Consider the following 72,089-nt stretch of genomic DNA (forward strand, 5'->3'; position numbering starts at 1 on the left):
ATTTAGCAATTAGATTTGCCAAAATACCATTAATATTTTAAAAATACCAATTTTCAGGATTTTTAAAAATAATTTCTAGAAAATTCCTAATTTTTCCTGAGAATCCCATCGTTCACAAAATTTCTAATTCTACCCGACAATTCTCAAATCCAATGAAAATTTAGAATTTTAATGGATTTTTTAATTTTTTGGGTCAAAAATAATATTTTTAAAGGAATTTGAATGGTCGCGGGCCGCCCGAATGGCCACACCACATGCCAAACACCAACCTCACATTTTTCAAAAATTTAAAATAACCTGTCTAATTTTTGGAAATTTTTTAAAATTTTAATTTACCCCGAACGTATAAGAATACAAACGGTCAAAAAATTTCGGAATCCCAATGGTCTTCCCGGAATACGGAAAGCCAATAGTTTCGGGAAAATGAAAAGACCAAAAAAATCAGAATGTGAAAGGTCAAAAATTTTTAGAATCCGAAAGGTCAAAAGATTTTCCAGAATTCGGAAAGCCAAAAGGTTTCCAGGAAATGCGGAAAGCCAAGAGTTTTCAAGAGAATAATATTCAGAAATATCCAGAGATTTTTTTTCCCAAATTTCGTATTTTTTCATCTTTTTTTTCCAACTTTTTTCAAGCTTTGAAAAGCTTTTTTTTAAATTAAAAAAAACTCTTTATATATATATATATATATATATTTTTTAAAGCATTAAAAAAGGCTTTTTTAACTAAGGTTTTTTAAAACCTTATTAAAAAAATGTTTTAGGGGGGTGGCGTTTTTCGATGGCCGCTTGCAGCAACCCCCCCCCTCGCGTCCTGCGCCAAATAGAGAGGGAGAGATTAGAGCTCTCTCCTCTCTCCAGTCTCCTCCCCTTCTTCTCCACGCTAGCATTTCACTCTCCACTCCCTCCTTCTCTGTAATTAGAGAGGGAGAGATTAGAGCTCTCTCCTCTCTCCAATCGCCTCCCCTTCTTCTCCACTCTAGCATTTGACTCTCCACTCCCCCCTTCTCTGTAATTAGAGAGGAAAATTAACCATTAATTAAATTTACCATAATCATAATTAAAGTTTAATTATGATTAAAATTTAATCAATTTGTGCCTAATAAGAGGCATTCACACGCAGGAGAGAAAAATAGAAGAGAAAATTTCGATTTGAGAGACGAAGAGGGTCCCATGCACACAGGAGAGCATTCCATGCACCAACATGCTGCCCCCTACTACATTTCAGCAGAAAAGCAGTAGAAATTTGATAGCATACCCGCGAAAAAACGTGCAAAAATGTATAAAAAATACATTCTTTTCATAAAAATGCTCAAAAAATTTCTAAAAAATTAGAAATAATTTCTTAAAAATTGTAGAAATTCAGGGAATTCATTCTACCAAAAATACCCATAATAAAATATATGGTATTGTGGTAAAACTTTCCATTAATGCTTATTTTAAACCATAAAAAATAAAAAATAGCATTAAACTCACAGAATTTTCCCTCAACGTCGATTCGTCCATTGAATAGAAGAAACACGCATTCCAACCACCATATCGAGGATCCACGTGCAAATCATCAACACAAATCAATAAAATAACATTTTTGTTTAATAAATATTAAAATTTACTTCAAAAAATGCTAAAAATTACAATAAGAAAGAAAAAATAACAACAATTAACTAGAGATTGCTCTGATACCACTGTTAAAACCCTAAGATCTCTCTAGATAATTGTTATGCATAAACATGCATAAATCAAGCATATACTCATCCACCCGACCACCTTTGAGCCTAAGGGATGCACACATGAATTATAATGAAGTACATCATACCTTTACCTTGAAGTCCCATACCATCAAGAGGTATAATGCCAATCCAGCAGCATGTAGCTATAGTGTGAAATGGTAGGTGAGTAGTTATGATCCTCTACACAAGAAAACATAACATAACCTAGCCTCAAGATAACATCAAGAGACCATAGCCTCAGCCTTCCTTGAGTGTGCCCCATGCCCCTATTATATAGGAGGGCCCTCAAGTGACTCTTGACTCTCCATTTCCCATGTGTGACGCTTGGATGCCTAACTGTAACCTTAACCCTTAAGGTTAGTCCTAACCCATGCTCCACTAGAGCTTGTTCCCATGCTCCCATGCTCACAAGCCTAATGTGGGTTAGCCTCCTAGTATATGCACACATAATGTGCATATAACACTATAGATGTCTCATTGGTTCCTCCATGGAAACACATGTTGGACATTGCCAATCCGTAAAATGGTCAAGGTTTTTTTCCATACTCTTTAATTACAATTGGAAGAAGGAGAAAGAGTTGGTAGGCTTCACAAAAGACAAGTTGTACTCATTGGTTGCTGCTGCAAGTGCCACCTGAGAGGTATGTTCTAGTACCTTTGTCAATGTATGGTCGGGTAGGAAGCTTCATTATGAGGTCCCATGAATGTGCAGGAAGAAAGAAACTTTGCAAGCAATGGCTACAACAAATCTCAAGGACCCTCTGGCCGAGAGATATTCTAGTGCCCTCAAATTTCAGGCTCACATAATAAAATAGGTTTATTGGTGTGCCCTACACGTGCAACCTAGGCAAAAGAAGGAGTTGCGAGAAGGCATGCCTGAGGGATTTGACAAGTGGTTTGGCAGGGTGAGGAATGAACATATTGACAATGCGTTTTGTGAGTTGTGGAGCAAGACAAAGAACAAAGAGGAGGAGGGTGGTCAACACGTGACAGAAAGCTCCAAGACAATCCAAGACAATCCTCTATTGGTGAGTGAACACACTATGTGTGCATAGCCAACATTCAATCTCCTAACTTTCACTTATTGTTCTCTTTGTCTTCTGTGAAGATGGCTCGTCATATGTACGATCTGCATGCTATGGATACCATGCTAGAGGGAGTTAATGAGTGGACAGATACGGATCAGGATTGTGGTATGTTTCCCTCCTACCAGCATGATCGAGGACTTAATGCATGGGAGAAAAGGTATTGCTTGTGGTGGTTGGATTACCCATTGGGGGAATATCTAAAGTCAGAGCTAGCACTCTACCAAGGTGGGTTAGTTTTGGTAACGTTTACAATTAGCAGTGGTGACCAATAATTTTAGGTGCTCTTTCATCTCTATGTCCTACTTCGAGTGTAAAGCATGCAAGTAGACCGGCACAAGAGGTGGTTGACGAGGTGCAAGGTTTGGTAGTCAAGAAGGGTAAGGGTGGTAAAGAGAACAAAAGTGAGGATCTCCCAGATGACTCCTTCAAGAAGAGGCTGGATGACTCCTTCAAGAAGAGGCTAGATTTCTTGGCAAGAAAGGTGGCAAGTTTGAGTAAGGGAGCTTCCTCAAAGAATAAGACAAAGAAGAGCGAAAATAAAGTCACCACATAGGTGAAAGGTAAGTGTGCTCTAGTAATCGCATGGAAAGCATGTAGGTACTTTTGGGTGGTTGAGATGTTTCCTAATGCAGCTATCAGTGAGCATGCAGGTACTTCGGAGACTCGTTAATTCCACCTGTATTGAGTCCCTCAAGCTTGACATTTTGGAGTTGTCCTATGAGGGTGAGGCTGGGTAGGTACTAACCAACTATCTATATGGTTGTCGAAGTACTTCTCTCAAAGGGTCTCATGTTAGTGCAATGATTTGCAAGATACCTATATTCTTTAGAAACATACCGACATATGGCCTCAAGGTTGATAGAGAGGAGTCGGATGAGGCGGCACACTTACTGTATGTAGACTTCCTGTGATGAGCCATCTCATTGAGAGCTTGGACCTGGATTTGGTGATTCTTTGCATGTGCTTATGTTCTTGATGTGCTACAACCTATATGTTGAAGTCATGGACTTGTGAATTCTTGGGTTTTGGCTAAAGATTGAGCAGGTGTATGCATGGAATGAATTCTCACCAAAGTTGTCCAATATGGTGGCTAAGCTTGCTAAGAGCTATGTTGTGGATGGAGGTTGGTGCGTAGTCACATGCGTGGATTCAGTTGAAAGGTGTCAGATGAAATAAAAGAGTAGACCAGTTCACTGTGAGAAGAAAGTCTAGAGAGTGAAATTCCTGCAGGTGCAGGTTATCAATTAGTGAGAGTGTGGAGGTCAGAGGATTCAATCATGTTTTCTTTTACTAGATTAGTCTGACCCAATCCCCTTATAGAGCTAGCTATGTGAAGCTTTGCATTTTCTCGTAAGTGTATAGGTTAGAAGCTATCAGATTTGACACTATACAAATCAAGAGCTGGTCGAAATCAGAGCCGATTGGAGTTATGCAGTTTGGATCAGAAGTTGTCGGATTAAGAGCTAGCTGAAGCTGTTAAATTAGAAGCTATTTAGATCAAGATCTGATTGAATGAGAGCTGACTGGAGGAGGAAGTGATTGGAACATTACTGACTGGAACATTGCCAATTGGAACAGTACTGACTGGAACAGTGCCAACTGGAAGAGGTGATCATAACTAGTGCTAACTAAAGTAGAAAATGTCAGGATCAATACTAACAGAATCAGCACCGCTGACTGAAGAAAGTAGTGAGACTGAATGAAAGCTTCTTGAAGTGAGCTAAATGAATCAGTGCTGATTGAAGCAGAGTTGACTATTCTCAGGAGCTGACTCTCGAGAGAGCTAGGTGAATCAAAGCTATCAGCAGAAGTACGAAAAGTCAGTTTAGAGCTCTCATATCAAGAGCTTTCGGAATAGAGAGCTGATAGGATAGAGCTGTCTGAATAAGAACTATTAGAATCAGTGCTGATTAAATGAGGTAGTCAGGAAGAGAGCTGACAAAATAGGGAGCTGACTGAGTCAAAGCTAAATGAATAAGCTGACTAAGTTAGAGCTAAATGGAAGAGTCAGGAGTAGACACTGGGATTGAAGAGTGCTGGATTGAAGGAGGAAGTGGTAGAATCACAGTCGACTAAAGCAAGTAGAGTGAGTTCATAATTGTCCAGAACAAGAGCTACGCAAGAGCTTTCTGAATAAGTATTATCAGAATGAGTGCTGACCAAAGGAGGAATCTGGATCAGTGCTGTCCTAATCACTGTTGTGCTGACTGAAGTAAGAAGACTCAAGAACAAAGCTGTCTGAATCGAGGAATGTCAAGAGAGGAGCTCCCTGAAGCTATTCGATTAAAAACTGTTCAAATATCAAAAGCCATCAGATTAGGATCTATGTGAAGTAAGATTGAACAGATCAGATACTGTCGGATTTGAAGCTATTTGGATCAGATGCTATCGGAATTGAAGCTGTTTGAGTCAGATACAATCAGATTAAGAGCTAGTCAAAACAAGAGCATTCAGAATAGGAGCTGTCTGAATCAAGAAAATAGTTTTAAGGGGTTAAGAAGCTATTTAAATCAAATAAATGTCTAAAATAGGTTCTATCAAGAGGTGTTTGGAGTTGCATTTATGCAAAAACCATTGACCTAAAGAGAGGGAAGCCAAGACCTCCAATGTGGGTGTTATTTGTTTGGGAGTGGTGTCTTATATACCTGATCTTATCTAGCCTTCTTTTGCAGAGCTAGATGGTTGTCGCTACTGTGTGGTTGGGAGTTGAAAAAGCTCTCAACGTGTCATAGCATTATTCTTTGCTTCCAACTAGCCTGTCACATGGAAGCTTAGTTATTCGTTTGTAGCATGTCAAGTGGATTCTGCTAGAGGTATTCCTCTTCTTCATCGAGATCCTAGACTCCCTCGACTACTTTCGGTCGAGACTAGTCTTCCATGTTCTTGTGGGCTGGTCACGGATAGGCGGACTTTCTTCTTACCTCTCCGTATGGATTTTATCTGTATCCCAATCCTGCTTGATATGTGCCTACCAGAGCCATGGTCTACCAAGTAACATTGGTTAGGCACCTTTGGTGTCCTCCATCTGGAGCACCACCACTAGAATTTGGAAGGTGAACCCAGAGACTTCCATTATCAGCCCGCGGATCAATCCGAAAGACTTCAATTATCAGCCCGCGGATCAATCCAAAAGACTACTCTCTACTTTGATTTGCCATTTTCACAACAAATGGGTCAGCAAATGGGACCGGATCCTAGCTAATCAATCCCTATTTTTGGCATGGCATACCCGACACAATATTGACTCCCGATTGTGCATCTAACGATACCTCTGCTATGTCCATGCCAGACAGCTTGACCTGAATCACTGGGATGGCCTCATCATAGATTGGAGCTTCCTTCAGTGGAGTCGGATTTTCAGACTCAGTTTTGTCAATGTGCATGGTTTCAAGAACCTGGGATGGACCCCCCCTCGGACATCAGTTGTGGCAGACCAACACCTCTCTGACATTCAACACTAGGGTTAGCTTTGCTCCACTGACATGTGGATCTGTTGGTTCTTTAGATCTTCCCATAGATCATACTGCAGAGTTTCTCCCTCTGCTACCGTGATCAGACTTTCTTCCTTCCTTGGTGCCTCTGCACTTTCCTAAGGATTTACTTTGTCCTGTGTATTTGACACGTCTCCTCCCTAATCCGTGACTTGGTGGATCGAATCACCATATTGTATTGTGACCTCAGCTTCTTGCTAAATTATTGATCATAGCCTTTTCTCCTTCTTCCAAAGCACTTTTGGAGCTTGCTGCGTTCGAACCTTGTGCTGATCCTGCCATTTGACCAGCTTGTGCTTCCCTTTCTTATCTGAGGTCTTTCTTTCTCTGCCTCCAGAATCTCAGGTTGCATTGACCTCGTCACCGCCATCGCTAGCAATTATGCCTCCTTTATGGTCGTCAGTCTACTTCTTGCTCCTCCAGAGCTGTAATTTCCCACGGCATTCATCGTCTCGACGGGCCAAAGGTCGATGCTTGAGCACCTTCCTCCTTGGCTCTATGTTTCTTCCAAATTTCACAGTCAAACTTCCGATGACCCAGTGCATGGCAATAGAAACACGTGAAATTCAGAGTAGGGCGTGCCTAGGACATCCCTAGGAGCAAATTTTACTCTTGGGCAGAATGGATGCCTTTTGTATGGTTCCTACAGAGCCATCTGTGGGGCAAGTTGAACTGTCGCACTATAGTTGGCTGAGGTGATCTCCTTCCATTGTATCTGCAAGCATCGTTGTTGTGTGTGGCAATCTTGCAAATGGCACTCTAGAGCACATTTAAGACGTATTCCTTGTTGGCCACATGGCCATTATTCTGACATCTCGTGCACCAAGTGCCCGATTTGACTTTTTGGGGGGACTTTGCTCCTTCATCGGACAAGTGAGCCATGGCCATAGCTAGTTCCTTGGACGCTTTCCCTGCCTTCTTGTTCTTTAACCATGTCTTACAATTTTCCTCCAATTCCTCCGATTCCTCACATGAATCTGAGACATCAGAATTTTTGTCGTCCTCCTCATCCTAAGAGTTGGAAGTGTACTTTTTCTATGTGCTTTGGAAGTGTACTTTTTCTATGTGCTTTTGCCTTGAGAGATGTCACAAACACTCTCTCCGCCCTGAGTGCTGAGTCAACTAGTTGCTCCAGAGTCAGAGTTGCGAGATCCACACCAGCACAACTACCCTTTTTAGTTTCTTACTCAATCCCTTTATGAAGTAGGAATTGAGGATCTCTCCTACTGGGCCAATTGATCGCATCCAATCTTTGGAGGAGCTTCCAAAACTTTGCCACATAGTCTTCCACCATCAACTTTTTCTAGTTCATCCAGCATAGCTTATCCAGCACATGCACGGAGGTCTTATCCTCTAGCAATCTCTAGAGAAAGGCATCCCTGATTGCATCATAGGTCAAAAAGTGAGCATAGTCATATTGAGCAACCGAGAGAGTCTGCACTCTTTTATAATGTTGGTACAAAATTTGCCTTCTTCAGATTTTGATCAATCAACCCCCAAGGACATTCACATGCCAATCACTGTCAAAGAGAAGAATGTGTGTATCCATATCCTTCGAGGATTTCTCGAAGAATTTTAGATACTTCACCCTGCTAGTCGTAGAAGCATGTTGCAGTGATGAAATCGAGGAGGGGGTGGCAGGGGCAGGGGGTGGTGGTGGTGGTGGTGGTGGGGAGTGGGTGTTGTTGTGAGGGGGGCAGGGGCAAGGGGTGGTGGGTGTTGTGGGGGGGGGGGGGCAGGGGGTGGTGGGTGGTGGGTGCCGTTGGTTCCCAACGTCCGGAGAGGATGGATGAGTTACAGACTCTTTGTCATCCTTAGAATCTTCCTCTAAGTGTAGTTCTGCTTACTGGACGAACTGGGAGGGCCCCTGACAATTCCAACCCCACCTCTTGGGCTATTGGTGCATCCTCGTAATCATCATTATGTGATGATTCCCAGCTGGATTCAACAAACGGATGTGCCCAAGCGTGTAGGCGCACTACATAGTGTTGCTCATGTACTGACATGGACTCTTCTGGCCATGCGAAAAATGACGGACTCAAAATCAAAGAAAATCACACATAAACCAAACAAGTAGAAAAAGCAAGACGCATCATGGTTGCCCAAAGTGTTATCAGGTGACCGCGCTGCCCAATAACCTACTGAGTTTCTCTGGTTATGCACACAACATACACGAGTGTAACATAGAAGAAATACACAGAAAATAGCAAAAGACAAACAATTATAAGAGATGAATTGGCATTGATGTATTACCAAAAAGACTGATATACAAAGTAGACCAACAACTCTCTTGTTCAAATTTCCATTACATGTTTTATGTTGCTCAAGGCACAATTACAACCAAGAAGTTCCCATGCATGATGGCTAAGGCTAATCCATTATGAGTGCCGGACTGGCCAGGACTATGGTGTTCCGACTTGTCCGGCTATCCGACCCCAACACTCTTGGGCTCCGATTTCATGCAAATCGCCAAAAAAAAGGGTAAGGATCCTAATCATAGTTAATGGTTGTAATGTGATTGTTTTTAGATGGTTTTGCATCATGTGTTTTCTCTACTAATTCAACAATGCATGAATAAATTATGAAAGAACATGAAATGCACTTATATACACTAGGCAAGATTCAAAATCATACAAAGAAGCAAGAAGAGAAGAGGGAGAGCTCAAAAATAAAGTATTGCCAAAGGGAATGACTGTCCATTGCTTATTGTCAAAAATGACATATACACTAGGCTGGCCAAACTAGGCACTTATAAACAAGTGACTAGCTTTCACACTATGCTAACCAAACTTAAAAATGGTCCGGCCTCTATTACTAATCTTAAGTAAGTATTTACACGACTTCTGTAGACTTTTTCTATTTAACATTAAGCTCGTGGTCTATTACCTCAACATCTTTCACTCTACAGATGAGAGAAACAAGTAGGGGAGTATGCGGCAAGGCAACAAGGAAGAGAAGGAAACAAGGGGTTTACTCAAAGTAGAAGAAACACAAGTACATTGGAGAGTATGAATACACATACACAAAGAAAAACTACATAAAGAGAGTATCTTTTTAAAATATTCACACAGTTGAGAGAGGCAGCACTCAACATTTAGGGGAGGTAGTGCATTGACTATTGATTAATTCTATATTTTCCAATTAATTTTTTATATAACTATCTTTAGGCTAAAAATTTGTTTTGTCTTTGAAATACATCCGACCAGAGGGTTTTTTTGAGCAAGTCTCACTCCGCCATGTACACTGGAAGGTTCACGGGGATGGGCAAGCATCGCTTTCATTTAGCTCGAGATGGGTTCTTCATCAGGAGCTGTCCTCAATGGTGGACATTATTTTCTTCTTGAATTTTTCTTTCAAGAGGACCAGATTATGCCCACAAGAGGCTGGCAGTACAGCTCCCTCAGGTGCTTGGGAGAAGACAGCCCAGAGGAGAGACGAGGCATGATTGGCATTATTGGGGGCACCACTCTCTCAAACCATGCCGCCCTTGTTCTCCTTCACCTGCAAGACCCCTCGAGACCAAAGAGACATCAGAGTATTTGTGTCCTAGTAAGCTTGATTCCGAGATTGGTAAGGTAGCGGATCGAGGAGATATGTCAGCAAGCAGGACTCAGCTGCAAGAGGATCTAGAATTTGGTCTTCCTACAAAGGACAATCTAGGACATACTCATCTCGTTTCAAGAGCAGGAGAGATCTCTTTAGTGCCTTCAGGATTAGACCCCACATAGGACCTAGTTGGAGTCCCAGATGGAGAGACAGCTCCTCGGAGCCTTTCTTCTCTGCAGTGCCTTCAAGAGCAGAACCTAGATATCCCTTCATTGGAGTCCCAAATGGAGCCAAGTTGCATAGAGTTCGATATCATGCCCAAGCATCTTTCTGGACTCAGGTACAAGATAGGGTCACAGAGCACTTTAATGCATCTCTTAGATACACTTACACCATAAAAAGCACATGGGACTCTAAGAATGCAAGGACAGATCCTTCTCAAGTACATTTGTTAACAATCCTGCAATAGTGAAGAAGTTCTCCAATAGCCTCGCAAGTCGATTAAATTCTTTCATTGGCCTCTTTAATGGTTCTTCTACTCAATCATGAGGATTCGATCAACACCAAGGAGGAAGGGTGTTGACACATTTTGGGATTAATAGATGTTCCCATAACAAAGTTTTCTACTCGATCATGAGGATTTTATCAACATCAAGGAGAGAAGGATGTTAACTCATTTTGGGATTAACAGATGTTGCTACTAATATTCCACATCAAAGAGCAACGACGGGGATGTTAACCCATTTTGGAATTAAAAGATGCTACCACTAATATTCTATATCAAAGAGCAAGAATGAACACACTAAAAGGATGTATGATGATCAAGCTAGAAAGGCTACGAAGCAATGCTATCCAAATCTACAACTTATGGACACTTGTAATGGTTCGATGGAATACTTATGGTGATTCCCACTCCAAGAGCATGTAGTAGCAAGCCAAGGTGAATCCCCTATGAATGTACTTCATACATGTATTACGAAATTAAGAATTGTATAAGCAATAGGCCACTTATGAGCCTTGGATGCTCAATAGACCATAATTTAAGTGTGTGAATACTTATGGCAAAATATATATATATATATATATATATATATATATATATATATAAGTCAATTTCTCTCATAATACAACACAAGCTCCCATTGTGCGATTGAGTCATCTTGCTCTTACTCCTCTAATCATTCCTTATGCTTGTGTAGATACCATAGGTGTGAGAGAGAGGGGTGTGTTGCTACACTAGCTATGCAACAATGGATAATAGCACAGAGCCGGCGTGACAACGAATCGAGATGAGTATGCTCTCTAAAAGAAGAGAGGGTTGCATCCATTACAACCCATTAATAAAGTTGCACATGACATCTTGAGTCTCGTTCTTGTTTTCTCTATTAACGAGAGAGAGTTGTGAAGATTGGTTGAGAATTACACACTGGCAGAGTACGACCAAACAAAAGCATCACCTTGGAGCTCGACTCAATGTGGTTAATTGATAAGTTCTATGACAGTTGTGATCTCACAGTATTGCCCCAACAGGTTCACTAGAATTTGTATAAATGTGGGGGTGTTACTTTCTTCCCTGAGGTACTAGGGAGTTTTGATTGTGTTCTTATCTTGGTTTCTCCCATGGTTCTGAAGTTCCTTCACCCCAATCTTTTACATCTCTCCACAATGGTAGGATTACTACGAAGCAAGGGTCCAACAAGCATTTTCACCGGTGATGACGAGAATGCCATCAAGGTGGCTACATCCAATGGTCAGTATGCAAGCTTTAAGTGTTCAACCTAGTTGTTAAAGATAGATCATCTACTATGCACAATATAATCATGTAAATAGATAAAAGTGACAAGCTAAATGGAGTCCATGGATTTGTTATTCTTATAACATGGATACTTATGGGGCAACACATAATGCACATACTTGTATTTTTATACCATGCTAACTACAATATATCAAGATTACGATCCATTCTGTGGAAGATAATCAGCAAATAAGCGTAAGTATTCTATGGAGATGCCAAATTGGGCAGCATATCTCTGATGATTGTTTTTTAGTATATTAAGACTTTCATCTTTGGCTTTAAAGAGCGCCAACGTCAATTTTCTCTTTTGGACATACATTTTTACCACCTTGCAAGTAGCACAATAGAGTTCATGATATAAAATACTAAGGCAATTAAGGTTATTAAAACAAAAAGAGTTATTAGCCACTTTGACTCGTATGCATGATTGTGTATTATAGTTTTTCTTAGTCACATGAGCAAGGCACATAATAAATATAAGGCAGGTAAAAGGCCTCATGTTGACCAAGACATGATGTTAAATGATAGATTAGCCATTCACATTACCTATCACTTTGAAAGGCTGATGTTTCAAACTTCCATAATCTCAAGCAAGCATGATTTCGTCCATTAGTACTATGTAGTGCGCTGGTAACCTAACACAACATAAAAATGCCTTTGTCAAGGGGTTACAAAATATTTTTTTGCAATGTGATTATTTCACCAATGCAAACTTTTCAAGGTGTGTAACATACCTTACTAAATATTGGAAGGAAATAGAAGGCTCAACAAGGCATCCTCTTTACTTGAAGAGGAAAAAGGATACAAGGCATTTGAAATATAAGTATCGAGTGGCAGGGCCTGATGTTAAGTAGTAAATGTCAATTTAAAATTTAATATCTCGAGTTAGTCCATTATTACAATGGAGTGACATATATACATATGAATATGCATGTATATATATCTACATAACCATACATACCTGTGTACGGATGTATACATAAATACGTACACAGGTATGTCAATATATAGAGGAAATCCGCACACCGTTTTAAATGACGCACCTTTTCTGCAGAGCTTTATCACCTCTCAAAAAACAAGAACTACATGCACATTTAAAATGATTTGTAACAGCTTGCCACTGACAATAACATACCGATTTTGTCTTACATACATAAAATAGCCATTGGCATACACAGTAGATTTTGGGAGTATCTCCATGAATCTGTTGAAGTATTCACAGTGGAAGCTAAACCAAAGCGCATTGAAATGGTGGCATGCTGCAATCATATGCTAAAAGAGGACCTACCTGGCCCACTTCTCCCAAATGGACACATTTCCAACACATTCAAAGTTGAGACAACCCCACCATTAGAAAAAGAGAACTGCCAAGTACACAGGGAATCTTAAAATTTTGATCTAAATACCTGTCACTCACAAGCCAGCTTAGTATCGAAGCTGCTCAGGCATATGGCGAAGGCTTGAAATGCCGACAAGGGATACCGGTAATCCATGGTGAACATATCTTTGCCAACTTTGCCAAACTGTAGCAGCACTTTATCTTGGTCATTCTGGGATGCAGGCTGTACAGTTTCAGTGGTGGCAGCTACAAGTTGGAAATTCTTCACAGAAGCAACAGTTACACGTCCTCGAAAGTTCAGACACCAGCACTGAAGCTGTTCATGCCACCTGGGAGCCTTGTTCTTAAGGACAAGCGGCCCCTCCTTCGAAAAACCATTTCTTAGAGCTTCTGCATCAATAGTACTAAAATTGGAGAAAGAAGACTTTGAGCCAAAGGAGGGAAGGGAGGACAGAGAATACTCTAGGGCCGCACTAGAGAATTCCATAGGAGTTGGAGCCACACCACCGGGCTCCATTGCTGAAGCAGGAATCGAATGCATGGTGCAGTGCATCCGCCGTGGACCTCTAGTGCCTAGCACATTTAATTCATAGGCAATGTGAGCCACATTGTAGCTTCCAGCAGGCAGCCGTGGGGAGACCTGTTTAGAGCCCACGCGCCGCCCTGCTTTATTCGTGGAAGCGATCGCCCCACAATGAGGCGGCTGGCTGTCGTATATTGTGAACTTGGTGCCTAAAAAATTTGATCTGCATGAAATAAGAAACATGCCATTTATCACTGGTGGAAACTATTGGAAAAACAATGCTTATTCTTGAAAACACCAAAATCTATTTGAAGTTCACCTGAGTTTGCCTACGTATGTGTTGCTCCCCCTCGACATATCATCTGCATTCAGAGAAATTATGTAGTCTGCACTAGTGGCGCGCCTGACCTTTCGTGCAGCCAGCAGAAACTTTCCGCTCTCTACCAATGCTGTAGAGCCATCAAAAAATTGGTCCAATCAATGCACTCAAAAAAACGCTGTGGCATTTTCTATTGTAACTAGTAATACAAACACTTATGCTACTCATATGTGCAGAACCAGGTAAATAAACTTACTAGCAGTGAGTCCAAGGTACAAATGGTATGTCGAATTGTTCCTGTCCCGTTTAATAAAGCATTGAACAGTTGTGTCCCGGGGGCCAGGCTGCAGAACCAGTATTTGCCAAAAATTACAACTACAATTCCACTATACAAGTAACAAGATGCAAGGAAACCATCCCCCCACCCCCCCTCTGCGGGGCTTTTCTCTCTCTCTCTCTCTCTTTCTCTCTCTCTCCGCTCACGCACCCGCTGCTGCGAGCTAGGGCTCCCTCCGGCTCTTCCTACCCACCCTTCGCTCAGGCCCCCAAGGCAGCAACCTACGCTTAGATACGCACTCTCTCTGTCTCTCTCTGTGCTTGCGCACCCCCCGGCCCTGCCTCCCCCTCTCTCTCTCTCTCTCCCTGCTCGCGCATCCACTGCTGCGAGCTAGGGTTCCCTCCGGCTCTTCCTACCCACCCTTCGCTCAGGCCCCCAAGGCAGCAACCCAGGCTTAGATACGCACTCTCTCTGTGTGCTTGTACACCCGCCCCCTGCACGATTCGTTACCCCACCCGCTCTTTGCTCAGGCCCCCAAGGCAGCAACTCAGGCCTAGATACGCGCTGCCCAGGAGCTTCAGGGCTGCGCCCATCTTCCCGCTGCAGGTCATTCTCAGGAATGAGATTGACCTGAGCTTCCCGCCCCTCAAAGGAGAACCCTTCAGCCCAAGGTGACAAGATCACAGAAATGGGACAGACTGCAAGGAAAGCTGCAGGGCGTCCTGGATGCACTAGCAACATAGGTGAAAGGAAGGACTGGAGGCATTATCAAGGAGGCACTGGAGCACCCGAGGAAAATTATTTCCCTGCAAGAAGAACAATATAACAAACAGATACAAAAAATAGAGGCTATGCATGAAAAGCAAATGAAGACAATCAGAGATGAGAAGACTTCCCACCAGCTATAACTCGAACAGCCAAGGGAGGAGGTCAAGAACCTCCGTTCTAAGATAATAGCCATTCGGGAAGCCACAAGGATGGAGCAAGGTGAGCTCTCCAGGCTGGAGAGTCTAGAAACCAATGTGCAAGAAAACATACAAGCAGCCAAGAAGGAACCGGAGGAAACTAAGAAGGAGATGGAGAAGGCTGGGCTGATATGGTCAAGGAGGAGGTCCAGAAAGAATGGACACAGCACATGTCACTCGTAGACAGGTGGTACCCACCACCCTCACCATCATTTGTGATACCCTGGAAGAAGAGAAGACGAAAATCAGAGCCGTACACGTCAGGGTAGTGGGATGGAAAAAAGGTACATCAGCTAAGGAAGGTGCTGTGGCCCTTTGTGGCAAACTTGGAGCCCCCTGATACCATCTTTGTGGAGTCTTGGAGGGTAGATAAAGACACAACAAGGGAAAGAGCCCTCATCATTAAATTTGGAGATATGAAAACTAGACAGGCATTCCTCGCAACAAGGAGGAGAGCCCTCAAAGGAGAGAAGATCTTGAGGATGACCCGACTCCAGTGCAAGTGGCACACGGGAAGGAATGCATGCCAAACATCTTGGAGGCAAGGAATGTAGCCATATTTGGTAGTGATGTGTGTGAACACATTAGGACCAACCAGGACACTTTTTTCCTCTTTAGGATGTTCTTTCCCCCCGTGCTCGTATAGACCCCTTGGGATATGTTTATCATCTTTGTACAGTGCACACACACACAATGGAGAAGCTCAAGGGAGCACACAAGGAGATGATAGATATATATACCTAGATGAATCCAGGAACATGCCCAAATTCACCTTTTAGGAACATACATGTTATATACTCATGGTAGTCAACCCACAAGACTACATAACTATCAACTCCATTATGCATAGTATGGACTAGATACTACGACATCCCCACTAACGTCATCAGTGCCTAATAGTGGGTGTAGAACTCGGTATCAAGATATGCTCTCATACACGCACTCTACACACATAAGAGCATATATTCACACAAAGCCCTTCGTACTGAGTTTCTGTCAAACCTCCGGAGATGCAGAGCAGACTCTGCCATAATGAAGCCTAGCACTAAGGGAAGTAGCAAATAGAAGGAATTAGTACAGCAAATAAGTAGTTGATAGGACAAATGCACCACTAAAGACAGAAAGAATAAGCACAATATCAACTGGCTGCAACTTGAATGAAAACTTCACAATGTGAAATATGCATGTCCGCTAATACAGCTAAACTATATACCTAGATGAATCTAGAATCCAGGAACATGCCCAAATTCACCTTTTAGGAACATGCATGTTATATACTCATGGTAGTCAACCCACAAGACTACATAACTATCAACTCCATTATGCATAGTATTATAGACTAGATTATAAAGTGTGTTGTACAAAGATGATAAGTATACCCCAAGATAGGTGTTTGCTAGCACGGAGAAAAAAACCTCTAAAGAGAGAAAAAGTGCCCCAAAATTTATAGTTTCTTTTTACCGGTATCACTCTAATAATCAAAACATCTCTCCCTAACATAATGATACTGCACCTCAATGTGCTTTGTGCGAGCATGAAAAATTGGATTCCTCACAACTACCTATAACATGCGAAAGCTCGGTGGATAAGATCAGTAACTTCGATGCTCATAAATTCAGTAATCGTTCACGGCGACGATAATGCACAACATAGAGAGAGATGTGCAAATATATGTATATATATATATATATATATATATATATATAGAGAGAGAGAGAGAGAGAGAGAGAGAGAGACAAGACCATATATTCACAGTGCACACAAAGTCCTTCGTACTGAGTTTCTGTCAAACCTCCGGAGATGCAAGGCAAACTCAGCCATAATGAAGCCTAGCACTAAGGGAAGTAGCAAATAGAAAGAATTAGTACAGCAAATAAGTAGTTGATAGGGCAAATGCACCGCTAAAGATAGAAAGAATAAGCACAATACCAACAGGCCGCAACTCGGACGAAAACTTCACAATGTGAAATCTGCATGTCCGCTAATACGGCTGAATTATATACCTAGATGAATCCAGGAACATGCCCAAATTCACCTTTTAGGAACATGCATGTTATATACTCATGGTAGTCATCCCACAAGACTAAATAACTATCAACTCCATTATGCATAGTATGGACTAGATTATGAAGTGTGATGTACAAAGATGATAAGTATACTGAGTGAAAATATACCCAAAAGGGTATTTTACCCAACCCAAAAAGGACTATTTAGTCATTTAAACTTCACTTTTATCTGCTGGCCGATTGCCTCTGCTGTCCGACCAACACCCTCCCTTTCCATATAAATATGAGGTGCATCCTTATGAACACATCCATCTCGAGTACCTTCTCTGCTAGTCGCCTACTTCAGGACTGAACCTCAGCGTTTTTACTCCCTGCTGCTGCTGGATTGGTTGCCTACATCAGGGCAGATCATCTGCGTTTTTCTTCTCCGTCAGCTCCTGTTGGTACAGGCCGCCTACGACAGGTGGAACCTACTCTCTGCTGCTGCTGAATTGGTCGCCTACATCAGGGGTGATCATCAGCGTTTTTCCTCTCCGGTTGCTGCTGCTGGTACAAGCCACATACATTTGCGTTTCTCTTCAGCATACTTCTACGTTTTACTTCAACAGTCGTCAGGACATCAACGCTTGCATCTATGCTTACATCAGCGCTTACATCTCAACTCACATCAGCCTTCCATCGGGCATATATTGGTGCTTACATCAGGCTTACTTCAGCACTGTTATCTGCGTTTTTTGGGATAGCAGCCTTCTCTACTTGTTCAGAGTCTCACATGGAGCTCCTGTACTAGACTTTATCATTTATATATATATCACCATTGCATGCTGTGTGATTTGCTCTGATCTCTCATATATTTGGTCCTTTGGTCTCTTTTGCCCTCACATGGTATCAGAGCTATCGTGAGCAAAAGGATTCAAGACCTTGAGAGCACCCAGCATGGATCGTCTACCCACGATTCCAGAGGATCAGCCTTTCATACCACATATTGATTCTCCTTATTCAAATATAGATCACACGGAGGATGGGACTCCTCATTCACTTGAGAGCCCTATTCGAGTCTTTCATTGGGAGACGACCAACCTATTTTTACCTACTCACCCTCTACACCCTTGGCATATGGTTTTTCTTCTCCAAGCTCATCGACCATTACTTCCAAACGAGGATACATGCCCACAGCCTGTGTGCCAGTATTGGACCCAGGTATTCAGCCTCACCTGGAGAGCCCTACTTCTCATTCTAGCTGACAAATTGGACTTCGGTATGGGACTTTTTCGTAGGAAGGACACGTACCTCCTCGGTCGTTCAGAGATCCATCATCATCAACCCTGTCGGTGACCGTGTCAGGTTCGTATGTGTCTTTTAGTATGTATGTTCCTAACTCTACTTGGGTATCTTCTTCTGTAGCACAGGTTCAACAAATGGTACCATCAACTACCCTCGATCCCTGGCATTTTGTGAACCCAAATAGAGGGGGGTCTAGGAGTACAATTCCCTCTCAGACTTCTGGTGTTCAACACTGTTACCTCCTCTGGTTCACTTTCTGTCCCTACTCCTAATGTGTTATGGAATACTGCTCAACTTCAAGCACAAAACCCTCCCACCTAACCCATATCTTTTCTTACTAGTGTTGGCGTGCAGTCATCACCACCTGCACCTCCTTTGGGTCCTACATATGGGTTCTACCCATCCCAGGTATCTTTCAGCACTATGCCCTCTGGCACTGCGGTGCCACCTAGCATTCCGGGGTATCAGGTGGTTTACCAACCCATCTCTGGCACTAGTGTTTTTCCTAACTATGTGCCCTCTCAAGGATTTGTACCTCAACTAGGTATTCCACCTGTGCTGAGTGCCCAAACCTATATTCCATCTTATGGAGCACCCTCGACAGGTCCTGCCACTGCTATAGTGGAGCTCATGCAAGGCCTTCTGCCGGAGTTTCATTCTCAACTCCAGCAGTTCCCCTATGTCTCTGATAGATAGGCACACCTTGCAGAGAGATATGCCGCACGTGATCGCACGTGTTGCATTGATCTCGAGCATCAAATTCAAATTTTCTCTATCAAAGAAGGGAATGACCTGACCGTCAAAGTTGCTGAATATCGGCACCTTAACGCCGAGTATGCCACCACTGGTTCTGCCAAGTCACAGGAAGACCAGGTTATCACTTTAATAAACAAGTTGCCGCCTAGTTTCTTTACTTTTGTCACACAGACCATTAGTTTAGAACCTATGCCTAACCTATATGAGTGTGGGTGCCAACTCTTGCGCTTCACTTGGTTGCATGACCAATTTCATCCCAAGAGGTCATCCTCTTCCTCCACTCAAGAGGGAGCCCTTGTGTCCAATACCACCTCTACTCAAAAAGGACAACAAGGGAAGGGGAACAGCAACTCAAGAAATCAAGGCAACCCTCCCGGCAACAATATTGATTCCAAAAACCTTGCCTCAACACCAATTTCCCATTGGCAAAATATTCCAAAAACGAATAGATTTTGCACACTTATTACCAAATGCCTCAACATTTTGATGATGAGTGTGTTTTTAAAGCCAAGGAAAATAGAGGTAACACCTCCAACCCCACTACCTCCACCCGCCAAAACAACCAAGGTGGTAGCAATGCCCCAAATTGGAGATCAAGAGGGGGTAGTAATCCAGCACCTACTCTGCCGGGCTCCCCGCCAAGGACCCAACAACAAGGCAATGGTTCGACTTGGCCGCGTTCCTCTCAATGGCGATCCACTGGTCAGGTTGCTCAAGCCCCACCCTCCTAGTCAGTTTCTTTCACCACCCCTGAAGAGATGTCTGAATGGTCTTCGCTTACACCTCATCCCGGCCCCTCGGCCAATAGCGCTCAGGTCACATTTAAGGTAGACTCAAGCCACTCCTCCAGAAAGAAGAAGAAACAAGGGCCTAAACAAGGCCATCCGCGGGGAAAATCTCTGCCTTCATTCAAATCTGTCAGTTACCTGACAATCCTTCTGTGCCCATCATTGAGGCCCATCCAACTCTTCCTTGTGGTCATCCAATCACTTGGGTAGTTGACAGTGGAGCTACTCACCATATGGCACGCAATGCTGACATTTTCATCTCTCAGCGTCCTGTTAAGGGAGAAGTTCTAAAATCCATTGGCACCGTCTTATTTGACACCAACACTGACCCCAACCAGGCTACCTTGGACAATGTCTATCTTTTCCCTAGTTTAGGTCTCAACTTACTTTCTGTATCCCAACTGACCCAACTTGATCGTGGAGTTTACTTCAACAAACGAGTTGTTGAGGTAATTGATGAGACTACCGGTCTTGTTGCCAAAGGTCAAGCTCAGAAGGATGGTTTGTACCAGATGTCTACTTTTTTAACTGAGCCATCTCCTGCTGGTTCTGAGTTTCATAAGGTTCGTGCCTATGTGACCCAAGCTCCATTCGACATTGAACGACTATGGCACTTTCGCTATGGTCATCTACCCTATGCCACACTCTACGAGCTATCTCGAGACCAGTTAGTTGAAGGTATACCTAGCCTCAAACTGACAAAGGATGTCTGTCAGCCCTGTTAAATGGGTAAGCAGCATCGCTCCCCATTCCCACAACATGCCACTCATCGTGCTTCAAGAATCCTCAAGTTGATTCATTTCGACTTGAGTGGCCAATCCCCAACCCCTTCCTTGAATGCATCTCTCTACTACATGCTGATTGTTGATGATTATTCAAGGTACATGTGGGTATATTTCCTAAAGCATAAATCCAACACTGTCCAATACCTTTCCACATGGGTTCGGTTAGTCACTAATCAAATGGGCGTCTCAATTGGGATTGCTCGTAGTGACAATGGTGGTGAATTTATCTCCCATCAATTTACTAAGTTCTTACAAGACAAAGGCATTCAACGCCAACTCACCTCCACCAACTCTCCCTCACAAAATGGAGTGGTCGAGCGCAAGAACTAAACTATGATGGATATGGCACGCTCCATGCTTTTTGTAGCTGAGCCGCCTGAACGCCTTTGGTCAGAATCGGTCAACACTACGTACGGTGTACCTTCGTTGCCCCTCGATCGCTGTTTCCCACAAGACTCCGTTTGAGGCATTTTTTGGCGAAAAGCCAACCGTTTTCCATTTCGGTGTCTTTAGGTGTCGTGCATACACTCACACTCCGAATGACACAAGGGGCAAGCTTGAGCCAAGGAGTGAGTTGCTCATTTTTGTGGGCTACTCTTCTGAATCAAAGGCTTACAAAGTTTTTAATCCAAGTTGATAGATCAAACAAAGTTTTCGTTCGTCGAGACATTGTCTTTAATAAGCGAGATTTACTTCGCCTTCCATTGCCCATACCAACTGAACAAGAATCTCAGACTGTCACATGAGCCCCATTAGTCACCTACAACTTCACCTCTTGAGGAGGCTTCCTTCTCCCGACAACCACCCAAGGACCCTTTACCTCGCTGGTATCAACAAACCATGCGTGATTCTAGCATGCTTCCCCTTGATACCACTTTGGATGGTCCTCGTCGGTCCACCAAACTCGCTCCTTATGCCTCATTGGCCTCTGTTTTTTCCACAGACTATGTGGCGCATGATGAGCCAACATCGTGGAAAGATGCTATCAAACTTCCATCCTTGAAACAGGCTATGGAACTAGAACTCAAAAGCATTGACCGTAATGGAACGTGGTCCCTTGTGGATCACCCTCATCATAAGGTCATTGGAACCAAATGGATCTTCCGCACCAAATTTCAAGCCAATGGTACCTTAGACAAATACAAAGCCCGGCTTGTTGTGCAAGGCTTTCGCCAAAAAGAAGGCATTGATTTCGACGAGACCTTAGCAACTATTGCTCAAATGACGACAATCTGTCTTTTACTCAATCTGGTTGCCCACCACAAATGGCCAGTCTATCAGATGGATGTTAAGAGTGCCTTTTTAAATAGCATTCTCGAAGAGGAGGTCTACATTGACCAACCTCCGGGTTTCCCGCTCCCCGGGTTTGAGGACAAAGTCTTTCGCTTGCATAAAGCTCTTTATGGCCTTAGGACAAAGTCTTTCGCTTGCATAAAGCTCTTTATGGCCTTAAGCAAGCCCCCCGGGCGTGGTATCATCGCATCGACAAATTTTTTCGCAGCCAAGGTTTTCAACCATCTCACTGTGACCCCAATATCTCTATTCACACTAAGTAGGGGATGGTTTTGTAACATGCAGCAGAAGTATTCATATTAGAGGATCCTGTCACACAAATGCTCACACCGTCTTCTGTATCCTGAGTTTCGCGAGTTTAGCAATCCACTTTAAGACTTCAAACTTTTAAGAGATTGAGAGAGAGAGAGAGAGAGAGAGAGAGAGAGAAACTGTACACCATATGGGGTCTCGAATCACCCACTGAAGGGCCCCCTATCCTATTACCGAGATAGTATTTGCTTTATTATATTTGAAGAGACTGATGGTGTGACTGACGATAAGCCAAACGCAAGACCTCTGAAGACCAAGAGTCGGGCTGAACTGTACACGACTGTAGAAGCACCAATGATGTCCAATCTGGAGCCTATGCACTCTTCCCAATGGAATGAGACGGGGATGCAAAGCTGAGGCTGAGAGAGGGGTTGTTTGGGCCTGTTCTAGACGGTATATGAATGCTGAAAATTGTATGACTGCATAAAAATGCAAGGTTGAATGCTGGCTGAATGCTAAAACTGCTGTGTTTTGCTAATGCAGGGACTGGATGCTCATGCGTTGAAGCGCCTAGGGCTTTAGGATGGAAAACGTTGAGGTATGATGGCTGAAAACCGCAATCGCTTTATGCTCCTTGTGTTAAAGGCTCCAAGCGTTTGATTGCTCTATGCTGAATGAATGACTGAATACCATGCTGAGCTATTTATATGGGCCAGATGAGCTAGTCGGCTGGCTCCAAGGCTAGCTGACTGCTCATGTCCACATAAAATACCGAAATGATGTATAAAATGCTGAAAATTATGAAAAAAATACCAAAAAATTCATAGTAAATATTTTGATAAATACTAGATGATATATGGGGGTTCTACAATGGTCTAGATGCCATGAATGAATGCTATGCAATATGCAAAATGCTTTCTAATGCAAACCCTAAGGTTTCTATTGACTTTACATACATGAATGTGTCTCTTCAAGTGGGTTACGAGACTTGGCTTTTGTGGAAGAGGCTTGTATCCTTTTGCGTTTAGCATCATAGATATCCATTAAAGTTGGATCCTCTTCCTCGCAGTATGGTATTGTCAACTTCTTGTCGTTGACCATCATGATGACTCTATTGCTAGCAAAGCACAGCGGTGCTTGGGCACAGCACAGTCCATTTATGCCCCAAGATCAAATCTGCTTCCAACACACACTCAACCACAAAAAACTTGCAAGTAAGGGGGTTAGTTTCAATGTACATTGTATGTTCAAAGTACCCCAAACATGGCATGTTCAAGTCTTGTGTAAAGGTAATCCTTTCAGGATGTGCCGTGAGGGTTGGTTGACCTGACGAATCCCATAGCTCGAGGGTCATGAGATTGAGTTCTCGTGTTGGCGGATAAAGCTGTGCTTGAGTTCCTAGGGGTCTGTTCAGTAAGGTATGTTGGAAGTTCCGGCTCCTGCAAGGTTTCTTGGAAAATAATTGTCGTACGCCGTGACCCCATTGTGCATCCTCAATCCAGGATAAGTCAGGCACGAGCTACGTAGGTCATTCCTCAGCCTTAGCGCGTCAGTCAGTCAGTCAAGTCCCTTAACCCACTTGGAGAGAATCATTCATGCATGTAGAGTCAGTAGAAGCCTTAGGGTTTGCATCAGAAAGCACTTTGCATTCTGCATAATATGCATTCATATGCCTGTGCATCATTTAGAACATCCCAAAAGCCTTAGGGAATTTACTAGGATTTATTTGATATTTTTTTCATATTTTATAGTATTTATTTAGCATTTATTGTCATTTATAAATATAAACTTTATTAAATGACCAACCAACTTGACCAACCTCTAGTTAGTATAAATAGGCTTGCATAGGGCTTAGTTTCTCATTTAGTCTTCAGTGTGCTAAGAGCTTTCCTCCTCAGCCCTAGGAGTTCCCTTGCCTTCAGCACTAGACTAGTCTCATCCAGCCCTTGGAGAGCTTGAGTTTGCTTCAGCCAACCTTGGTTCTCCAACGCATGTTATTCAGTAGTCCCTACAGCCATAAGCGCATCAGATCAGCCCCAATTCAGCATAAACACCTGCGTTTTCTGCATGTGAATCAGCCGCCTACAGTTCAGTCCCTGGCAGCCTACGTTTACAGATGAATACAATCCTTCAGCCCTGCGTTTGCAGATTTCCAGCAGTCCTTTCATGCGTTTTCAGTCCTACAGCAGTTTGCATCAATATTCAGCCTTCAGTACATCAGCCATGAATGGGAGAGAATTAGGGTTAGGGTTTCATGTGAGAGACATACACAAAGAAGGGAGAGAGAGAGAGACATATGTGGGGATAAGTCAACTCAAGCATTGAGTGTGTGACTCCCCTATCACACATGTATATTGCACTAGTACACATAGTGCACTTAGTACATTAAAAGTACTAAGTGTACTATGTACTATAACTTATGGGCTTGTACACACTACAAGGGTGGGCAAAGTGCCTTTACCCCAACAACCTCCCACTTAAAGGCAAGGTGCCCTTAAATGAAGGAAAAGAAAAAACAGCATGTACATGATAATATACAAGGCCATATCAAGGCTGAAATTGGCCTCATCCAATGCCCATCAAGTGTCTGCAATGAGAAAACTCTTTGTCAGCAGATCAGCCGGGTTGTCATCCGTATGAATCTTAACAAGCTGAATTTGCTTGTTCTCTATCACCTCTCTGATGAAGTGATACTTCACATCCACATGCTTCGTCTTTGCATGAAAGACAGGATTCTTTGCCAACTGGATGGCACTCTGACTGTCACAATGCAACAATGGAATATCCCCTATATAACCCAAATCAACCACTAACCGAGATAGCCATAATGCCTCCTTGCAAGCCTTTGTGGTTGCAATATACTCGGCCTCTGTAGTAGATAAGGCAAAGCACTTCTGCATCCTGGATATCCATGACACAGCACCTCCTGTGAATGTAAACACATAACCGGTAGTAGACTTCCGGTTATCTGGATGACCGGCATAATCCGAATCCGTGTAACCATGCACTAATGCATCCTGTTTGCCAAAGCAAATGCACATATCCTGTGTGCCCTTCAGGTATCTCATGACACCTTTCACTGCTTCCCAATGCTTCTTGCCAGGGTTGGCCATGTATCTACTAACCACTCCCACTGCAAATGCAATGTCCGGCCTAGTAGCAACCATGGCATACATGAGACTGCCACAAGCTGAAGCATACGGAATCTTGGCCATATCAACCCTGCCACTATCTGACTGTGGGCTGTCCATAGCACTGAGTTTCACATATGGAGGCAAAGGAGTACTAGTCTTCTTCCCCCCATCCATATTGAACCTCTGCAAAACTTTGCCAATGTATTCCTTCTGAGACAAATACAACACATGTTGATTTCTGTCCCGAAGTATCCGCATACCCAAAATGTGATTTGCATCACCCAAATCCTTCATATCAAAGGTTTGATGCAGCCTCTTCTTCAAGGCATCCATCTCTTTACGAGATTTCCCGGCAATCAACATATCATCAACATACAAGATGAGGATCAATAGACTGCCATCCAAAGCTTTCTTGGTGTATAAGCAATGATCTATGTCACTTCTCCTGAAATCCTGAGATTTCATGAATGTATCAAATTTATGATACCATTCCCTTGGTGCCTGTTTGAGCCCATAAAGACTCTTTTTCAGCTTGCATACAAGCTTCTCCTTTCCATTCACTGCATAACCCTCTGGCTGTTGCATATATATCTCCTCATGGAGATCACCGTGAAGAAAAGCAGTCTTCACATCCATCTGAATCAAATCCAGATCATCATGAGCAACCAAAGCTAATACAGTTCTAAGTGTGGTCATTTTGACCACTGGAGAGAAGATCTCATCAAAGTCCATACCATATTCCTGCTTGAAGCCCTTAGCCACTAACCTGGCTTTGTATCTTGGCTTTGCATCAGGTGCAACTTTGAGCCTGTAAACCCACTTGCATGGCAATACCTTCTTGCCTGTAGGTAAATGCACCAACTTCCATGTTCCATTTTTGTGCAGAGAATCCATCTCTGACTTCATAGCACGCTCCCAAAGAGCCTTGTCTGCCCTTTGTAAAGCCTCCTTATAACATGAGGGCTCCCCACAATCAGTGAGCATCAAGTAGTCAACCCCTGGAACAAACCTGTCAGGGGCTCTGGAGGGTCTTGTGGACCTCCGTACCCAATGACCATCCATTGCAGGTTGCTGTCCAGCCTGCATATCACCCATTGGTGGCTCCTGTTCCATGCCATAAGGTTGAAAAATCATGCCCGGTATCTCCTCTAACTGTGGTATATCCATAGGGATATCTTCTGCCATCTCTGGCTGTCCATTTGGACCATTTTCAGCACCATTTAAGGGCTGGTTTTGCTGCTGTAATGGCTGATTTACAGCCCTTGGTTGTTGTCCATGATGTCCATCATCATCAAAGATGACTCTGCCAGGCTCCTGTTGCCTTACAGGCTCCTTATACATGCATGTTTCATAAAAAATGACATCATTGCTGCGTATAATCTTTCTATTCACTGGATCCCAAAGTCTATACCCCATTTCACCTCTTTCACCATATCCTAGGAATATGCATTTGTGAGACTTAGGATCAAGTTTGGTGCGCATTTCCCTGCGTATGTGCACGTACGCAACGCAACCAAACACTCTCAAGTGCTTGTATGACGGAGGCTTTCCTGTCCATACTTCCTCTAGCACTTTCCCACCAAGCCTCGTGTTAGGTGACCTGTTTATAAGATGAACGGCTGTCATAACAGCTTCAGCCCAAAAACCATGAGGTAACGCAGCATGTGACAACATAGAACGGACCTTCTCCTGAATGGTCCTGTTCATCCTCTCTGCTGTCCCGTTTTGTGGAGGATCATAAGGAGTAGAGAGCTCCCTCTTGATGCCTTTAGCATCACAAAAGTCCTCAAACGGTTTGGACGTATACTCTCCACCATTGTCGAAACGCAAAGCCTTCAGTGTTTTGCCAGTTTGATTCTCAACATGAGCAACAAACTTCTCAAACACTGAGAATGTATCACTCTTCAAACGAAAAGGATAAACCCACACCTTGCGTGTGGCATCATCAATAAAAGACACAGAGTATTTTGCCTCTCCCAAAGAAAGCTGAGGCATCTCACATACATCTGTATGCACAAGCTCTAACTCAGCATCTTTCTGTCCAAGAGCTTTCTTGTTGGGGCACTTGAGTTGCCTGCCATATATACAATGCTCACAAAACTGAAAACTTGAAAACTTTAGAGAAGGCAAGTAACCAAAGCGAGACAATTGCTCCATTTCTTTGACACTCGTGTGTCCCAACCGGCTATGCCACATAGAGATTTCCGACAGCTCGGTTGCATTTACATTAGCATGGTGACAAACACCTGCATGCATGAAGTAAAGAGTGTCCACCTTAGAGCCTCTGGCAACAACCAGTGAGCCCTTACTAATCTTCCACTTTCCACGACCAAATGTGGTAACATAATCAGCATCATCAAGCTGTCTAGTAGAAAGCAGGTTCTTCTTGATCTCAGGCACATGCCTGCATCATGGAGCATAAGCTGTGAGCCATCTGAAAACACAAGCCTCACATCACCTCTGCCAAGAATCTTGCATGCATGGTTGTCACCCAAATAAACTACTCCTTCATTGCCAGCAGTATACCTGACAAACAAGTCTCTACAACCTGTGACATGAAAGGAGGCACCTGAATCAATGATCCATGAGTGCATACCATGACCATCTCCTGCAAGAAGTGAATGGGCATCAAGTGAAGACGTGAATAGGACCTCATCCTCACTGTCACCTGCATGTGACACATTGACTTCTTCAATCTTGACTCCACTTTTGCTCTTTGGCTTTACATCTTTGGCTTCATCTTTGTCTTTGTCTTTGCCTTTTCCCATTTCCTTTTGATCATTTTTCCATTTGTAGCATTGCTTTTTGATGTGTCCCTTCTTGCCACAATAATGGCATTCCAAGTCCTTTTTGACAATAATGGCATTCCAAGTCCTTTTTGGAGCGGGACTTGCTCCTTCCCCGTTCTTGGCTTTTACCTCTTTGCTGGGATCTTCCACGTGCATTCATTGCATTGGACTTTCCAACAGAGATGTTTTTCCTGTTCATCTCTTCTTGAAGAAGAGCACCCTCAACATCTGCATATGACAGCATAGCATTCGAATTGCTAGTGGCTGTCGTGTCCCAACTCTCTGGCAAAGTGCATAAGAGAAAAGTGGCTTTGAACTCATCGTCCATTGCCAACTTTTGATTAATAACCTGGCTGACAATACCATTAAACTCATTTAGATGGGCTGCCATAGACGCCCCTTCCTTCATTTGAAGACCTATGAGTTTCTTCAACCAATACACTTTGCTTGAGGCACTTTGCTGGGCATACAAGTCCTGCAATCTTTGCCACATTCCCCAAGCTGTCTTCTCTTCACGAATGCTGAAAAGTAAAGAGTCTGACACAGACAACATGATAGTAGATCTTGCCAGCTCATCCATATCTTCCCACTCTTCAGCAGTAAGAGAAGCGGGCTTTACACCCCTTTCTTTGATAGGCTTGTGCTACTTCTTCTGGAGCAACACATTATAGCACTGGGTTTGCCAAATATCATAGTTATGTGAGCCTTCAAGCTTCTTGATGTGAAGCATTGAAGAGCTCTCACCTGTGGTTGCCATAGCAATATGCAACCTGTCAATGTCTGACTCCCTGCAAAATGTGCAAACACTACACCAAAAGCACACAAAGTGCTCACAGTTGTTCTCCCAAAGTTTATCTCCCACTGCGGAAGCACAAATGCAACTCTACTCCCACTGTATGTGATTAAATCACCAAAATCTGGTTGCTGCAGATTTAGGACAGCACCTTAAATGTGCTCTGTTCCCCTTCCAAGGTACTGTACAACAGTACCAAGTGCTCACGAATGATGTACCAAATCTGTACCGGCAAGTACAGCAACTGAAAATGAACCTTTTCTTCACTCAAATCAATGTACAGCCATGCCAAAACTTGCACAAAGTTGTACCAAATATGTACCAGCAAGTACAATAGCAATAAATGCTCTCCTGGCTGTCCAAATGAGTGAAAATCAGACTTTTACAGTCCCGACCACTGCATACAACAGTCCCGAACAGAAATTGGGCAAAAGCCCCTTGACTGCAAGCTGATTTCTGAGGATTCAAGGCATAAAAGTCTTGCCTGCTGCTTTGCCAAGCTCAACAAGCATAAAATCTTGAAAAGCCCCTTGATTTAAGATCAATTTCTGATCATACATGGTACATTGACGCACATGAAGGCATCCAGAGTCTTCACAATGCTTCCCCCTAGCCACATATACATCTAATACATAAAAGCCCCTTGATTTATAGGCACATTGAGTGCTTGACAAGCATCAACACATTGCCCAAAGCATCAAATGCGAGTGCCTGCATGCAAATCAATCCAATTGGAACAAAAGCCCTTTGATTTGCACATCAATTTCCTGCAATTATGGCCCGAATGTGAGATTGCTCACATCATACAACATGTATGAATGCCCAATTGCACAATTACATCAAAAGCCCCAAATTTTGACATCCAATTTCCTGCAAATTGATCCTGAATGTGACCAATGTCACCCAATTTTGCCAATTTTGCTCAAAATTTGAGTAGTTTGGCACCTGTACCTGCTCAATTGATAATTGTACCTGCTCAATTGCAAATCCCAAAAAAATTGAAGCATGTACCTCGTAATTTCTGATTTTTTATTTATTTTTTCTTCAAAGCCGCCTGCAATCTCACCATCGAAACTCCTCAGCGGGGACAGACGCACACACCGCAGAGACAACGATCTTGGGAACCGAGGGACGGAGACATCGACTCAATGCTTGGCGATTCGCGCCCCATGGCCGGCGCCAGTCTTTGACTCCCACGCAATCGTCAGACACGCGAACGATGAAATTTGGTGCCAGCAACACGCGGTGGTGGTTCGATGAGCGCCCGCATGCCTAGTGGCCAACGCTACACGCGACGGCTCTCACCGAAGCTATTCGTACTGCAAGAAGCCTGCTCTGCCTGCGTTCCGCTACGATGCGCTGAGCTATGCCTTCATCATCGCTGACAGGATCCGCTATGCATGTGACCTGTCATGAAATCTGGCAAACAACGGAAACGAAGTGCACTGAGAGCGCCTGCCTGCGATAACTCAAAAATGTAAAGTAGCCCCTTCTAAGGCTGCAGAGTTGATGTCGCATTTCTAACTGATCTCTTGCTTGCTGCGCTCTGCACAACCCAAGAAAACTCTTGTAGCAACATGGGAACGCACTCTCAAATTAGAGGAATCTTGAAACCCTAAAACACAGCGTGCTCTGATACCAGTTGAATGGGAGAGAATTAGGGTTAGGGTTTCATGTGAGAGACATACACAGAGAAGGGAGAGAGAGAGAGCCATATGTGGGGATAAGTCAACTCAAGCATTGAGTGTGTGACTCCCCTATCACACATGTATATTGCACTAGTACACATAGTGCACTTAGTACATTAAAAGTACTAAGTGTACTATGTACTATAACTTATGGGCTTGTACACAATACAAGGGTGGGCAAAGTGCCTTTACCCCAACAAGCCAATCATACACCAGCCCTCTGGTGAAGGTAACACAGCATTCATAAGCATTTACAGCATTCTAACATAGCTCAGAGCAGTCCACCATCTCCTTCTCTCAGCCTCAGGTGTGCAGCCCTTCCTCATGCCCTTGGGAAGAGTGCATAGGCTCGAGATCAGTTCATCGAGGTGTTTCTACAGCCGTGTACAGTTCAGCAAGGCTTCCGATCCTCCGAGACCTTGCGTTTGGCTTATCTACAGTCCACTGTCATTCTCTCTAAAGAAATAAAGCAAATACTATCTCATTATCGGGATAGGGGACCCTTCAGTGGGTAATTCGAGACCCAATCTGGTGTACAGTTCTCATATCTCTCTCTCATATCTCTTTAGAGTCTGAAGTAATAAAGTGGATTGCTAAACTCACGAAACTCAGGATACAAAAGACGGTGTGAGCATTTGTGTGACAGGATCTTCCAATACAAAGACTTCCGCTGCATATCACATTAGACCCCCACATCAATCTGCCAATACAACATTCCCTAAGACCTCCTCCAATCCTAGGACTACCATAAGTGCTCAACACTGAAAAATTACAAACTTTACCAATACTCCAAGTTCCAACTAACTCTGTGCCAGTAGCTACTCACTGGCACAGAGGACAGCCATAAATGGCTAACCAGTCTCTACCACAGCTAAGTCCTACACAAGAATCTCTGAAGAGCGCTAACAACTCGCCATTCTAGTCAAAGGATCCATGGACAACTGTCCAAATAACAAGAGAAGAATTCCCAAATATTGCTTAGAACAGAACCACTGCTCCTCGTAAGAGAGATTATCCCATCACAACGAAGTTCCCAATCGTACTGAGGAAACTCACCCCTTTTCCACCCTTTGTATCCGCTCACCCTAATGTACATGCCCCATCCAGTACAACCACGTTCTATTAAAGGACCTCTTCTCACATACCAAAAACTATAGCATCTCTCGTCCAGAAACACTAAGGCGAGGCTAGAGAATGTCCCCTGAGAAGCCATACAACAAATCTACTTCTCCTTGAATCTAAAGTGTAAGAAGGATTCCCCATGTCAATCTCGACAACCATGATAAACATGACAAACATAACATGCCGGCAAAAATCTGGATATCTAGTGTCATGCTATCAAACATCCCTCTCATCATCCCCTGGTATCCACCAAGTAACTTACAATCACAAGGATCCACACACAATAAAATGTGTTCCCCTCTAGTACTACACAGGGCACGGAATGTGTATCAGAAGATTTCACACATCGCGAATCACATGCTCAACTCCAGCAAGTCTCTAAAAACCCTAACATGTGTCAAAAATATGCTCTCCATATCTAAGTCAACAACTCAAACACCACATTGAGCTCGTCTCGAAACTGCGTCTCGAAATCCACCCACATAGTGGGTTTGTGTATCTACTCTCTCCACCCCGTAAGGAGACCCCTCAAAGACGCTGAAACCATCCAGGAAATAGTTGCTAAACCAACCACTGCCCTCTAAAGAGACATCATCAATTCCCACAAAAGCTGAATATCAGCATGGAACTGAACCCGCAAATTGACTATCTGCTCCTCCAATTTTCTCCAGCATCCCCTCTACCATGCCTCGCTGAACCTCCATATGAGCCCCTGACCCACGAGGATAGTCTTCCGCATGGTCATAGACATCGCACCAAAATGTAGCCATTCTGCCATGGTTAAGAGATAAAAACTAAAGAATGAAGGCTACTACTGCAAGACTGCCTATGTGACCAATTCAGGCGGTTCGCATTGAAAGAGAAAAAGCTACGCATTCACGAGAGAAACGATGACAGAATATGCAAAGAAAAGCACTGCTAGCCCGTACTCCACACACGAGAATTGGAAACCTTGTAGTGTATCCACACGAAGACCGTCTCTAAGTTTCGCCCCGCACCAAGTTAGGTAGGTTTGCGTTAGTCCCACTTTTTAAGTAAAAAAACACAAATCCTTGTGCTTTCCACTAAAAAAACACTTAAAAGCCTCTCCCATGTGCAGAAGGTTAAAAATATCCCTAACCCACACTTTTTCCCCCAAAAAATGACCTTGCTTTTTTTAATTATGAAAATAGCAATATGCTTTTTCCTTTTTTTAAAATTGCCCACCCAAATATTATGTCACACACCTCTAGAGGCTACTTTACTGCCAAGCAGGCTGCCATGCATGACCACCATGTCTCCCCCCCTTTGCCCCTGTGCCCTCCTGCACCCATGGTTGCTGGCTATCCAGCCACGTGGCAGCCTTTTGCAGTCATTGTGCCCTACTGTATGGCCAGTATGGCCTGTACAGACCTGGCCGCTGCTGTACAGCACCTCTGGCCGACTCTCAGTGCCCAAACAAGTCTATGCATTCCCTAACCTGGATGTCCCCTTATGCAAATGACCCATGGTCTACCTCACACAAAAAGCACAACACTTATCTGTGTTGCAACAAACCCGCAAGGAAGAAAACGAAATTACGGTTACACAGAATTTAAGGTTTCCGAGACAGATTTCCCCTCCTCTTGCACATACATCTCTCTCTCTCTCTTTCTCTCTCTCTCTCTCTCTCACTCAGCCATGAAATTAGGGAAAGCTAGCTGATACGGGTGGCTAAGAGTGACTTATGGATTTATCTTTATGTCTCTTGACTGAGCCCGCTAGACCAGAGTAGTTGTGCTCTTGCCATGGACTTGGCAATTCATAGGCGGTCTTGCCGAGGTGAGTGGTTTGACCTGCGATGAGCGGAACCTTAGCTCCGGCTCGGGGGTGATTTTGGATGGAATCAACGGTTGGGAGGTGAGCTAGCATGCACCCCTTCTATTTGGTACTAATTTGGTTGTTTGTGTTTAGGGAGATCCTGGTGGAACTTACAGTTGGCATCAAAGCCATCCTAAACACAGAAGCAGGAATAAGGTTTGTGTGTCTTTCTACTGCTTTCTAAGTTTGCGTTGGACTCAGGTATTTCTCTCGGTCACCGTATCTATGTTTGATCTGCAAGAAAGAAGTAGGTGTTTTTTCATGGTTGCTTGTATGATGGAACCTTGTGGATTCTAGGCACACGCACGCGCTAGATAGAGACAGAGACAGAGAGAGAGACAGAGACACAGAGAGGGAGAGAGAGACCTAACCTTGCTGGATTAGGCCACTAATCCCAAGGATTAGCGTTAGGTACATAACAGTGTGCTAGTCTGCTTCTTGGGACTCTTGCTACTGCACTGACCTGATATCTGTGTATTTCTGAGAAGAAGCAAGTCCTTTTGCCCTGCGATAGCCTACACTTTGCTGCTGATAGAAGCGAGGCAACTTGCACAGTGATGAGAAGGGGTGTAGAAGTGCCTTATCACCCTTTGTATAGGGGCTGTCAGGGCTGGTCAGACCAGGCCAACCGAGTCATGGCCTTGACCAAGCCACACAATCCCCTAAAATGGGTGGTCTTTTGGATACACATGCCAAGCGCTGGGACAACTTGGCTGTCCACAGCCCCCCCTTTGCTGTCATTGGCCACATCAAAGTCTGAAGACAACCTGCAGGCTTGCACACAATAGGGCACGTGGTTGCATCATTATGATGGCAGCACTACCCTCTACTCTTTCGGTCTGCTCGGCTATATCATGCCTGTAGTTACAATCTATGCTCCTGCAAGACTGCTGAAATTGTAGGGCAATTTCCCCATCTTGTATTTGAGCCACAAGAAGCCTTAGAAGCACCCTCTTATCTAACTGGAGTAAACTGTTTATTGGTCATTTTGTGTGCTCAAAAAAGAAGTGATTCCCTTCTGGCTGTGAGATGACCAAATAGCATATGCAATCATCCCTTGGTATAATCCTTACGTAAAGAGGTTGTACATGCGGGGGCTCAGAGCCATGGCCAGTCAAATTAAAAACATATGAAGAACCCACCTTCAAATTAAGTCAGCTGCAGCAATAAATGAAAGAGAGAGAAAGCCCATTTAAATCCACAACATCGATGGAGGGTGGAGTATACCTGTTTAAGAGATATGGGGAATGTGAGCTTTCCCAAGTGCTCCGGGGGCTTGGCCAGTTCTTTCGCAATGTCTCTCCAGTTTCTGCAGACGCACGCACAGGCAACAAAGTGTTTTCGGGAGGGCCAACTGCTCTCACTGGCTTCAACACGCTGGAGCACATCCCGGAGAAGCTCAGGAGGCATGGTGGCCCAGCAGCTCTGTTGGAGAATCTCGGCATTCCTGATGCTCCTGGCCTGGCTCTCATCCAAGACAGAGCTCATAGACCTTGACCTATGATGGTAGATGGGAAACTTGATGTCAAAGCTCCGCCTGGAGATGCTGCCCAGACCATCCTTCAACTCCTGAAACTCCCGAATCAGGCTCTTAAGAGGCATTTTCTGATCTAAAACCGACTTTTATTTGCAATAAACCCTCTCTGCTGCTACCAGGTCTCATTCATCAGGTCAGCTGCGCTGTCGTCCCCTGGCAAGCAAAAGCTGTTGAGAGCAGTAATCTGCGCATAACGTAATCTCTTCACTGCAGCTCTAAAGCACAGACAAAAACCGCACACCTGCTAGCCTTGCACATGATTTTGGGAAGTGAAAATCCACCTGTAGTTGTACCTGCTGCTCTCCATGGTAGGGATATTCAACAAAAGTTCCGCCCTTGCTTTGAGACAGATCTGTGGGGGTTAGGGGGATGGGGGATGGGGGGATCGGATGTAATCCACACAACAATAATGTAAAGGGAAGGTGCTGACACTGAGCAAGATCTTGGGCAGGACTAAGGGCCGGGTCACAAGCTGGTAAATATTTCCACTGCCCTCTTTGCAAACTTTAGCCCTGGGGCTAGATAGCAGTAGCCCTTCTCTCTGAACAAAGCTACAAAATAGCAAGCACCAGAGACTGGAGGAGGTTTCGGGAAGAAAGAGAATGGGGAGGAGGAGGGCCCAGCGCCCACCAAACAGTGTAGCTGGTCGCAAAGAGCTTTGGTTGAAAAGATTTAAGAAAGGGGGGGCACCCGGAGGAGCTTGGGCAGCTAGAGAGAGAATCAGGTAAAGAGAGGGGAACGAGTAGGTGGGGGGAGCTATAAAGACTTAGAGAGAGAGAGAGAGAGAGAAAAGTAGCTAGAGAGAGATTGCTAGACAGGAGAACCAGGAGTAGCGAGAGAGAGAGAGAAGTACTCTGTAGAGAGAGAATACATGAAGTAGGTAGAGAGAGAATGCGGGAGTAGACTGCACTCATACGGAGAGAGAGAGAGAGGCGCGTGTGCTCGGACGGACGCGGCACACAGAAGAAAGTCTCGTCTTTTCACATCACACAAATACCTGCACACCTTTTCGAGCGAGAAAGGCATTGTCACGCGCGCCTTCTGGCCCGGTCGGTGGGACCCGAGGTGGTGGTGCTCATCATCATCGAAGCTCGTAGTGGTCAATAGCGTGTGAAACCAGCGGTCTGTAAACTAGTTTTTAAAAAATCTTAGCATCTCAAGCATCCCATGAATGGATAAGCATTGAGCAATCCTACCTCCCCTCCCTTCAGAACTTGCAGCCCATCCAATGTCCATCCCATTCATCGACTCAAAATGGAGCCCCTCGTTCATAACACGAGCGTTGACACAATTCACAAGGTTGCCTTATACTCTTGCCCACTTTGACGGAAAAGAGATGAGACTTGCAAGTATTTCACCATTTACATATAATTTATGGTGCTTGAGAAATATTTTTGCAAGTTTTCTACATCCAAAATACCCAAAACTGTTCAAAACACCCATCAGAAATCAAGCGTGGACACGAGCATACTGGGCGCATGTAGCCAATACAATGACGAGTTCCAAAAACAACACACACCATATACTTACATGTAATTTACATGCAAGTATTTCTGACGACAATGGTTGAGAAATATTTTTGCAAGTTTTTTACATCCAAAATGCCTTTAAAACATTCAAAATGCCCATCAAAAATCAATAGTGGACACAAGCATATTGGGCATGTGTAGCCAATACAAGCTCCAAAAACAACACACACCATATACCCCATCAATGTTTTATCAAAAAAGGTATATTCTAGGATTTTGTGCATGTGTTTATTATAGATTTGCTAAATAGTGACACACATTTGGACGTAACCACCCCCCTCCCCCCCTTCCTTCTCTTCACTTGTCACTAACTCAATTTTTTTTGTAATATTGCCTTGTCTATCTACTTTGCCAAGTAATTACAAATCTTCCAATGCATTCAACTTGAAAATTTATGTAGGCTTTGGCCACCATCACCGAGGGCTAGAAGTCACAATCCTAACGATGCCCTATTTCCCAACTATTGTTTTCCTGGTAGATGATGATGTTGCTATGCATATGGGTTGCACCTACCTCTACTCCACATAGAAAAGGACGTCTTTTGCTTCCCATGAGCAAGCAATTGCATAGGGCCACAAAACTTGACATAGCCTCGTGAAGATAACATCAAGCATCATAAAATTTAGTAATATTTGCCCTTCGTGGAAGCCTAAAAGACGTTGATGTGTTTATATTTTCACTAGAGTAGCTTAGGAGGAACAAAGAAAACCACACCTCCCCTAGGTGATCCATATTATCCAAGTACACCTTTAAATAATGATGGACACTCATGACATATGATGTCTTGCAATGCCCATGGAGAAATAGGCTAATAGAATAAATTTTTGAATGTTATGCTTTGAGTGATGCATTGCATCTAGGACACATTTTCAACATCCATCCCACCATACGCATGTCTACCACTCAAATTGATGTGGTGGAATAAAGAAAAAATTTCACCACCACCTTATAATGCATGATGGAGACTTATAATAGTAAGCAACCAAATGTTTTGAGGAAATGAAGTTAGTGGCACTTCTTAATGACCATAAGCCCACTAAAAATGAAAGGCTAACATCTACTAAAGGTTATTCAAGTTATTTTTCATAATTATAATGTGCTTGTTGATGGAAATTTGTCCTTGTCTAGGGTAATCAAGCCATAATTGACAACTTTACCATGATACCAAGCCTGTGGCTATTTTTGTTAATAACTGAAGGTTGCATTTAGCCTCTTAGTTTTAATGCGCTAAAGCATGCGTTGTTTGAATTATGGCATTGTTGTTGGGGAAGTGGTGGCATATAAGAATATCTAAATAAAGCTTATTAATAGAATTGATCATAAAATAAACAACCAACAATTAGCCATGACGTGTGCAAAAGCCAAGGGCAAAGGCCAACAGAGGTTGGCTTGAGGGCATGATCTAATTAGACATTTAATAAAATTATTGCTTTGTCCATATAACACTTTGCAGATCAAATGGGTAATTGCCAATGCTTCTCCTTAAAGATTCTCCTTAAAATGCCCTTTAAAAAATGGTGTCTGTTGGGAAATTTATTATTTTAATGCAATTAAAAAAAATGTGATATACCCTACTGGATTATTTTAAATTTCACACATTTTGTTGTAAAGTGCTTTTTAAAATCTAATTGGTATTTAAAGTGGGATGAAATTTGTGTATGTACGCGTCATCACTCTTCCCTTGCTCGAGGTTGGGAGTTTACTTGGTTACTTAAGGTATCTTTGCTTGGATCATGGAATGCCTTGCCCAAGGTTGGCAGTTTACTTGGTTACTTAAGGCACCATTGCTTGGATCATGAACTACCTTGCCCGAGGTTGGCAGTTTACTTGGTTACTTAAGACACCATTGCTTGGACCACGGAATGCCTTGGCTTCATAGCCAAAACCATAGTTAAGTATACACTCTCATAAGAGGGATGGTTGGAGAGAGAGAAGAGAGGAAGAGATGTGAAATGGTTGGAGAGAGAGAAAGAGAGAGAGAAGAGAGTGTGCTAGAAGAGAGAAAGATGGAAAGAGATGGTAGGAGAGAGAGAGAGAGAGAGGAGGAGGAGGAGGAGAAGCTAGGTTGGAGGGGAGGAGGTGGTGGGGAGAGTTAGAGAGAGAGTGTTCAAAGTAGAGAGAGAGAGGGTAGCTAAGAAAAGCTCCCCCTAAAGCTCCCTCGGTGACAACCCCCAATTTTGTTTACGTTATACTTGTCTTGTTAATTTGTTTACGTTATACTTGTCTTGTTAATTTGTGAGAATTCTAAGTTTTTTCTCAACTACTATACATGGGCAATTTAATTTATTGTCCATAGTGTACAAGAGGTCCCTGACAGTGGTATCAGAGCGAGGTTACATATACTTAGAGAAAGGGGACAAGCTCACTTAGAGAAAGGGGACAAGCTCGCTACTATACATGGGCAATTTAATTTATTGTCCATAGTGTACAAGAGGTCCCTGACAGTGGTATCAGAGGTTACATATACTTAGAGAAAGGGGACAAGCTCACTATTATGCAAAGGTTTATGAAAGCAAAGAGTTAAAGACCTTTGGGCAAAGGATTGAATGCTTTGGTGAATTTTCTAGCCAATCATGAAGAAACCTCAGATTTTGAAGGTGACCATATTCACAAAATTATGGAAGCTATCCTTGGAGTCTAGGAATCTAGGAAAGAGAAGAAGATTACTCAAAAAGCATTCTCGCTTTAAAATTATGATGAAGAAAAGGATGCTAAGGTGGTAATCTAATGGTTAAATCAACTTTTCGAGGGAGAAATTCTCTGAAAGGATGCCAAGGTGGTACTCTGATGGTTAAATCAACTTGATGGTTACTTTTCAAGGGAGAAAGTCTCCGAAAGGGATAAAATCAAGTGCGCTACCAACCATCTAGTTGATAGTACTGCGTTGTGGTGGAACGCTACTAAAATGGGACGTCACAAACCCCATAATTAGAAAGAGTTCCAAAAGGTAACAAAGAAAAGTTTCTTACCACCGTAGTATAAAGCTAGAAGTCATTATGAGACAATCTATAGCAACTCTTGAAATTTTATATTCTGCATGTGGTTCCAAAATCAACCATTTTAAAATAGGCATTAAAACCTTGATGTCTCCCCCCCTGAGTGGCTTCTCAACTAGGGATGCAATCTTATCCAAACAGGTGCCATCTTTTAGACTCCTAGCTTATTGATAGAATGGCTTCTAAATGGGTCCTGAGAAGTTGGCTATATCCTAAGGATGATTGGGCCATCCTCCTTAACAGAGACACTCACCTCTTCTCCCTACAACATTGCCCCACATGGAGGAATCTACCAAAATTAACCATCTTTTTCAATAAATTTTCAATTAAGCCTTTTGGTTCCCCCTAGTTAAAAGCTTTTAGAAGGCTTGGAATAATTTCAAAGGCTTCCTTGTTGTCTAGGAAACAATGGTACTGTGACGTGAAAAATTGATATCTTTCATTGTCAATTTTGTGCATATTTTGATGGTTTTGCAATGGTAATAAGGTGGAAGCTTGTCCAAGAAGATTGCGGCGCCCACAATGGAATAACGGCGTGGTGATGCGGCGGCTTGGCGGCTACCCCGATAACATTATTCTATCTTCAAATATAATGGTTTTACTTGATTTAGGGTGCACACATTGTAAATGCCACAAGTATACTTGATAAATACTTTGGTATGGTAGATAGACTAGTGATATGGAAAATAAAAGTGGGCCTTCATGCTCACATGGATTTTTATTGTATTATTAATATGGTATTCACCATAAGGCTACAAGTTGGGGAGTGTGGAAGGCATGTGGAGGAGTGTGTGTAGGTGCATAATTGGGAAAGATTCTTCTAGAATGCCTACATGGAAGAGGAGAATTCCGCCATGTGGAAGTGGGATCTCCACCTACACGCCACTTAGGCTTGGCTATTATCTCATCATACTCTCAAAGTCAAAAAGTCTTCAATTTAATAATCAATAGAAGACTTAGCCTAAGAGGACAATTGATGGTGACATCTACCCTTATGTCAGTGAAGGGTTGAAGATTTTTATGTTGTAATTTGTAACAATGGAAGAGAGGGTGATTCTCCACCTATAAAAGGAGCCCTCCTCTCCCTTTCAAATCAAGGAATGAGCCTCCTCAATTGAGCATTTTGTGTCATTGCCATTCTCTTATCTTTCAAACCCTTATTCAAATACTCTCTTTACATGTGAATGTCTCATTTAGCATTAGCTCCTCATGCTTAACCCAATTTTGGACCTCTTTGATGATTCATGATAAGGGGGATAAGGAGTTATTATCTTGGCGGGCCTGTGACTTCTCAAGGTAGCCCTTGCCTTATTGCCGCCCTCCTTTGGAGGTACCAATGGTTTTAGCGGTAATGAGCATGTGGAAAGACTTTGGGGACCATAGGTAAATCTTCACGATTGTCCGCTGAGCAATGTTAACCCTTACCCTCTAGCTTGAATCATGAAGGAGATGAGAGGCAAGAGGCTATGTGAAAATTGAGGTTTCATGCAAAGAGAGAGAAGTGCAGTTTTTGTGGTCCAATACCCAAATTTCAATCGGTAATTACTCATCACTCGGGTATTGTTTTCTAAAATTGATCATATGGCTAGGAAGCTCTTTCTATGCTCTTTCCACTCATGTAACTAATTTCATAATCCCTTACTTCATTGATGATTAGAATTTCTCCCAAAGTTGCTAATTTTTAGGCGAATTTTGACAGTTTTATAGTCTCGTAGTAAAATGCTCATAACTTTTCGCTCGGTTGTCCGTTTTTGAAAGTTTTTATATGGGCGCGAAGCTCTCTTCAAGCTCTACGCATCTATCTAATCATCTCTTGCACAGCCTATATGGATTTAAAACTGCAATTCTCTGTGTATCTCTGTTTTTATAGCTTTTTGGCCATTCTTTCTTCTTAATCATGATTAATTCCTCCTAATCCCTTATCAAAAGGCAAACTCCATGTGTCTTATCCTCTTGTAAGTGATTGCCATATTCATTTTCTTTAATATGTTCCGTACAAATTGCCCAATTCGAACGGATGAACCTTACCAATATTCCCTGTATGTTTCCGTTCACATAATCCTGAGTCAGAAGATTTTCTTCCAACAAAGAATCGCCCTCTTGTTTGGAGCTGCAAGACTGGCTGAAATTCTTGCTTCTCCGGAGCCTTTCATCTTTCCTTCCATGAATTATGGTCTCACCTTTGATGTGTATATCTTTATCTTAATCTAGGGAGAGAAAGGGAGGTGAGGAGGCTGTGAGGTTTCATACAAGTGTGTTTTGATTCTGAGAAGTGACCGAAGTCCAAACCCCAACTTCGTGTCATCTATGATCACTTTCAAAAGATTAACACCAAGCTGCAAAGCTAGGGTTTTGATGCTTGTACGATCCCCGTGTATACAATGGAGAAGTTGGAGTTGATTTTATAGCTTTTGTCGGGAAGAACCTCAGGTTTTACTTAGAATTATTCTATTTTAACCTCAAGGTTCCGCATGATTAAAGAAAAGTTGTTTTGAAACAAGTAAATTTCCCTTGTCACTACTCATCTTTTGGTGCAAGATGTTCAACATTCCGGTGTTCCGTGGATCGGAAGGAGAAGACCCGGGGAGTTATCTCCGAGAGTTTAACCGAGCATGCCGCTTGACGGGTTGGTCTATGAAGGAGAGGGCAGAAATACCTTAAGATGAGCAAGTTCATTAGGACTTTGGATCCCCGCTTGCATTCAAAGAGTTCTTTAGCAATGGAGCACCTTAAGATGAGCAAGTTCATCAGGACTTTGGATCCTCGCTTGCATGGAAAAGTTCTTAGCAAAGATCCCACTAGTTTTAAAGAGGCCCTTCGTATTGCATTGAAGAAGGAGGCCACTCTTCATATTGAGTCCACATTCCAATCTTCTCCAAGTGTGCCAACCCCACCATGAGTAGAGATAGCCTCAACATCTCAGGTACAAGCTCCATCCTTGGATCATAACATTGCACAACTTATGGCAGAATTTGCTGATTTGAAGTTACACTTAGTCAATGCAAGGCCACCTAGGGTTCCACGAGCTGAGGATAAACCTAGGGATAGAAGTAGTGTCACATGCTATGAATGTCAAGAGAAGGGGCACTATCGTACTGAGTGTCCAAAGTTGAGGAAAAGTGAGGATAAAAGTTTAGCACTTTTAGAGGAAACATGCTCAGAAGAAGAAGAGGAAACATTGATGCCATTAATGGCAAAAAGGGGTCGTAAAACTAGAAACCAGGAAGAAGAAGAACAAGAAGATAAATCTGAAGAAGAGGAGAAAAATAAGAAGAAGAAGAAGTCATCTAGGAGAAAAATTGGACAATCTGATTTTCCTCTTGGGCAAGGATCTCTTAGTTATGACCTCTTGACAGATCTTAGGGAGAAAATGGCACAAATCACATTTGGGCAGCTTTTGGCACTCTCTCCTAAGCTCAGAAAGGAATGGGGTAAGCTGGCTAGCACAAGGGAATCTAAGAAAAAGAAGAAGAGGGATAATGGGACTCCTATGGTTCAGAAGGTGGATATTGATGTAGGAGATGATGTGCCTGTGATTGATGTCATCATTGAGGGATAGACAATTTCTAATGCATACATTGATGGAGGTGCATCAATCAATGTCATGAGTGAAAAAACAATGAAAGATGCTGATTTAAAGTTGTCTTCTACTAACTCTCCCTATCGCATCAAACTTGCTGATAATACTAGGGTGAAAACCTTAGGAATTGTCAGGAATTTGGGAGTGGATGTATGTGGTATTTCTGTGCCTACAACTTTCCAGGTCATTCCTACAAAGCCTGATGCTAGGGCTTACCCATTGATATTGGGTAGGCCATGGCTTCGCCAAGTGAAGGCGATTCAAAAGTGGGAGACAGGTGATCTTATTCTACAAGGTGAGAATAAGAAGGTCCACTACAACATCAAGAGTCGTCGCAAGAAAGTGGTAAGGGGTGAACCTTCAACTTCCGAAAGTTCAGAGTCAGAGTCATCCGATGAAGAAGAGACAAGTGGTAGCTCCGAGGATTCCATCTTAGAAGGAGAGGTGGAGGGAGTTGCATTTGGTCTTTCCCTAGGAAGGGATCGAGGGGATGCTGAAGACAATGGAGCCTTGGAAGGGGAAGCTTCTTCAACCATGTGCAAGAAAGGAGATGTGGACCTCACTAGTCTTCACCAACAAAATGAACTTCTTCTTGACGAGTCCATAGCAGGTACTGAAAGGGAGGATTACTTAAAAATGTTGGATGGATTTCCTAACCTTTTTGCAAACAGCTACTCACAAGTATGCCAAGTTACCCTAGTAGAGCACAAGATTGATCTCAAGCCCCAAAGTAAGCCAGTGGTGCAGCGGCTAAGGCGTTTGGGAGTAGTGCAAGCAGAGGTGCTTAAGAAGGAGGTAACTAATTTGCTTGAAGTTGGATTTATTTTTCCAGTAGAGAATTCAGAGTGGATTTCCCCAGTTGTAGTCACTCCCAAAAAGGGTGGAAAATGGCGTGTGTGTGTGGACTTTCGCCCTCTGAATGCCTGCACAAAGAGGGATTATTATCCTCTACCCTTTCAGGATGAGATTTTGGATCAAGTTGCAGGTCATGAGTTGTATTCAGTGTGTGATGGATACTCTGGATACTTCCAAATCCGGATTTGTGAAGAAGATCAAAGGAAAACCTCATTTATCACCCCTTGGGGAGTGTATGCCTATAGGGTGATGCCATTTGGCTTGACCAATGCACCAGCAACTTTTCAACGCTTCATGAGTCAGGTATTTGCACCTTACTTGGGGAAGTTTATAAGGGTCTTTCTGGATGATTTTTACATTTATTCAAGCCACATGAATCACTTGGAAAAGTTGAGGTTGGCCTTGCAAAGTATTGATGATGCAAAAGGGTGTCTTAATCCTGAAAAATGCCGCTTGGCACACGAAGGAAGGTGGTTCTCTTGGGACATGTTATCTCAGAAGAAGGCATAGAGATGGATCCTGAGAAGGTGCAGGCAATTGTGGCCCTCCCACCACCTACCAATGTAAGGGAGGTAAGGAGGATTTTGGGTAAAACAAAGTATTACCAACGCTTTGTTGACATGTTCTCTGAAAAGATGTATCCTATAAATCTGTTAACAAAGAAGAATGTTTCTTTCCAATGGGGGCCCGATCAAATTCAATCTTTTTGTTTGCTCAAGGAATGCATGAGTCAAAGTCCAATTGTTCAGCCTCCTAGGTGGGGGGAGGACTTTTATGTGAACCCAAGTGTCTCATCACATTCAGTGGGTGCTATTCTCTTGCAAAAGGGAGAGCAAGGGCGTATGCAACCAGTGTATTATGCAAGCCGACAACTCACTGATGCCGAGGAGAGGTATGGTGAAATGGAGAAAGGTGGTTTGTCTCTTGTTTTTGCATTAAAGAAGTTCAGGTCATACTTGTTACCTCGCCCTTTTTTCTTCCTCACATCTCAACCTTATTTACAATTCTTGGTCCGCAAGCCCAATCCTGCAGGAGGGAAGTTTGCAAAGCGGATTTGTGAGCTTCAAGAATTCTCTTTCACTTTTATTACAGAAAACACTACTAGGGCCTCTCTTGCAGATTTGCTTACCAGGAAGGAAGAGGAAGAAGGAACATGAGAAAAGGAAGAGGTATATGAAGATTTGGAAATGCCACCAACTGCTTTCACTATGCATTTTGATGGAGCCTTTAGCCCTTCTAGGCAATGTGGGGCTGGGGGGATAGTTTTATTTGATCCAGAAGGAAAAGAGGTATGGGCCAAGGGTAGGGAATTTCCAAAGGCTATATCAAATAATGTGGCCGAGTACAATGCACTAATTTGGGGATTAGAAGATTGCATAAAAGATGGAATTGAAGAGGTAAAGGTTAAAGGGGATTCACAATTGGTCATTCGACAAATGAAAGGAGAGTATAAGGCAAGGAGTCCTAATCTCCAAGAATTGTATAAAAGGGCAATGGAGTTGAAAGAAGCTTTTGAGTTTTGTAAATTTGTGCATGTTAACAGGAAGAATAATCAAAAGGCTGATGAATTGGCTACTAAAACCTTGGCTTCTTTCAAAGTAGCAACTCTTGCATTAATGGATACAGGTTGGCCTGAGCTCCAAGATGTTCAACACTATTTAGATACAGGATACTTCCCTCCTGGATTGAATCCTCAACAGAAGCAAAGGCTTACCAGGAAAGCTCATCCTTACACAATTCTAGGGGATGTTCTTTACAAGCAAGGTAAGGATAAGATTCTTAGGAGGGTAGTGAGCCTAGAAGAGTCTAAAAGGATTATGGAATTATGTCATGAATGTTCAGGTCACTTTGCCTCAGCCAGCACAACTCGGAGGATCCTTAACACAGGGTATTATTGGCCTCGACTCAGTAAAGATGTCCATGAGTGGTGCAGAAGCTGTGAAGTATGCCAGGCATATGGACATAAGCAATTGGTTCCCGGACCCTTAAACCCTATCCCAGCATATGGTCCATTTGAAAGGTGGGGATTAGATTTTGTGGGCCCACTTCCTCGTTCCTCACATGGGAAGTATTACATATTGGTGGCCACAGATTATGCAACAAGGTGGGCAGAAGCAAAGGCAATGGTCAATAATAAAGCAGTGGCTGTGGCATCCTTTCTCAGGGAATACATATGTGCCCGATTCGGGTGTCCATTGGAAATCCTTACAGATGGGGGGAGGTCTTTCAGGAATGACTTGATTGAAGCTTTGGTGCAGAAATTAAAAATAAAGCATTCTATGTCAACTCCCTATTATCCCCAATGTAATGGTTTAGTAGAAAAAACTAATGGACTGCTTTGTGGATCTTTGTCTAAGCTAGTGGATACTATGAAGAGAAAGTGGGATGTGCATTTGCCAGAGGTCCTATGGGCCTATAGGACAACTCACAAACTCTCTCTTGGTTTCACACCTTTACATATTGAGAGATCTTAACAAAATTAGGCTCAAGAATAGGCATCTTATTCCTCGTGTAGATGAAATTCTACACAAGTTTTCAGTAAGATTAATCTCAAATCAGGATATCATTAGGTAAGGATGTGTGAGGAAGATGTGGACAAAATTGCTTTTAGAATGGAGTCAGGCCATTATGAGTTTTTAGTGATGCCTTTCAGTATCACTAATGCTCTGGCCACATTTAATCGCATGATGAATCATATCTTTTTAAATATCAATACTTTGTGTTAGTGTTCTTTGATGATATTCTTGTGTTCTGATAGTATTGCTGAGCATAAGTTACATCTAGAGATAGTATTTAATCTTTTGAAGGAGAATCAACTTTATCTCAATTCCTAGAAGAGTTCCTTCTTTTAGACATAGATTGAATACTTAAGCCACATAATTTCTATAGATTGTATTCAAAGATTGAGACCATAGTAACTTGGCCTAGACCTAAAGACATTCAAAATTTTGATCATTTCTTGGTTTATGTAGTTACTATAGAAGGTTTGTGTAAAATTTTGCATTTCTTGCACATCTTTTGACTTTTCTTCTTAAGAAAGTGAACAAGTATGAATGATGTGGAAATAAGAGAAATCTTTTAATGTTTCAAAAGAAGCACTCACTAATGCATTAGTATTATTGTTGCCATATATATATAGGCAGTAATGTGTGTGAACACACTTAGGACCGCCGGGGCACTTTTTCCATCTTTAGGAGGTTTTTTCCCCCGGCTTGTATATACGTCCATCCTTCTAGGGCTAACTTATCTTTTGTACATTGACACAATCTAATACATTATGTGTTGTGTGCATTCTTGCTTCTTCTTCTCCAAGCTTTGTGTGCTTTCCTGCAACCCTAATTCCAACAATTGGTATCAGAGCAGGCATCGGCTCCTAGGGCTACGCTGCCAGCACCCTCCGACTCACGTTCTCCAATTGAGGTGAGCTTTCACGATCGCTTTTGCAGGTCCCTATACTCTGCAAATAAGCCCGACGGGCTTAGCGTTCTCAGAAATCGCATCTGAGGTCGTTTCGGGCTTCGTTTTTGCATTGCAAGTTTCTGCACAGGTGTTTTCGTCATTTTTTGCAGAAATTTCGACAGTGCAGTTTTCTGCAAAACAGGCATACGTATTCTATTGTGGACCGTGCTACATAGCACGAGTTGTTTTCTGTTCAGTCTTTGCTTCATTACAGGTAGCTTTTGCATCAGTTTTTGTCAGTGGCCATGGCTGATAACAGCAATGATGTATTTCGCATGTTGTCTGCTGAAGACAAATTGGATGGAGACGGCAACTACCCACTTTGGGCATACATGATGCAGCATGTTTTGGTTGCAAAAGGAGTGTGGAACATTGTGCAGGGTATGGATGTACGTCCAGTTCTGTGGATGTAGGATCTGTTTGAGGATGTTGCAGGTTCTAGCAGCTCTACTGTTGCTGCTATTTTACCCACTGCTGAATAAGCTCGTTGGGATGGTAAAGATGCACAGGCTCATGCCTTGATTGCACTTTCTGTCAAACGTAACCTACTGTGGCCACTTCTAGTTGTGAAGCTGAGTACAGGGTAGCTTTCACAGCTACGGTTGAGTGTGTGTGGCTCAGACGGCTTATGGTGGCTGACTTGGGTGTTGGACAGGAGTCTGCCACCTCTATCTTCACTGACAGTCAGACGGCTTATGGCTGACTTGGGTGTTGGACAGGAGTCTGCCACCTCTATCTTCACTGACAGTCGGAGTGCATTGGCAGTTGCGAGAAACCCAGTTTTTCATGCTCGCACAAAGCACATTGAGGTGCATTATCACTATGTCAGGGAGAGACTCTCAGCAGGAGAGATCAGCTTGGCCTATGTGCCAACACAGGACAACCTCGCCGATCTTTTCACAAAGGTGCTTCCTCGTGTGAGAAGTTCGAAGCTTTCCGCAAAGCTTTGGGCTTGCTTCCCTTTGTGGACTGATCTACTTCGGGCATGGCACTCCCCTATACATGAGTGCCAGCTCTTGTTCACACCATCACTCCCAGGGGAGTTGCCATATATATATAGGCAGTGATGTGTGTGAACACATTTAGGACCGCCGGGGCACTTTTTCCCTCTTTAGGAGGTTTTTTTCCCCGGCTTGTATATACGCCCATCCTTCTAGGGCTAACTTATCTTTTGTACATTGACACAATCTAATACATTGTGTGTTGTGTGCATTCTTGCTTCTTCTTCTCCAAGCTTTGTGTGCTTTCCTGCAACCCTAATTCCAACAATTATAATTCCCAGAGTTAACCTTTCTTTGTGGTTGTTTACTGACGCTAGTGGTTCAGGCATACGAGTTGTTTTAATGCAAGATGGACATCCCATAGCTTATGAGAGTAGAAAACTTCAACCGCTTATGATTAAGTATAGCACATATAATAAAGAATTAATTGTTTTGGTACATGCATTAAAGATTTGGGAACATTATCTAATGGATTTTGAATTTATTATTAAGATTGATTAGTAAAATATTAGACATTTGCTTTCTCAACCTCTTATATCTAATGGTACATTAAATGGGCTACTTTTATTCAAAGTTTTTAGCCTACTATTCTTTATGAGCCTAGCAAAGAGAATGTGGTTGCTGATACAAAGTTTTTAGCCTACTATTCTTTATGAGCCTAGCAAAGAGAATGTGGTTGCTGATACACTTAGGATTGATATTCAAAATATAACAGTTGTGGAAAGGTCATCTTTTGACTCTTTATGAGAGAGAATTTTATGACCAAGACCTAGACTTTGTGGACATTTGGACAAAAATGAGAGAGAGTGGTTGGACCCCAAACTTAGAATATTCTTATCATGATGGATATCTCTTTTTCTAGAATAGCTTTTGAATAGAATGAACTTTTAGACAACCTATCATGGAACACCAATCCCCTTATGTTGGACATAAAGGAGTATCCTCTACTCTATAGACCATAGTCCGAGATTTTTATTGGCCAATGATGAAAAGAGATTTAGCTGAGTGTATTGTTTGTTAGTAAATTAAAAGCTATAAGAGGAAAACTTAAGGATTACTTATGCCTCTACCCATTCCTAATGAGCTGTAGGAGCAAATTTCTATGGATTTCATTACATGCTTTCTCTTACAACTAATCACAATGATATGATATGGACCATTGTTGATAGATTTAGTAAACAAGTACATTTCATTGCATGTAAAAAGACCCTCACTACTAATCAAGCTGTACATCTATTTTTAAAGCAAATTTTTGTTCATCATGGTTTACTAAAGACTATTGTTTCAAGTATATTTCATTGCATGTAAAAAGACACTCATCACTGATAATCAAGCTACACATCTATTTTTAAAGAAAATTTTTGTTCATCATGGTTTACTAAAGATTATTGTTTCAAATAGAGATTCTAAAATTTGTAGTGATTTTTGGACAGCCTTGTTTGATAATTTGGGCATAAAATTAGGTTTCTCTATTGCTTTTCAACTTGAATCTAATGATCAAACTAAATCTAATGGGGCCAGACTGAATCTAATGGGGCCAGACTGAAGTGACCATTAGCACAATCTAATGGCCAGACTGAAGTGATCATTAGCACAATCTTGGATCTTATTAGAGCTTATGTTTCATCATAGCCTAGGCAATGGGATAAATATTTACATATTCTTTAATTTGCCTATAGAGTAACACCACCCATTTAGTTACTAAAAAGGAACCATTTAAGATAGTGTATGGTAAGACCTTACCATACACCTATGACCCATCTTTCACATACTATTGAGGCTATTGATGTATTCATAAATGACTTAAAGCTTATTCATCAGAAAGAGCATTCAAAGTGTTGCATTATCTGTCTATATGTATTTTGGATGCTATGCTCATACACATACATGATGCTGCGAATCCCAAAGATGCATGGGATACATTGGTGAAGTTGTTTGATACAGACACGAGTGCTCGCAAGTCTCAGTTTTTGTGACAACAAATACATAATGTGAAGCGGAATAGAAGGAGCATCCATGATTATGTACAAGAGATAAAGAAGTTTGCAGATGCATTGGCAACAATCAATTACCAGACTTTGATGAGTTGGTTTCACTCTTGCTTGTTGAGGAAATCAAACTCAGTGATTCCTTTCAGGATGCATCTACTAGCAATGATGATAATGGCAGAAATCAGGCTTTCTATTCGCAAAGAGGTTTTAGAGGCAGGGGGAGATTCGCATCATGTGGCCATGGTAATGGTCGAGGATGGAAGGACAGGTCATCATGACAAAATTTTCAGCCTTCATATGGTGCTAGAGGTGGTCGTAAATATACACCTCAGAGAGACAGAGGTAATCCTCGTGGTAGAGGACATTGGCAAGGCCAACAAACATCTATGCAAGATGTGGAATGCCATTACTGTGGGAAGTTTAGTCATATGGCATGTGATTGTTTCCACAAACAGAATGATTTGAGAGGGGATAGAGCACAACATTATGGAAATTATGCACAACATGGTGGAAATTATGCATCAAGCAGTAATGATGGTAACGCAAATCACTTGTTTGCCACGAAACATGTTGTGGGATCTATGATGACAAATGCTGAGAATGATGACACTTGGTATATGGACTCTAGAGCATCAAACCATATGACTTGTCATGGTGAATGGTTTGAGCATATGAAGCCTATGGATGTGAAAGGCTATGTGGAGACAGGAGATGATACTCAGCATGCCATTACACATGTTGGAAGTGTACCATTGGTTATGCACAATGTCAAACAAAATCTATGTCAGATGTATTGTATGTGCCTTCTATCACAAAAAGCTTGGCCTCAGTTGGTCAAATGGTGGAACAGGGATTACAGGTTTGTTTTAACAAGCATGGTTGCTTCGTTGAGGATTTCAAACATGGATGTAGAGTCATTGCTAAAGGCAAGAAAGAAGGCAGATTGTTTAAGCTGGATGCTGGAATTCCTGAGTTAAAATCAGCCATGTTCTCTAAAAGCAGAAATGTGGTACAGGACATTAATATGTGGCATAAGAGGATTGGACATGTCAATATACAAAGGTTAAAGAACATGCAGGCAAGAGGCATTGTTAGTGGGCTGCCTAGATTCAAGTATGATGGGAATATGCATGTTTGTGAAGCCTGTTAGTTTGGAAAGTAGGCAAGGTTGCAGTTTCCTAGAGAAGGCAACATGAGTAGTAGGCCACTTGAGATAGTACATAGTGATGTATGGGTCCTGCTGCACAAAACCCATCCATTAAAGGCAGTTTATATTATGTGACATTCATTGACGATTTCAGCAGGATGACATGGATATACTTTCTCAGAGAGAAAAGTGAAGTGTTGAAAAAGTTTATGGATTTCAAAGCTTTGCAGAGAAGCAATATGGTTCTTGGATTAAATGTTTGAGGAGACAGATGGAGGTGGTGAATACTGTTGAAATTTGAGCATTGTGATGAGCTATGGTGGATCAAACACTAGAATCAACATCATTAACAAAGTGATTAGCAAATAATTTAAGACGTAATTAGTGGGTAATTAGCAAATAGATTAATGTAGGTATGGATACTCAAAAACCAGCAAATTCTCATTAGGGCTATGCCTCAATTTATAGAGTTTACATCAAGCATCAAATCCCATTGATTTCTCCATGATTCACTCCACCTCTTTTCCCTGATTCTCTCCACCTCTTCACTTTTCCCAGAATATCTCCCAGAATAACTCCACACTTCCCAGAATATCTCCACACTTCCTAAATCTTCTCATGCTACCCTTTATTCTCTCCCAGTAGATTCTTCTCACCTTTTCACAGGTTCTTTCACATTTACTCATCTCTTTTACAGCCTCTAACCAAGGGCTTGTTCCTGCACACACCCTATTCACTTGTATTTTTCAACACCTCTCCTCAAGTGAATAATCCTAGTACACCTAGACCCTATACCAAGTTTGCCTCCCCTTACTACTTGATAGTCCGCGACTAGTGTCTAGCACACCTCCCCTCAAGTTATCTTAGCACACCTGGACCCTATATCAAGTTTCTCTCTTACTTGATAGCCTGTGACCAGTGCCTCGGGTCCCTAAACTCATAGTCCTTGACACTCTCTCTCTCTATGTGTCCAAGGCTTACTATAGTTGCCTGCGACCTTGACTAAAGTGCTCACACATACATCTACCACGTGGCCTACATCATCGGTGGCTCAGAGGTGGTTTTACTTTGTTGGGGCAAGTTACATTGGGTTGTGGGGTCTCTCTCTCTCTCTCTCTCTCTCTCTCTCTCTCTCAGAGATTTTCACATGGCTCCTCACTCTTTGGAGCCTCACATCTTCTCTTGTCTTCAGTCTTCTTGTCGTGGCAGCTTCTCTCCACGCATCTGTCTCTTCTTTCAGTCTTCTTATGGCAGCTTCTCTTCTCGTGTCCATGTCTTCCTTCAATGCTTCCTTTAGATCTTCTTGGTGTGAATCCTCTTCTTGGAAAGAGATATTCTTCTTCTTTCATGGCTGGGGCCATGAGCTTGTCCGTCAGGTCTTTTTGCTCCATGTGAGCAACATGTTTCAATGTTTTGCTGACAGTTTCTTTGGGCTTTTGATGTTCATCTTGTATCATTATGCAATGCAAACCCAAATTTATACGGGAGGTCTTACCTCTCTTGCCTTATTCTGGACAAGGGCAGTGTCTGATCCCATATTTACACTGATGCAATGTGCCCAATACATAATGCATATAGCATTCATTCTTATGCACATTCCCAAATGCAACTTTGGCTGTGAATAATCTTAAATTTGAGTGAGATTTACAGGCATTAACCAAGGATTAAATGCAAAATGATGATTATCATAATTTTATCAGCACAATTTTCCCAGAAATTACATTAAATCAAGGGTAACCGATTTGTACGGAATGGTTGGAGTATCAAACCAACTCCGATTTGCAATCTAAAGCTATAGGGATCTGTATCAGATACCTAATGGTTAATTTGAACCCTCAATTGCACCAAAATATAGTGATTAGCACTGATTAATCATTGATTAGCAAATTAATGCTCTGTTTTGTGTGCAAAAAATAGAGTATGCGGGGAGTCCAGATTTGGTGCCTTAGACTTCAAATGAGCTCAAATGCTTTCAAAGGAATCAATAGTAATGAGTCTAGTAGAGGATTAAGCCAAGAAACACAAGATTTGACCAAATATTGAAAGCTTAATCTCTGTTTTACCAAAGTCACATGCAGACTTGATGAAGAGCTTGGATCTCACTGTAGACTTGATGAAATTGAATTCTGTCTTCACCAGCTTATAGAGCATGGTTGAATACACCTTGGGCTAAGAGGAATTAGAGACATTTGATCTGTGGAAGTAGTAAATTCAAAAACATCTCAAAAAAAGATGCCTGGTAAAAACGCAATTTCTCCCTCCTTCGCTGGCGGTTTGCTGCGCCATTTTGATAGGCTTGAAGAGCCTTGAGATGGCTACAATATGCTACAAGGATTTGCCCTAATTTTATGTGTGCAAGGTGAATGAGATCCTCCATTGGCTGGGGGTGAAGGGGTGAAGTGAAAAAAAACTAAAATTTTTGATTATTTTCTAATTATCTACTAATCCTAATTAATTAGATAATGGGCTCATAAATCTGATGGATTCTAGGCATGGCTCTGATACCATGTTGAAATTTGAGCATTGTGATGAGCTATGGTGGATCAAACACTAGAATCAACATCATTAACAAAGTGATTAGCAAATAATTAAGACGTAATTAGTGGGTAATCAGCAAATAGATTAATGTAGGCATGGATACTCAAAAACCAGCAAATTCTCATTAGGGCTATGCCTCAATTTATAGAGTTTACATCAAGCGTCAAATCCCATTGATTTCTCTATGATTCACTCCACCTCTTTTCCCTAATTCTCTCCACCTCTTCACTTTTCCCAGAATATCTCCCAGAATAACTCCACACTTCCCAGAATATCTCCACACTTCCTAAATCTTCTCATGCTACCCTTTATTCTCTCCCAGTAGATTCTTCTTACCTTTTCACAGGTTCTTTCACATTTACTCATTCTCTTTTATAGCCTCTAACCAAGGGCTTGTTCCCGCACACACCCTATTCACTTGTATTTTCAACAAATACACCTTAAATGCTTTTGAGCATTTCTTGAGAAAGCATGGAATAAGAAGGCAGTTGACTTGCAGGTATACACCTCAGCAAAATGGTGTGGCTGAGAGAAAGAATAGGGTCATTTGTGAAGTGGCCAGGGCAATGCTCAATGAAAAGAGCATGCCAGATTCTTATTGGGGGCAGAAGCTTGTGCTACTGCAGTGTATATACTGAATAAGACACCTACATCAGCCATACATGGAAGTACGCCAGAGATGCGGCTTACAGGTTTTAGGCCAAACATTGGACACCTCAAAGTATTTGGTTGCATAGCTTATGTACATGTGCCTGATGAAAGAAGGAGAAAATTGGATCCTAAGGCAGAAAAGTGTGTGTTTGTTGGATATGCACAGGATTGTAAGGCATACAAATATTACAATCCACAAACTAAATCCACAAACTAGGCAAGTTGTTATCTCACGAGATGTGGTGTTTGATGAGCTTGCTAGTTGGTACAAAGCAAAGGATGAGGGTGTCATTGAGTCACTTAAAGCTGATGTGCATGTGAACTTGCCACAAGCAAGTTCTAGTTCTACTTCTATGTCTAGGCCAGCAGACAGAGGCTAAGAGTAGTGTGACACGAAGTTGGAGTTTGGACTTCGGTCACTTCTAAGAATCAAAACACACTTGTATGAAACCTCACAGCCTCCTCACCTCCCTTTCTCTCCCTAGGTTAAGATAAAGATATACACATCAAAAGTGAGATCATAATTCATGGAAGGAAAGATGAAAGGCTTCGGAGAAGCAAGAATTTCTGCCAGTCTTGCAGCTCCAAACAAGAGGGCGATTCTTTGTTAGAAGAAAATCTTCCGACTCAAGATTATGTGAACGGAAACATACTGGGAATATTGGTAAGGTTCATCTGTTCGAATAGGGCGATTTGGTCGGAACATATTAAAGCAAATGAATATAGCAATCACTGACAAGAGGATAAAACACATGGGATTGGCCTTTTGATAAGAGATTAAGAGGAATTAATCATGATTAAGAAGAAAGAATGGCCAAAAGTCTATAAAAATAGAGATACACAGAGAATTGTAGTTTTAAATCCATATAGACTATGCAAAAGAGGATTACATAGGTGCGTAGAGCTTGAAGAGAGATTCGTGCGCCTATATAAAAACTTTCAAAAACGGACAACCGAGCGAAAAGTTATGAGCATTTTACTACAAGACTATAAAACTGCCAAAATTTGCCTAAAAGTTAACAAATTTGGGAGAAATTCTGATCATCAATGAAGTAAAGGATTAAGAAATTAGTTACATGATTGGAAAGAGCATATAAAGAGCTTCCTAGACATATGATCAATTTTAGAAACCAATACCCGAGTGATGAGAGTAATTACTGATTGAAATTTGGGTATTGGACCACAAAAACTGCACTTCCCTCTCTTCGCATGAAACCTCAATTTTCACATAGCCTCTTGTCTCTCATCTCCTTCATGATTCAAGCTAGAGGGTAAGGGTTAACATTGCTCAGTGGACAATCATAAAGATTTACCTATGGTCCCCAAAGTCTTTCCACATGCTCATTACCGCTAAAACCATTGGTATCTCCAAAGGAGGACGGCAATAAGGCAAGGGCTACCTTGAGAAGTCACAGGCCCACCAAGATAATAACTCCTTATCCCACTTATCATGAATCATCAAAGAGGTCCAAAATTGGGCTAAGCATGAGGAGCTAATGCTAAATGAGACATTCACATATAAAGAGAGTGTTTGAAATAAGGGTTTGAAGAGAAGAGAATGACAATGACACAAAATGCTCAATTGAGGAGGCTCATTCATTGATTTGAAAGGGAGAGGAGGGCTCCTTTTATAGGTGGAGAATCACCCTCTCTTCCATTGTTACAAATTACAACATAAAAATCTTCAACCCTTCAGTGACATAAGGGTAGATATCACCGTCAATTGTCCTCTTAGGCTAAGTCTTCTATTGATTATTAAATTGAAGACTTTTGACTTTGAAAGTGTGATGAGATAATAGCCAAGTCTAAGTGACATGTAGGTGGAGATCCCACTTACACATGGCGGAATTCTCCTCTTCCATGTAGGCATTCTAGAAGAATCTTTCCCAATTATGCACCTACACACACTTCTCCACATGCCTTCCACACTCCCCAACTTGTAGGCTTATGGTGAATACCATATTAATAATACAATTAAAATCCATGTGAGCATGAAGGCCCACTTTTATTTTCCACATCACTAGTCTATCTACCATACCAAAGTATTTATCAAGCATACTTGTGGCATTTACAATGTGTGCACCCTAAATCAAGTAAAACCATTATATTTGAAGATAGAATGCTGTTATCGGGGTAGCCGCCAAGCTGCCGCATCACCACGCCATTATTCCATTGTGGGCGCCGCAATCTTCTTGGACAAGCTTCCACCTTATTACCATTGAGAAACTATCAAAATATGCACAAAATTGAAAATGAAAGATATCAATTTTTCATGTCACATCTTTCTCCCCCAGCAGATCCTCCATGCTTGTCTTGGGGGTCTGTTGGCCATGGTGCTCGAGGGTAAAATATCTTTAGTCGGTACTCATTGGTACGTCCGGGAACCTCCTAGCCACTTGCATCCTCTAGAAGATAGGTGTTATTATTGAACTTTTGCTTTATCCTAAAGGGGCCTTCCCAGAAGCTTCTTATCTAGCCGTTTCTCCACACGGCCATCATACCTCATGACTAAGCTTCCTTGCTTGAGTTCTGGCTTCTTCTTCTTCCTCGTGAGAGTGTCATGCCTTGCCTTGCGCCGTTTTTGTGCAGCCTCCAAATTTTGAAGTGCCTGAAGTCGCCTTTCGTCCAAGATCTCCAGTTGTGCTAGGCGTTGGGCATGTGTTTCTTCTTCATTATTCAAGCGTGCAAAAGATGTGCGAAGACTTGTGATTTCCAATTCTATTGGCAAAATAGCCTCCATTCCATAAACTAACTGAAAAGGTGTGAAACCAAGAGAGAGTTTGGAGTTGTCCTATAGGCCCATAGGACCTCTGGCAAATGCACATCCCACTTTCTCTTCATAGCCTCCATTCCATAAACTAACTGAAAAGGTGTGAAACCAAGAGAGAGTTTGGAGTTGTCCTATAGGCCCATAGGACCTCTGGCAAATGCACATCCCACTTTCTCTTCATAGTCTCCACTAGCTTAGACAAAGATCCACAAAGCAGTCCATTAGTTTTTTCTACTAAACCATTACATTGGGGATAATAGGGAGTTGACATAGCATGCTTTATTTTTAATTTCTGCACCAAAGCTTCCATCAAGTCATTCCTGAAAGACCTCCCCCCATCCATAAGGATTTCTAATGGACACCTAAATCGAGCACATATGTATTCCCTGAGAAAGGATGCCACAGCCACACTGCTTTATTATTGACCATTGCCTTTGCTTCTGTGCCCACCTTGTTGCATAATCTATGGCCACCAATATGTAATACTTCCCATGTGAGGAACGAGGAAGTGGGCCCACAAAATCTAATCCCCACCTTTCAAATGGACCATATGCTGGGATAGGGTTTAAGGGTCCGGGAACCAATTGCTTATGCCCATATGCCTGGCATATTTCACAACTTCTGCACCACTCATAGACATCTTTGCTGAGTCGAGGCCAATATTACCTTGTGTTAAGTATCCTCCCGAGTTGTGCTGGCTGAGGCAAAGTGACCTGAACATTCATGACATAATTTCATAATCCTTTTAGATTCTTCCAGGCTCACTACCCTCCTAAGGATCTTATCCTTACCTTGCTTGTAGAGAACATTCCCTAGAATTGTGTAAGGATGAGCTTTCCTGGTAAGCCTTTGCTTCTGTTGAGAGGATTCAATCCAGGAGGAAAGTATCCTATATCTAAATAGTGTTGAACATCTTGGAGCTCAGGCCAACCTGTATCCATTAATGCAAGAGTAGCTACTTTGAAAGAAGCCAAGGTTTTAGTAGCCAATTCATCAGCCTTTTGATTATCCTTCCTGTTAACATGCACAAATTTACAAAACCCAAAAGCTTCTTTTAACTCCATTGCCCTTTTATACAATTCTTGGAGATTAGGACTCCTTGCCTTATATTCTCCTTTCATTTGTCGGATGACCAATTGTGAATCCCCTTTAACCTCTACCTCTTTAATTTCTTCTTTTATGCAATCTTCTAATCCCCAAATCAATGCATTGTACTCAGCCACATTATTTGATATAGCCTTTGGAAATTCCCTATCCTTGGCCCATACCTCTTTTCCTTCTGGATCAAATAAAACTATCCCCCCAGTCCCACATTGCCTGGAAGGGCTAAAGGCTCTATCAAAATGCATAGTGAAAGCAGTTGGTGGTGTCTCTAAATCTTCAGACACTTCTTCCTTTGCTCCTGTTCCTTCTTCCTCTTCCTTCCTGGTAAGCAAATCTGCAAGAGAGACCCTAGTGGTGTTTTCTATAATAAAACTGAAAGAGAGTTCTTGAAGCTCACAAATCCACTTTGCAAACTTTTCTCCTGCAGATTGGGTTTACGGACCAAGAATTGTAAGGAAGGTTGAGATGTGAGGAAGAAAAAAGGGCGAGGTAACAAGTATGACATGAACTTCTTTACTGCAAAAACAAGAGACAAACCACCTTTCACCATACCTCTCCTCGGCATCAGTGAGTTGTTGGCTTACATAATACACTAGTTGCATACGCCCTTGCTCTCCCTTTTGCAAGAGTATAGCACCCACTGAATGTGATGAGACACTTGGGTTCACATAAAAGTCCTCCCCCCACCTAGGAGGCTGCACAATTGGACTTTGACTCATGCATTCCTTGAGCAAACAAAAAGATTGAATTTGATCGGGTCCCCATTGGAAAGAAACATTCTTCTTTGTCAACAGATTTATAGGATACATCTTCTCAGCGAACATGTCAACAAAGCATTGGTAGTACTTTGTTTTACCCAAAATCCTCCTTACCTCCCGTACATTGGTAGGTGGTGGGAGGGCCACAATTGCCTGCACCTTCTTAGGATCCATCTCTATGCCTTCTTCTGAGATAACATGTCCCAAGAGAACCACCTTCCTTCGTGTGCCAAGCGGCATTTTCCAGGATTAAGACACCCTTTTGCATCATCAATACTTTGTAAGGCCAACCTCAACTTTTCCAAGTGATCCATGCGGCTTGAATAAATGCAAAAATCATCCAGAAAGACCCTTATAAACTTCCCTAAGTAAGGTGCAAATACCTGACTCATGAAGCGTTGAAAAGTTGCTGGTGCATTGATCAAGCCAAATGCCATCACCCTATAGGCATACACTCCCCAAGGGGTGATAAATGAGGTTTTCCTTTGATCTTCTTCACAAATCCAGATTTGAAAGTATCCAGAGTACCCATCACACACTGAATACAATTCTGCAACTTGATCCAAAATCTCATCCTGAAAGGGTAGAGGATAATAATCCCTCTTTGTGCATGCATTCAGAGGGCGAAAGTCCACACACACACGCCATTTTTCACCCTTTTTGGGAGTGACTACAACTGGGGAAATCCACTCTGAATTCTCTACTGGAAAAATAAATCCAACTTCAAGCAAATTAGTTACCTCCTCCTTAAGAACCTCCGCTTGCACTACTCCCAAACGCCTTAGCCGCTGCACCACTGGCTTACTTTGGGGCTTGAGATCAATCTTGTACTCTACTAGGGTAACTTGGCATACTTGTGAGTAGCTGTTTGCAAAAAGGTTTAGGAAATCCATCCAACATTTTTAAATAATCCCCCCTTTCAGTACCTGCTATGGACTCGTCAACAAGAAGAAGTTCATTCTGTTGGTGAAGACTAGTGAGGTCCACATCTCCTTTCTTGCACATGGTTGAAGAAGGTTCCCCTTCCAAGGCTCCATTGTCTTCAGCATCCCCTCGATCCCTTCCCAGGGAAAGACCAAATGCAACTCCCTCCACCTCCCCTGCTGAGATGGAATCCTTGGAGCTACCACTTGTCTCCTCTTCATTGGATGACTCTGACTCTGAACTTTCGGAAGTTGAAGGTTCACCTCTTACCACTTTCTTGCCACGACTCTTGATGTTGTAGTGGACCTTCTTATTCTCACCTTGTAGAATAAGATCACCTGTCTCCCACTTTTGAATTGCCTTCACTTGGCGAAGCCATGGCCTACCCAATATCAATGGGTAAGCCCTAGCATCAAGCTTTGTAGGAATGACCTGGAAAGTTGTAGGCATAGAAATACCACATACATCCACTCCCAAATTCCTGACAATTCCTAAGGTTTTCACCCTAGTATTATCAGCAAGTTTGATGCGATAGGGAGAGTTAAAAGAAGACAACTTTAAATCGGCATCTTTCATTGTTTTTTCACTCATGACATTGATTAACGCACCTCCATCAATGTATGCATTAGAAATTGTTTGCCCCTCAATGATGACATCAATCACAGGCCCATCATCTCCTATATCAATATCCACCTTTTGAACCATAGGAGTCCCATTATCCCTCTTCTTCTTTTTCTTAGATTCCCTTGTGCTAGCCAGCTTACCCCATTCTTTTCTAAGCTTTGGAGAGAGTGCCAAAAGCTGCCCAAATGTGATTTGTGCTGTTTTCTCCCTAAGATCTATTAAGAGGTCATAACTAAGAGATCCTTGTCCAAGAGGAAAGTCAGATTGTCCAATTTTTCTCCTAGACGACTTCTTCTTTTTCTTATTTTTCTCCTCTTCTTCAGATTTATCTTCTTGTTCTTCTTCTTGGCTCCTAGTTTTACGACCCCCTTTTTGCCATTAATGGCATTAATGTTTCCTCTTCTTCTTCTGAGCATGTTTCCTCTAAAAGTGCTAAACTTTTATCCTCTCTTTTCCTCAATTTTGGACACTCAGTGCGATAGTGCCCCTTCTCTTGACATTCATAGCATGTGACACTACTTCTATCCCTAGGTTTATCCTCAGCTCGTGGAACCCTAGGTGGCCTTGCATTGACTAAGTGTAACTTCAAATCAGCAAATTCTGCCATAAGTTGTGCAATGTTATGATCCAAGGATGAGGCTATCTCTACTCATGGTGGGGTTGGCACACTCGGAGAAGATTGGAATGTGGACTCAATATAAAGAGTGGCCTCCTTCTTCAAAGCAATACGAAGAGCCTCTTTAAAATTAGTGGGATCTTTGCTAAGAACTTTTCCATGCAAGCGAGGATCTAAAGCCCTGATAAACTTTGCTAAGAACTTTTCCATGCAAGCGAGGATCTAAAGCCCTGATAAACTTGCTCATTTTAAGGTGCTTCATTTGCTAAAGAACTCTTTGAATCTTCCATATAGAAGGTGAAGAAGAAGAAGCAACAACATGTAAAGCAGCTTGTTGATATTTGATGAATAAGGCTTCATACCTCACTGAAAAGGCAGAAATTGACTCTCCTTCCTTTTGGAAAATTTGATCCAATTGCAATAGTAAAGCATTTGGTGACTCCATTGTCCCAAATCTCTCCTTCATTGCTTTGGTCAACCTTTCCCAATCATTCTTGGACTCCTCTGGCAAAGCCTCATGCCAAGTTAAGGCCACACCCTCCAAGAAATCTGGAAGTATTTCTGCCCTCTCCTTCATAGACCAACTCGTCAAGTGGCATGCTCGGTTAAACTCTCGGAGATAACTCCCCGGGTCTTCTCCTTCCGATCCTTGGAACACCGAAATGTTGAACATCTTGCACCAAAAGATGAGTAGCAACAAGGAAAATTTACTTTTTTCAATATAACTTTTCTTTAATCATGCTTTAATCATGCGGGACCTTGAGGTTAAAATAGAATAATTCTAAGTAAAACCTGCTCGCCGTCTCCACCAAAAGATGTGACACGAAGTTGGGGTTTGGACTTCAGTCACTTCTCAGAATCAAAACATACTTGTATGAAACCTCACAGCCTTCTCACTTCCCTTTCTCTCCCTAGTTTAAGATAAAGATATACACATCAAAGGTGAGATCATAATTCATGGAAGGAAAGATGAAAGGCTCCGGAGAAGCAAGAATTTCTGCTAGTCTTACAGCTGCAAACAAGAGGGCGATTCTTTGTTGGGGAATATTGGTAAGGTTCATCCATTCGAATAGGGCGATTTGGTCGAAACATATTAAAGCAAATGAATATAGCAATCACTTACAAGAGGATAAAACACATGGGATTGTCCTTTTGATAAGAGATTAAGAGGAATTAATCATGATTAAGAAGAAAGAATGGCCAAAATTCTATAAAAATAGAGATACACAGAGAATTGCAGTTTTAAATCCATATAGACTATGCAAAAGAGGATTACATATGTGCGTAGAGCTTGAAGAGAGCTTCGTGCCTATATAAAAATTTTCAAAAACGGACAACCGAGCGAAAAGTTATGAGCATTTTACTACAAGACTATAAAACTGCCAAAATTCACCTAAAAGTTAGCAACTTTGGGAGAAATTCAGATCATCAATGAAGTAAAGGATTAAGAAATTAGTTACATGATTGGAAAGAGCATATAAAGAGCTTCCTAGACATATGATCAATTTTAAAAACCAATACCCGAGTGATGAGTAATTACCGATTGAAATTTAGGTATTGGACCACAAAAACTGCACTTCCCTCTCTTTGCATGAAACCTCTATTTTCACATAGCCTCTTGCCTCTCATCTCCTTCATGATTCAAGCTAGAGGGTAAGGGTTTTGCTCAGCAGACAATCATAAAGATTTGCCTATGGTCCCCAAAGTCTTTTCACATGCTCATTACTGCTAAAACCATTGGTACCTCCAAAGGAGGGCGGCAATAAGGCAAGGGCTACCTTGAGAAGTCACAGGCCCGCCAAGATAATAACTCCTTATCCCACTTATAATGAATCATCAAAGAGGTCCAAAATTGGGCTAAGCATGAGGAGCTAATGCTAAATGAGACATTCACATGTAAAGAGAGTGTTTGAAATAAGGTTTTGAAGAGAAAAGAATGGCAATGACACAAAATGCTCAATTGAGGAGACTCATTCATTGATTTGAAAGGGAGAGGAGGGCTCCTTTTATAGGTGGAGAATCACCCTCTCTTCCATTGTTACAAATTACAACATAAAAATCTTCAACCCTTCAGTGACATAAGGATAGATGTCACCATCAATTGTCCTCTTAGGCTAAGTCTCCTATTGATTATTAAATTGAAGACTTTTTGACTTTGAAAGTGTGATGAGATAATAGCCAAGTCTAAGTGGCATGTAGGTGGAGATCCCACTTACACATGGCGGAATTCTCCTCTTCCATGTAGGCATTCTAGAAGAATCTTTCCCAATTATGCACCTACACACACTCCTCCACATGCCTTCCACACTCCCCAACTTGTACCCTTATGGTGAATACCATATTAATAATACAATTAAAATCCATGTGAGAATGAAGGCCCACTTTTATTTTCCACATCATTAGCCTATCTACCATACCAAAATATTTATCAAGCATACTTGTGGCATTTACAATGTGTGCACCCTAAATCAAGTAAAACCATTATATTTAAAGATAGAATGCTGTTATCGGGGTAGCCGCCAAGCCGCCGCATCACCACGCCGTTATTCCATTGTGGTGGGCGCCGCAATCTTCTTGGACAAGCTTCCACCTTATTACCATTGAGAAACTATTAAAATATGCACAAAATTGAAAATGAAAGATATCAATTTTTCATGTCACAGTAGTACTGTACGTCCATGGTCAGGACGTTTGAGGCATGAGAGTGTGAGCACTGGGAGTAGTGCTATGGATAAAGGCAAGAAGAAGGTTGAAGGAATTGGAATTACAGGTGATGAGTCATCAATTTCAGAGAGTTTGGATGAGGAGCTTGGCATACCTGTTTTACGCACAACTGGTGCAAGGCAGGATAGATATGTGCCACCACATGCTAGAGTGGCAGGTGTTCAGAGTGATCCGCATGCATTGCGGAGATCCCAAAGGGTCAGATATCCAGTTTGACAGGTTGACATATCGAGATTTTGCTATGCATTATGCATATATGACATCTTTGGTGAAGCATGTGGAACCTACATGCTATACAGAAGCTATTGGAAAGCATGTATGGGAGAAAGCAATGGATGTTGAGATGGACGCATTGGTTCATAATGATACATGGGATTTGGTTGCATTACCACAGGACAAAAATGTCATTGATTGTAAATGGGTTTACAAAGTGAAGTGCAAGTCAGATGGTTCATTGGTGAGCGAGATAAAGCAAGATTGGTAGCTAAGGGTTATGCACAAACCCAAGGCTTGGACTATGATGAAACATTTAGTCCAGTGGCAAAGATGGGAACAGTGAGAGCAGTCATTGCTATGGCTACAGCTAATGGTTGGGAAATGCATCAAATGGATGTCAAAAATGCATTTCTAAATGGTGATCTACAAGAAGAGGTTTATATGGCACAGCCAGAAGGATATGTACACCCAAAGTATCCCACTCATGTATGCAGATTGAAAAAGGCTTTATATGGGTTGAAGTAAGCACCTCGTGCTTGGAGTGATAAGATGAGTAGATATCTTATCTCCCTTGGATTTCAGGTTTCTATAGCAGATTCTTCACTCTATGTGAAGAAAACAGATCATGGGATTGTTTTACTTGTCATCTATGTGGATGACTTGATTATCACAGGTGATCATGGTACAGATGTGATGCATGTCAAGAAAGCATTGAGTGGGCAATTTGACATGAAAGACTTGGGTGAGTTGAGATACTTTCTTGGAATTGAAGTGATCAAAGACCATGCAGGTACATGGTTAGTGCAACGTCAATATGCATTGGATATGTTGGCAAAATATGGGATGACAGGGTGTAAGCCTATGAGTACACCTTTGGAGCAAAATGTAAAGTTGCGGGCTGATTTTGGTGAGGAGTTGGATGATCCATCTATGTACAAAAAGATGGTTGGTAGTCTCATTTACATGACTATCACACGCCCAGATTTGAGTTATGCTGTGGGGCTAGTAAGCCAATTTATACAGAGCCCCAGAAAACCTCATTTGGATGTAGTGAGACGCATTATGCGATATGTAAAGAATGTAAAGACCACTGCACATTATGGTCTTCTTTATGAGAGTAGTAAAGGCTTGGATATACATGGCTACACAGATGCTGATTGGGCAGGTAGCTCATATGATAGGAGGTCTACTAGTGGTTATGCTTTTACACTTGGAAGTGCCGTGGTGAGTTGGAGTAGCAAGAAGCAACCTACAGTTGCTTTATCTAGTACAAAGGCTGAATACAGAGGTGCAGCCATTGTTACTTATGAAGGAATATGGTTAAAGAGTCTCTTGGCAGATTTGGGTGAGCCTATTGATGGTGGCAAAGTTGTCATTCATTGTGACAATATGAGCAGCATAAAGTTGGCCAAGAATCCAGTGTTTCGTGCGCGGACCAAACACATAGAGGTCCATTATCACTTTGTAAGAGAGAAGGTGCTCGATGGTATAGTTGATCTACAGTATGTGAAGACTGATGAGCAGGTGGCAGACATCTTTTCAAAGCCACTTAGCAAGGAAAAGTTTGAGTACTTCCAGACTATGTTGGGAGTACATGGGATGAGCTTGAGGGGGAGTGTTGAGAGCTTTGATATCCCAAGCTCATCTACATCTTCATCTATGGCAGTACATCATGAGCTTGAGAGGGGCTGTTGAGATTCAAGCTCGATGTCAGTGCGCGTCGACTATGCTATGTGGTGGCATGTTAGGTAGGAACATGTGTGACATACATGACCGCGTCCAGCTGGTCATAGTGTGTGGACATTAGCTAGGGTTAGATGTGTGGACACAACTCATAGTATGTTGTGTGTATTATGGATTATGGCTTTATGCATTGAGTGAGAAGGGAGATGGCTTCCCTCTATGGTTAGGGTTTGCAATATACATTAGGTTTTGTTCCTGTGTGTGTGTCTCCTCTCCCTCTACCTATTTTTCAACACTTCATACCACTTGGGAATACTGATACTTACATTTGGGAGTGTTAGTATTTGAGGTACTATCATGGGGAGAAAGTTTGGGGCTATTTTGAAGGCATGAGGTGTAGTTTTTAACAATGGGGGGCATTAACAACCATGAACCACTTGAGAATGCTCTCCTATGTTGATGTGACATGTCACTCACTCTTATGCTATGTGGACATGGTACCGAGCACTTACACATGAATATCCAACCCATATGAAATGTCTAAATGCTACAAGGTTTTGAGGACAAAACCTATGGGTGGGGATGGTTTGTGTAATGAAGTTCTAAGGCATAAAAAGGGTAATGAAACAAATAAAAGGGACCATGGGCATGGTCCAATGTGAGGCCAAGGCAATAAGTGTGTGTGAACATGGGTAAACTATATAACATAAATATAGGTCCTAATAATACATAACCCTTGATCACTTTTTGATATGACTAATCAAGCCTTGCTTAGCAAGCTTCCATGGAGAACTCTCCCATGTCATAGACATCCACGTAAACAAGGTCCACATGTCCCTGGACTCCACATTAACGAGTCTCCCTCTTTCTCCCTTCGTTTCAAGATTATGGGCATTGATTGGAAGTATACAAAAGGTCAATATGACAATGCATGGAAAAGGGTGGAAGTGCACTAAGGGTAAATCTTATGTCCTGGTGGATATGTGTGTTTTACAGCACAAAAAGCATAATTTGTTGAAAAACAAGTCCAAGATGATTTAATCTTATCTACTTTATAAATGATAGTGTTTCCACTCCTTTTTAATAGTAATTATCAAGAGTATTATGGCTAGCTAGATTTCAATTACTCCTCTGCTATGGCTATGGTACCCTACATTTCTTGTTTATCATTTTCTTAGCTTTACTTTTTTCTAGTCCTCTTCTATTCTTGTGTTTTCAAACTCTCTCTCCTCCTCAATTAGCACCTTCTTAACATCCATTTTTTATATTTTTCTCCGTAATTTCTCAACCTCCATTTCTTATTTATCATTTTCTCGAGCTTCCTTTCTTCAATTCCTGTGTTTTTAGCCTCTCTCCTTAAGCAACAACTTCTCAACAACCATTGTTATATTGCTTCCAGTAACATATATCATCTTGCTCTTCAACAAGTAAGGTGTTGTTACTATTGACATCCAATAGCCTATTTCTCCATCATGACAATGAAAGAAGCTGATCATTTTAGTGGGGATAACCATGACATCTCTGCATAACAAGGAGTGTAACTAATTTAGAGTTATAGATCATAAGAAATTATGGAAGTTCAAATCAACTAGATCAACAATGATAGGAGAGATAATTTAATGAATCGTGGAGAAACGATTGTTAATGACCAGTAAAATGATGTCAAGAGGATGAAAACTACATGCAAGATTGTGAATTATTTTCTAAAGATGATAGAAGGTTTTAGTAAATGACCAAGAAGGTGATGTCAAGAGGAGGAAAACTACGTGCAAAATTGTGAATTATTTTCTATGGATGATAGAAGGTTTTAGTAAGGAGCACAAGAACAACATAATGAAAAATGTAATGAATAATCCTCATATTAAGACCAATGGAGTGCATCAAAGTGATTCCTGCATCGTTTGTAATCTCTACTTGCAACAATTGATCAAAAAAACTCAAAATCATCGAGTAAGCTCTTCCTCAAATAAAGAGCTTTATTGTTGTTGGTGGTGAATGGATTCTATACTAAAGAGAGCCTAGCACTTCCAAAGCTTCCAAAATTTTAAAGATACATAAAAGGAATTTATATATAGCAAGAGACATATTAGAAGAAATTAATGGGGATGAAAGTATATTGCCTTTGGGTATGTGCAAAAGGAAACAACAGATTGATGTGTTATGCACTGAAAAAACTTGTTCACATTTTGGACAGAGAAAACTATCGTGTCACCTAATAAGAAGGATATTTATCACCAAAAAAATGGAAGAAAGTAGTCATGTTGTAGTCTCAAGGATGATGTAGTAGTCTTATAGCAGCCATGAGATTGCTATATAGCATAGTAGTTATGGTAGTCAATTCTATAGTAGTTATATAGTAGGAAATTCTATAGCAGTTATATAGTAGGAAATTCTATAGCACTTATATAGTAGCCAATTCTATTGCACTTAGCCAATTCTTTATAAATCTATGGAGAAGTTTTAAAACAGTCGTTCGTGACTAGTACATAGCGTTTACAGTTATATAAGCGGCCATGAATACTATATGTAGGAGGTATGATTGCTATATAGTGGTTATATAACTATGTTATATGAATGCCACTAATAGTTATATAGCGGTCATGACTACAATAACTACTATGTTATATAGCAATATTATACATAGCCAGGACTACTAAGTTTGTTAAATTAATGAATGGCTTCTATATAGTAATTATATAGCAATCTAGTGGGCATATAGTCTAGTGGTAGAACAATTGGGTCCCATTATGGGGCTTGGGTTTGATGCCAGCGAGCTACGTGTGACGGGGGTAGATTGTGAGCCCATGGAGTAATCCACCTTCCCACTAAGTAATTATATAGCAATCTTAAAGAAAAATTATATATATATATATATATATGAAATCCAATAAACAAGTGTATTGGCCTACATGTGACTGGGTTTGTTTTAAAACCCATTTCAATTATCGATATCTTAAGTCCAAATCTAATTGATAAGTACCAGTGCTATATATAGCATCCATGAGATGTAGCAACCATGCCTACTATTGTGTAGAAATATAAAGCAATAGATTGCTATTGGACTTCTATTTTACAATAAGAATAACATTAAAATAACAAACAACGAGAAGACCAGCACGGTGGTCATGTGACATTATTGTACTTCAAAATCTTATTTAATTATCAATGTCTCAAGAACTATGATGAGTTTTAGTAAGCTAGATGGTTCTTGGTAAATCACCACAGCCACCTCATTGGTTTCTCTTCACCACTCGCTGGCAGTGACTTGCACAATGTTTTTTAGGATCGGCTAGATAGTTCTTAGAAAATTAGTTAACCACCATCGATAGCCACAAGAAGCTCACTAGCTTTCCTTTCTTAATCATGGTTTACCAACTCGTTGGTTTTTCTTTGGCTAGCTATACTCAGTGAGACTAGACTAGCTAGATGTTCTATATGAGGCTAGCTAGCTAGCTTGTCTTCTAGGCAATTTTCTAGCCATGTAGGGAACTAGAAAAATGTATAACATGGGTTAAAAGCAAATCATTTAAGGTAGACGAAATGGATGATGTGGATGAAGACACAACTGAGATTATTAAGGAAAATGAAGCAGAATTGGTTCACAAAAGAAAAGAAATTATGGCTACAATTGCCCAAGACAAAGAACTGTCTCGGTATATCCTGGACATCATTGAGATTGTAAGATTCCTCCCCAGCCTCTCAAAATGTCCAGCATCTCTCCCTATAATCAATCCCTCTTCAGAAATATAAAAGACATGTTTCTAACTGTTTTAACTTAGAGAGAGAAAATATTCTAGAGAGAGAATATTCAGATTTTTAATATTTTTTGATAGAAAATTATCTCATCTTATTTAAAATAAGTTCCCCTGAAATAGAAATTCAAAAAGAACTTCCCAATGTGCAATTGGAATTAATTGGAAATGAGTATAAAGGACCTTAGCCTAAGGGTCTAGATTTTCAGAAATTTTTGGATTATGGTCTAATTAAGGTTCCTATGGGTCAATAGCATCAATCCATGTGTAGGGAGGAGATAAATCCAATTTTGTAAAAGAAGATACCCAAAAATGAGTAAATGCTCACATAAGGTGAAGAGTTGAATATGTACAAGGTTTATTAATAAGAAACTATGAGTAATTTTAATAATGTGAGATATTTTGGGTATCCAAAAATGAGTAACTGCTCACATAAGATGAAGAGTTGAAAATGTACAAGGTTTATTAGTAAAAAACTATGAGCAATATTAAAAATATGAGATATTTTGAGTATAATGATTCCATTTTGACACATATGTAAGGAAGGGGAGTTCTTTAAAGGAGGTGCATATTTCACATGCTTGAATGAGTTTTAAACTCATAAAAATTGAGATATTTCATCTCTCCTCTCTCCTCATTCAAGTCTAGTTCCAAAAAGTTAGCTTAACTGACCTAAAAATGGTCAAATATTGACCAAACTGATTTAGAAAATTCTAGAATCAGTTTGTTTGGTTAGGAGCTCAATTTTTCCTATAAATAGAAGCCTCCCCCTTGTTGAAAAATATATAGTGTTTATGCATCGTTACTCTACTCCACCTAAGCCAAGAACTGTGAATTCATTAATAATTCACTAGTTTTTGGAGCTTCCCTCTTTCTTCAATCCCCATTGGTAGCTCCATCAACATACTTAACCAATTGATTGGTTGGGGGCCTCTACCGTGAACAAAGAATCAAGCAATTTGTAAGGTAATTAGTGAATTTTGATCATTTTCTATAATTTCTTAATGTTTCTCTCTTCTCAACCCCTCTCAAGCTTGAGAAGCTTAATTGGAATGGTTTTTGAATGTTATTGAAGTTAATTGATGAATGATGGTAGTGAAGAGTTACATAATTTGATGAATGCTATTGAAGTTAATTGACTAATGATAGTTAAGAATTACATAAATTTCCATTTATGCTAAATTCAAATGGTTTTTATGAAATTTCTCTCTCTCACTCAAGAAATGGTCATACTCATGACCCATTCTCAATCCAAATGAAGCTTTTCATAAAGCTTTTCCTTAATCCAAGATTAATCTATACTTGAGGTCAAATTAATGACTTTTTTCTATGCTTTTAGTTTATGTATTTCATGAATATTGATGATTCAATCCATTATGGATTATTGCTCCAATTAGGGATCATTCTAATTATTCTTAATGATAAGCTTTATCCCTTAGAAAAAATTGAGATTTATCAGTCATAACAGCGGAGCTATGGCAAAATTTTTATAAAAATTACCCATAAAATAATTTCATTCAAAGCATGAAAAGAGGACTTCCTACCATATTCTAGGAATTATCATCCTAGATTAATTGAAGATATTCATCAAGAAATTGATTTTTATATTATGCATAATTGATTTTCATGCATAGAGGTATGTATAATAGATTATTATTTTAACATAAAAGTGTTACTTTTATCATATTTGGATTTCATGCATAGATGTATGCATAAAAGATGATTATTTGATTATAAAAGTGTTACTTTTATCATATTTGGATTTCATGCATAGATGTATACATAAAAGATGATTATTTTATTGTAAAAGAGTTACTTTTATCATAATTGGATTTCATGCATAGAGGTATGCATAAAAGTTGATTATTTTATTATAAAAGTGTGACTTTTAACATATTTGGATTTCATGCATAGAGGTATGCATAAAAGTTGATTATTTTATTATAAAAGTGTGACTTTTATCATATTTGAATTTCATGCATAAAGGTATGCATAAAAGTTGATTATTTTATTATAAAAGTGTTACTTTTATCATA

General features: G+C 41.5%; 1 protein-coding gene across 3 annotated transcripts; it reads right to left on the reverse strand.

The window, feature by feature from the left end:
- Positions 1-12,749: 12,749 nt before the first annotated feature.
- On the reverse strand, positions 12,750-35,875 carry LOC147624775 (tubby-like F-box protein 3). 3 transcript variants are annotated; one of them, XM_086818005.1, is made up of 5 exons: positions 35,417-35,847; positions 34,826-35,288; positions 14,084-14,171; positions 13,828-13,957; positions 12,750-13,731 (listed from the first exon to the last, which is right to left on the reverse strand). In XM_086818005.1, exons 2-5 carry the CDS (start codon positions 35,198-35,200, stop codon positions 13,056-13,058), a joined length of 1,269 nt encoding a protein of 422 aa, XP_086674131.1. In that variant the 5' UTR covers positions 35,201-35,288; positions 35,417-35,847; the 3' UTR covers positions 12,750-13,055. The 3 variants fall into 3 exon arrangements, with proteins under 3 accessions (XP_086674131.1, XP_086674130.1, XP_086674127.1); XM_086818004.1 differs by having other exon boundaries at positions 35,377-35,740; XM_086818001.1 differs by having other exon boundaries at positions 34,826-35,875.
- Positions 35,876-72,089: the final 36,214 nt, after the last annotated feature.

This window comes from Cibotium barometz, chromosome 24, assembly GCF_041138505.1.
Source record: "Cibotium barometz isolate CiBa-2024 chromosome 24, ASM4113850v1, whole genome shotgun sequence".
NCBI lineage: Eukaryota > Viridiplantae > Streptophyta > Polypodiopsida > Cyatheales > Cibotiaceae > Cibotium > Cibotium barometz.

What these genes read in the sequence shown, in the direction of transcription:
- LOC147624775 (XM_086818001.1), bottom strand. Translation starts at nt 35,200, where the DNA reads ATGCCTCTTAAGAGCCTGATTCGGGAGTTTCAGGAGTTGAAGGATGGT. An exon ending in TCCCCATATCTCTTAAACAG is followed by an intron (nt 14,172 to 34,825) that starts GTATACTCCACC and finishes CTGGTTCTGCAG; the next exon opens with CCTGGCCCCCGGGACACAAC. An exon ending in ACATACGTAGGCAAACTCAG is followed by an intron (nt 13,732 to 13,827) that starts GTGAACTTCAAA and finishes TATTTCATGCAG; the next exon opens with ATCAAATTTTTTAGGCACCA.